This window comes from Bos javanicus, chromosome 21 (assembly GCF_032452875.1).
Source record: "Bos javanicus breed banteng chromosome 21, ARS-OSU_banteng_1.0, whole genome shotgun sequence".
Classification (NCBI taxonomy): Eukaryota; Metazoa; Chordata; class Mammalia; order Artiodactyla; family Bovidae; genus Bos; species Bos javanicus.
In genome coordinates, this window is record NC_083888.1 from 10,359,035 (window position 1) to 10,431,123 (window position 72,089).

The window sequence follows — 72,089 nt, forward strand, 5'->3', positions numbered from 1 at the left end:
ATTTATGTGATTCGGTGTAAGTTTAAATTTGGAGTTGTTTTACTCCAAAGCTTAAAAGAGGAGGAAGGAAAAATGTTGGCCTCGGCTGGTTAAATAAATGTAAGGAGGCTTCTCTATTTCCAAAACTTCAGTGTGGGTAACTATGAGATTATTCACAGAATTTGTCAATTTATCTCAACCAGGTTTCTCACTTCTCTTTAAATATTAATTTCTTTTTGAATAATGATTTCGAAAAGGCTTTATTATGAGACAACTCTTTTGTAGTAGGATGAAGAGAAGAGTTGCAGTGGGCAGAGATAAAAAATGTCATGGCAACAAGAGCCCCCACTAAGAAGACACAGGGGTGGGGTCCAGAGAACACAGGTGTGAGTTTCCTTGTGGATTTCAGCAGTATCCCTTTCCCCTTCTCTACATACCCTCTCCTTCCTCTACCTCTTTCTCTTCCCACCCATCCCTTTTCCTTTACTTTTTCTAATCAACATCTTTAAAAAAAATTTTTATTGGATCATAGTTAATTTACAATGTTGTTTTAGTTTCAAGTACACAGTGAAGTGTATTAATTACACATATACATATAACCACTCTTTTTAAGATTCTTTTCCCATATAGGCCGTTATAGACTATTGAATACAGTTCTCTGGACAATTTTATCTTCTTCCACTTGCCCCCCACCCCTTGTAGCTTTGTTTTCTATGAGTCTGTTTCTGTTTTGTAAGTAAGTTCATTTGTATGATTTTTTTGAGTCTCCATAAAAGTGATATCATATATTTGTCTAGGCATCATCTGTAAGTGGTGTAGCCATTCATTTTTTTAATCAAATGAGAAAAAAAAATGCATAGGAGTTCTGTAATCAATGTCAATAAGGCCAGAGTAGATGAGCAACTGTACTTTAATGAGATACTTCTATATCAGAAGCTCCATTTAATCTTATTTTGTCATTTTATCTTACTGTGGCTTAACAGTCTTACCAAAGATTGGTATTTGGCACGCAAGATTTAAAAATAACATGCAAAGTAAACAGCTATACATGATCTTTTCAAGGAAATAGAGGTTATATGATCAGGGCCTGGTGGTCTTAAATTAACTCATTTAAAGACACGATTCCTAGGTTGGTTATGCATTTCCTTACTTTCAGTAGTTTGATGGTAAATATTTAACAACTGGCTCCTTAGAAATAAAGCCCTTTTTGTGGTGTTGAATGATTTCCGTAATAAGCCAACTATAGCCAATTTTGAGCTACCAATGAGCTCCACGGAATGCAGAGTTAAGAAGGACACACATGGGCTCTTAAAAACCTATTCAAGCCAGCTCCTGCACAGCTCTGCTTAGATTCCAGAGAAGATTAGAGAGATGACAACCATCAGGACAGTCCAGAGAACTGGCCTGTAGAAAAAAGCTCGATGGCTTGTCGATGCAGAGGTGATCTTTGTTGTTGTTTAGGCACTCAGTTATGTCTGACTCTTTTGCAACCCCATGGTCTATAGCCTGCCGGTCTCCTCTGTCCATGGGATCCCAGGCAAGAAGACTGGAGTGGCTTGCCATTTCCTTCTCCAGGGGATCTTCCTGATCCAGGGATCGAACCTGCGGCTCCTGCTTTGACATGCAGGTTCTTTACCACTGAGCCACCAGGAAAAGTGAGCTTACAGAATTCAAATAGACAGGTTGGATCAACCATGCTTGCTTGCCTATCCTCTCATAATCCAGCCTATATTCATGGTTATACTAGTTTAAAAAAATGAATTAAGTGTTTCGACAATTCCATAAGTGTCAACATAGATATGTCAGTGGAAACACTCAAGAACTGTGACTTTGAAAGTATAGTCTTCTTTTCTTTTTCTTCTTGATAATTTTAGATCATTATCTTACTTAACCTCATTATATGTTTGGAGACTCAGTCTAGAAATTCAAACTCTTAGGTTTTTTCTACTTTGGAAGAATTCATTCTATATTTATTTGCCTTGATGTCCTACCATTCCACCTTCGGTAAAAGGAGTAGGCGATACAGTGCTTGTCTTCAAGGGATGCACTGAAGTCTGGACATGGTATCAGCACATCCCTCTCAGGATCTGTGTACACACAGACGTAGCACACACAAATGTAAGGGCACGACATGTGTGAAGCATTCAAAAGGAAACCGAGCATAACTGAGAGGGCAATCTGTAGTCCTACTGGGGGCAGGGGAGGTTGCCTTGAGTAAGGGATGCTAGCAGTGTGATGTGAAGGCTTACCAGGGGCCACTCACTTAAAGGGCTGAAGACGAGGTGGGCTATGAGGTGGGGCAGGCTTCCCTGCTGGCTCAGATGGTAAAGAATCTGCCCGCCAATGCAGGAGATCCAGGTTCAATCCCTGGGTCAGGAAGATTCCCTGGAGGAGGGCATGGCAACCCACTCCAGTATTCTTGGGCTTCCCTGGTGGCTCAGATGCTAAATAAACCGCCTGCAATGCTGGAGACCTGAGTTTGATCACTGGGTTGGGAAGATCCCCTGGAGGAGGGCATGGCAACCCACTCCAGTATTCTTGCCTGGAGAATCCCATGGACAGGGGAACCTGGCGGGCTACAGGCCATAGGGTTGCAAAAGAGTTGGACACGACTAAGTGATAAATACACACACAGATGGGAAGCAGGGGGCAGCTCATACCAGGCCACTAGTAGGGGAAGCACGGTGCATTTCAGCTGTTGAAGGGAGGTCAGGCTGGAGCCCAGGACAGGACCGGAGCGGGTGGACAGGAGGGCAGGTCCCAGAGGCTGAGTTTGTGGGCTTGGGTCATTGGTTGGGGGATGCTGGGGGCAATAGGATGAATGGTTGCACGAGGTCTCGTCACTCTGGAGAGAGAGAGACTTTCAGAGTGTTTTCATGACAGAGTTCATGAAATTTGGGGTGCAGGCAGTACTGCACTAAACCCTGAGTGACCTGGAGTGGAGGAGAAAAGACTCTCCACTTCCAGGCCGTCTACAGAGCGACTGAGAGACACAGCACAGACTAAAGGAGCGTCACACCTCAAGCATTTGACAGATTTGGGAACCCCAAGAGGGGGAACCCTGAGAAGGAGGAGCCCCAGTTTCTAAAAACAAGGTGTTGGCTGCAAGGTGGGATGAGGAGCGGCTTTTTGGCAGCAGAGTGCACATGAGCCGTCGTGAAGCTTGTGTGCTCGACAGAGGAGCTCAACACAGCGGCCGTGAGATTTCATTCCAGCCCCCAGGTTAGCATCCAAGGCTGCACCACGGACAGGAACCGCTCAGGGGGCCGTGTCTCCTGGATTTCTCTTTTGGCCAGCAAGGCTCCGCCCAGGAATAACTTGGGCAAAGGAGTGTTTGCTGTGGGGGTTAGAGGGAGAAATTCCTGAGGCTTTATATCAAGTAGGCAGGGTTTTCAACTCGAAGTTAATTTTACTTCCTTTGTGTCTACAGGTTGGTGGGGCAGGAATTACTTCATTATATAAGATACATATCTATCTACACATTCATATGAGTATGTGCGCATGTGATGATATTTCTTAAATTTAGCCATTTTTCCCTTTTCCTTAGTGCGCTATTTCCCACTTACCTTCCCACCACCACCACCACCAACTCTCTTGTCCAAAGGACTCAGTTGCCTCAAGGAAAATTACGATTATTCTAATGGGACTGAAACAAGAAAGAAGGACAAGATTCAGCTTTTAACATCAGACTTTGGATTTTGTTGTATCTGCAGCTGTCACTGGAAAAAATAAAAATTCCTTTGAATTCTTGTTAATCTATTTGAAGTCAAGCTTGGAAGTGAGCTCACCTATTTCTTCTGGAGAAATACCTCCACTTCCATCGAAAAGGCTGAGCCATGAGGCTTACCATTCCGCAAGAAGGATAGCCTTTGCAAATCAGACAAGGAGAAGAAACCTCCCTTTAGCTCAGATAGAATTGTGAGAGAGGAAGGAGAAGATTGAGATGTGTAAGCATTAGGCTTGATTCTGAGTAACAGTGCTTGACATAAGATAGAAATGTATTTTCCTCCTCTACAGTTGCCTGGAAAAGGGCAGTTCAAGGATAGGATGACACTTCACAGTGTAAGGGACTCAGGCTCCAGATTTCTTTATATTCTACCGTGATGCCCATTCTAAGGTTGCCTCGTAGTCCAACAAAGATGCTCTAGCTCTATCCACTTCATCTGCATCCCAGTCAGTAAAGACAAAAGCAGATAAAGAAGCCCGTACTCCATAACTTTAAGGATACTTCCCCCAATTTGACCAATGCTTCATTAGCTAGAACTTGGTCATTTGACCATCTAGATGTAAAGGGGAGTGGAAAATGTAAATATTATGTGTGGAACTCAAGTGCAAAGCTAAAATTCTGGTCAACCAATAGCGAGGGAACAGAACGGCGTGAACAGATCTGGAGATGTGTCAAAAATGACCAGAGATTTAGGGGAGTCAAGGGCAGGGGGCCTAGACAACTTCCCTGGCATGGTTTCATTCCCCTTAGAAAGGCCCTACTGATGCTGGAGGCACAGGATAACATCTGAGTTTGAAAGATGTCCCTGAGTATGCACTACGTCCATGCTCGGCATGAGGTCTATGGGTCTCAGAATTTCCCACAATCCTCCATGAGGAGATATGGATGTATTGGGTTGGGCCGTGAACTTGCAGAGGTCCAGAGTCAGGATAAGGATGTAATGGCGCACGAACCCTCTGAGACCAGAGGCATGGCAGATGAATAAGTGAGAATGGACTGTCTTGGCATGGGGCCAGAGCTGCCAGTCCTCATGTGGATACTGGATGTATCCACAGTCCCTGTGTGAATCTGACCCTCCCCCACCATGTCTTCCTACTGCCCTGAGGACACAGAGAACCTCCTCACACACAGATACCATCCCAGGGGGGAGCAGGGAGGAGGAGCAGAAACCCCAAAAGACTAAGCATTTATCTGAGAGAAAGTTAGTTACCAGAAAGCGATGACTTCAACTGGCAAAGACTCTCACTCTGAAACTTGGCAAGGTAACTTTTCTCTCTTCCTATGTGCCAGAGTTGTGGGTGTGTGTGGGAGGAGAGTGGCAGAGGAGAGAAAGCCTCTTGAGAAGGCTTAGAGGAATTAAGGCAAATAAAGACGCCAATTTTTTCATTAAACAACTGAGAAATAGCTTGAATGACTTTGCTATTGTGTGTACAGACATAAAACCAAACTCGTAACACCAATCATTTATTTTTGCATTTACTCTTATAAGGCTGCAAAATGAGTGAAAATTCAAATTATTTGATAGTTTACATTTTGTGTCTAAATGTGGAATTTATATCATTTATACATATATCAGAATGTATATCATTCTGAAGATTTGACCTTAGGGAGAGACCATTCATACAAACGATCTTGTTAGCAAGTGATAGCTCTTTTAAAATTGAAACTAGGAAAGATTAAATTGAATGGTCAAGAGAATTAGCCTCCCACAGAACAGGTGCTTTCCAGTCATTCAGGCATGTGAAATTCATGCAGATGCTCTCAGAACCTCTTTTGATGTACCAGATAAAAACACCAGCATGGGACATTAGACATTTCAGCTACACAGCATCCTTTTTCATCAAAAGGAGTATTCAAATGCACTTCAGATCTGCTGATTTCTGAAGCTACCAAAAGAATTTGTTTTCTTCTTTCAGTGTTAAATCCAGACTCACTGACTCCGGACAGAAAGCAATTATATGGGGGATACTGAATTGCTATTGCCGGCAATTTAGAGAAAACCAGGGTGCACGTGGCATGCACGCATGCGCACACACCCCCAGACGCAAAACCCAGGAAATGCTAATGCCGCGAGCACTGTATTAACTCCTGTACAAAACTACTCAGACAACTTGCATAGGTTTGTCCCTGGAACAAGATGACACTCTTTTCACCTAGAAAACTATGGTTAAAAAAAAAATAGTTTGTTGATTTAGCAAAATATTGGGTTCATATTTTCCAGGTATTCGTGGAGCTCAGGCTGACTAGCTGACATCTCTATAGTATGTAAGTATTTGAAGCCATTGCCACCAAACTACTGGTAAAACTGTAGGGAAAGCTACGAAACAAGACTGCTCTCCTCTGCTTTATTTTGATTAAAAATTATTTTAAAATATGATATTTAATTAGAAAAGGATTTCTGTCCAGTGCCTTTCTCCCTGGGCTTGGCCCCACTAACCTGGCTGGTTGCCCTGCATGTCCTTGGCTTGACACAGATTGGCAGCACGAACCTTAAACTGTTGTAAACACCCATAAAACGTGGCCTCCTTATATAGTTAGTGATGAGGCCTTGACAAGGTGACATCCATAATCTGATAAGCTAGGGTCAGGAGTCACTTGCTTTTTCTTTGGATGTCAAAGAGCCAGAAGCTTTTAATGTCTTTAATAAGTAAATTACCCAAACATGCACAGCCCTGTTTCACATATTAACTCATAAGAGGACAAAGTGAAGCTGGGGGAAGGCCCTTGAAATATCAGGGGTTGGTCACCTGGTGTGTTGCAACTCTGAGACCAAATTTTGGTGGGAATCATCCAGATACCTGAGACTGATTTGGGAGAGATGGCACTGAGAGCAGGACCTTTTTAAAGCAAGGAGTCACAGAGCACAATTTTAAGTGAATGGTTAGACTGAAATTAAAAGACTTTGCTTCTTGAAAGAAAAGCTATGACAAACCTAGACAGCATATTAAAAAGCAGAGATATTATGTTACTGACAAAGGTCCATATAATCAAAGCTATGGTTTTTCCAGTAGTCATGTATGGATGTGAGAGTTGGACTATAAAGAAAGCTGAGCGCCGAAGAATTCAATGCCTTTGAACTGTGGTGTTGGAGAAGACTCTTGAGAGTCCCTTGAACTACAAGGAGATCAAACCAGTCAATCCTAAAGGAGATCAATCCTGAATATTCATTGGAAGGACTGATGCTGAAACTGAAGCTCCAGTACTTTGGCCAACTAATGAGGAGAACCAACTCACTGGAAAAGACCCTGATGCTGGGAAAGACTGAAGGCAGAAGCAGAACGGAATGACAGAGGATGAGATGGTTGGATGGCATCGCCAACTCGATGGACATGAGTCTGAGTGAGCTCCAAGAGTTGGTGATGGCCAGGGAGGCCTGGCATGCTGTATTCCATGGAGTTGCAAAGAGTTGGACATGACTGAGTGACTGAACTGAACTAGATGTTTTTCCATTGTTGAAAATGTCTATATTTCAGGGGAGAAAATAGTCAGCAGGACTTTTGATTAAGGAAGAACATTTTCCCTACAGCAAAATGAATTTTAGTGTTAGAATTTGCATTTCAGTTTATCCATTTATCTGTATATATGTATGTCCATATATGGGCTATCCTGGTGGCTCAGTGGTAAAGAATCCACCTGCAATGAAGGAGCCACAGGAGCCGTGGGTTCGATCCCTGAGTTGGGAAGATCCCCTGGAGAAGGGCATGGCAACTCACTCCAATATTCTTGGCTGGAGAATCCCATGGTCAGAGGGACCTACAGTCCATAGGGTGGCAAAGAGTCAGACACAACTCAAGTGACTTAGCACAGCACAGAATGTCTATCTATATATATGTAATGTGTGCTTTATAATGTCTTGGAGATTGAAGTGACCAGATTTCCTCTGTGACACTCTTTGGGAGTCAATGAATGTGGGACCAGTTGGCTAGGCAAAAGGACAATAAGTTACAGCAAGAGTTCCTCCCATAGTCACCATGTAGAAGATGGCTTGAGTGAGTCATAAGCTCATGAACAGAAATGCCTGGGTACTGGAAAATTTTAGTTGATACTGATACATCTTTATTCTCCTCCAAGTCTCTTTTACATAACTAAAGATTAGATAGGATGTGAAACAAATATTTCAATACATTGGATGAAAGAGTATTGAGTAAACAGGAGGAAGGCCCCTCTTGAATGTGAGAGATTTTCCTCTGCTTTCCTCCTCTGGGTTTTCCTTGTGTTTCAATCAGTTTGAGAATAGAGGGGGAGGCACCAGCCAGGGCACGTTTGGGCCTTTTGGAAATAGATGTTCATTTATTTCCAAATGGATGAAATTCTGCATTTGTGGAGGAAACTTAAGGTATGTAATCTTACAAGGATCCAGAGCAAATCATTGTACTTTCCATACTATTTTTGAAATTAATCTAATCATATTCTTTATTCCAAATTTGGTTTTGCAAGTAAGCATCCTTCCAGAAAGGGCTCAGTCCATGCAACTCAAAGGCCAGGTTTTTCTTTCTAATCACAGGTTGAAATCCCACAGTTTGTAACCCAAGGGTAATTCTAGGTTGAGTCTTGCAAATATTTCTCAAGAAAAATGAGTGGTGAGGTAAAAGAAAACATTTACAAACATCCCAGGCTCTCTCTATAGGAGGGAGGTGTGTGTGTGCTAAAGTCATTTCAGTCATGGTCAACTCTGTGACCCCATGTACTGTAGCCCGCCAGGCTCCTCTCTCCAGGCAAGAATACTGGAGTGGGTTGCCATGCCCTTCTCCAGGGGATCTTCTCAACCCAGGGATCGAACCTGCATCTTTTATGTCTCCTGCACTTGCAGGTGGGTTTTTTTTTACCACTACTGTCAACTGGGAAGCCCTAGTGGGGAGATAAGCAGTTTCAAATGAATATTTGGTATTTTTTCATCTATGCCATTTGATTCCATTCTGGGCCAAGGCAATTTACAACTAAGAACAGGCAAAAACAAAGTTACTTTTTAATCTATCCAGCAGAGTAAGATGTTGTCTTATTACCTGGAGGAGATGTGAATTTTTATCCCTGAAAGTTATGACCAACCTAGATAGCATATTCAAAAGCAGAGACATTACTTTGCCAACAAAGGTCCGTCTAGTCAAGGCTATGGTTTTTCCAGTGGTCATGTATGGATGTGAGAGTTGGACTGTGAAGAAGGCTGAGTGCCGAAGAATTGATGCTTTTGAACTGTGGTGTTGGAGAAGACTCTTGAGAGTCCCTTGGACTGCAAGGAGATCCAACCAGTCCATTCTAAAGGAGATAGGTCCTGGGTGTTCTTTGGAAGGAATGATGCTAAAGCTGAAACTCCAGTACTTTGGCCACCTCATGCAAAGAGTTGACTCACTGGAAAAGACTCTGATGCTGGGAGAGACTGGGGACAGGAGGAGAAGGGGACGACAGGGGATGAGATGGCTGGATGGCATCACTGACTCGATGGACGTGAGTTTGAGTGACCTCCGGGAGTTGTTGATGGACAGGGAGGCCTGGCGTGCTGTGATTCATGGGGTCGCAAAGAGACGGACACGACTGAGCGACTGAAATAAACTGAACTATCTAATCTTTAATGTTCTAACACTGGGGGTTGGTGATGGCCCAATTTCTAGCACTGATTTCCTCTAGAAACTTTGGTTTCCTGTATTATTTACGAAACCTTCTCCCATCCTACCCCCAAAACCAGTCAATCCAGAGTGTTTCTGACTCCAAAGCCAGTCTCCACTTGACATACACACAAGTTTGACAGTAAAAACCCCTTGGATAGGCACTGTGGAAGATGGGTATAGAGTTCATGTTTAATATCATGTTCTTATTTCTGTGTCGCCAAATTATGATTTGATGTGGTTCAGAGAGGTATTTGTTTTTGCCTATCCTATACTTGTTGACTTAAAAAGTTTTCTTGGGGAAGTTAAAGGTATGCAATGTGATGATTTAATACATGCATTACAAAATTATTGCTAAAGTAAGATTAGTTAAGACCTCCATCCTATCACATAATTACCTTTATTATAGTATTAACTTTTAAGATCTACTCTCTTAACAACTTTTAAGGATATAATATAGTATTGTTCATTATAGTCACCATGCTGTGGATTAGATCCCCCAAATTTATTTGTTTTATAGTTGGAAATTTGTAACTTTTGACCAGCATTTCCCCTTTTCTCCTACCCCCCAACCCATGGCAACTGCCATTCTACAGATTTATTTTGACAAATAACTTGATCAACTATAGGCATAGACTCATGAAAATTGGTTATAATCATGAAATAGAGCAACACTTCTGTAGTTTTCTATCTCATGTGACCTTCTATAATTGGCCTTGCATAAATCACACTGAAAAGATAAGTTTCTGAACATTTTTTCCCCGAGACTTACTCATCAAATGTATTTTCCCTACAGGAATATCCAGTATCATCTAAGTGGATAATTAACATTCAAGGTGCTAAGACCATGTCCACATGATGAAAAGTGTTTTGGAAAGGAATAAATGAGTGCATTACTAATGATTTTTTTCCCATTACAAAAAGTCACTGTATTATGCTATTCAGACAGTCCATTGTCTGATAATGCATTGATAAATGGAGGAATAGACAGTCACATTAAGAACATCAGAACATCATTTGCAATTCTCAAAGTCGGTATTCAGAATCAACAAGCTATGAAATTTCTCTCCACATTAGAGGTATTAACCCAACCAAAGGAGCGGCCACCATTTGCTCAATTGGAGGCAGAAAAACAAAAGATATAACTCTGTTCTCAGGATCCTTTAGACCAGGGAAGTGTTTTTCAAACTACTTTTGCTGAGACCCCACAGTAAGTAATAAATTTTAAATTGCAAATCAAATGCAAAAGTTATCAATATAATGTTTACTTTGCTACCAGCAATGCACACCTGTTTTCTGTTGTATTCTGTTTCACTTTGAACAGGAACGCTAGTTGCAAACCACAACACTCATATCTCTTGGTTCAGTTCAGTTGCTCAGTCAAGTCCGGGTCTTTGCGACCCCATGGACTGCAGCACGCCAGGCCTCCCTGTCCATCACCAACTGCTGGAGCTTGCTCAAACTCATGTCCATCAAGTTAGTGATGCCATCCAACCATCTCATCCTCTGTCATTCCCTTCTCCTCCTGCCTTCAGTCTTTCCCAGCATCAGGATCTTTTCTAATGAGTCAGTTCTTCACATCAGGTGGCCAGAGTATTGGAGTCTCAGCTTCAGCATCAGTCCTTCCAATGAATATTCAGGACTGATTTCCTTTAGGGTTGACTGGTTTGATCTCCTTGCTGTCCAAGGGACTCTCAAGAGTCTTCTCCAAAACCACAGTTCAAAAGCATAAATTCTTCGGCACTCAGCTTTCTTTATAGTCCAACTCTCACATCCATACATGACTACTGGCAAAACCATAGCTTTGATTATACAGACATTTGATATCTCTAATAGGAAGATATGATCCACAGTTTGCAGCAGAGTAGTTACAGTCAGTCTATATTTTTTGATGAATATGGTTGACAGATATGGAGCTTTCATGAAAATTTATATTCATAAACTAGGTAGACCAAACCAGGTGGACCCTCAGGACAGTGTGGCATGTGATAAGAGCTTGATCAAAATCTGATGAAATAATTAATGGGACATAGTAGAAAAGAAGGTGCTATGGATATGCCATAGCAGACTAGCCAAACAATTAGAGGGGTGACCTCATTTGAGCAAATATTTTAGACTGATTGTTAAGGAAAATGGCAACTGGTGTGCCTATAAGTGCCATATATTTTCTATGAAAAATAGAGAGATATGGAGGGTAATTTAAAACCTTTTGTGAGAAGAAGACTTGGATTTGAATCCCAGAATTTCTTCTCATCCCCTTTGTAAATATGCATACATGCGCCAGCTCATCTGAGCCCTCATTTTCTGGCCTTTAATTTTAGGGTGTTATATGTGACCAGGCTATGAGTTGAATTTCTAACACTGAGTAGAATAAACATTACAACACCTCACATGTAGCAAGTGCTTTATAAATATATCAGTAAAAATATTTTGGGTGTCAGATATTGGCTAAGTCTTTTGTTTTTAGCCACCATCTGGCTCTAGCATTCTATCATGCTAATGCTTCAGAACATCTCACCAGGCACTGCCCTACCTGCTCTGCCCTGCCCAAACTGAGAAATGAAGTGTTAGTTGCTCAGTCATGTCCAACTCTTGGTGACCCCATGGACTGTAGCTGCTCTGTCCATGGGATTCTCTAGGCCAGAATACTGGAGTGGGTAGCTGTTCTTTCTCCACGGGATCTTCCCAACCCAAGGATCAAACCTGGGTTTCCCGCATTGCAGACAGATTCTTTACTGTCTGAGTCACCACCTTTGCGCAAACTGATAACTAGTAGGTAATCAGGATGCTTCCACCTTTGTAACTGTTGAGGACCCAAGGGAGCCCTGTGGAAATGATGACCGAGTGTCTCCGAAGGTAGGAGACACTGCCCTGAGCCATGCTAGCTATGACAGCAAGCTGGTACACTCCAAGTCAGAATACAACAGGATATTATCACGTCCCTTTTATTTATTTGTTTTTGTTTTTTTTTTCCTTGGGGGGAGGGAATTTTAAAAAATTGAAGTGTAGTTAATTTAAAACTTTGTAGTAGTTTCTGGTGCAGATTAAAGTCACTCAGTTTTATGTATATTTATATATATATTCCTTTTCATTTTCTTTTTCTTTATAGTTTATTACAAGATACTGAATATTGTTCCCTGTGCCATAAAGTAGGTCCTTGTGGTTTATCTATTTTATATACAGTAGTGTATCTGCTAATTCCAAATACCTAATTTATTTCGCTTACATCTACTATCTCCTTTGGTAACCATACACTTGTTTTCTATGTCTGTGAGTCAATTTTTGTTTTGAAAATAAGCTCATTTTTATCATATTTTAGATTCTATATAAAGTGTTATCATTTGTTTTTCTCTTTCTTCGTTTAATATGATAATCTTTAATTCAGAAAGATACATGCACCCGAATGTTCAGTGTTTATAATAGCCAAGGCCTGGGAGCAGCCTTAGTGTGCACTGACAGATGAATAAATAAAGAGGATGTGATACGTGTCATAAATATACAATGGAAGACTATTTAGACATGAAAAAAAATAAAATAATGTTATTTATTTTGGGTGCATGTGTTCAGGAAAACAGAAAAGAATTGAAATAGTATGAGGTGCCAAGTTTGGAAATGCATGGAGATGACCATTACCAGGTTTGCAGGGGCACAGGGGGGCATTCAAAAAAGGAAAGCTGTGGGTAGGTTGTGCTTTCATTATTATTATTAATCAAATACTTGGTCAACACTAAGTCTAATACTACGTATTGGACTAATACTTAGTCATCAAAAATTCCAGATTGAACACCCTCCCACTACACTTTTATTTCTTTCTTCTCTTCTTCCTTTCCTTCCCAATTATCTCTTTTTCATTAGCCATAAAGTTAGAGAATATATAATACTATCAACTGTAAATGAGTACACTTATATTCAGCTTTATTTTCACTTATGTGTCTAACTGGGTGGTCTTTTAAGTAAGAAAGTTAAAAGTTTCAAACTTGTCATTAGAGAATTCTTAATAAAGTGATTCTGTATTCATGTTCTATTACATATCATACACACAATTTACATTGATTCTTGTTAAATTTTAAGTCCCACTGCATATTATTAAGGGTGTCACGCACAGAAGGATTTTAGTTTTTAATTTCACTTAGTAACAAAATATAATTTAATAGGTACAAATTTACCTAGGTTTGTATAGAAATGTTTAATATATTCTTACCAATAATTTTCTGTGTGTTTGCAATGATTTAATGTTAAAAATGTAAAGAGTAAGAGAGTTCTATTGTAGGTTTCCAAAGGACATATCTTTCCATACTTGAGATTTCAAGCAAAAAAAAAAAAAAAGAAGCACAGAAATATCTATTGGAATGCCTGCAATAGTCAACAAAAATTTCATGATATAAACAGGAAAGATCTGTAAAATGAATAGTAGGGACTTGGGTGTCTCTGCTATAAATTCTCGATAATGATGGTCAGGAACAGCACTTTTCAAATGTTGGAACACCTTCACAGTCAGTACCTCTCAGGTTTTGGCATACTTTAAATTTACTCAAGGTGTTTGTTAATAGCACAGATTTGGGGAACCACCCTCAAAGATTCTGATTCAGAAAGTTTGAGATGGGGCCGAGGTGTTATTTATAAGCACTGCAGGCAATTTTTCTGATCATACCTTGAAAAACTGGTCTGAGATGATTCAGATGATTTTGACTTTACATATTTCAAATGTAACCGAAGTGGCACACCTGTTTTTAGCACTCTATGTGTACTCTAACAACCACAAAGAAGTAGAAATTCGAGGCAACATGCTAATCTGTATATTTTCCTTTGTTTTTTCATGTTCATTGTACACCATAAAAAATACCCTAATTGTCTTTATTGAGTTTTCTGAAGGACCTCCCAGTTCCACATGTACCCAAATACCACCATGCACATAGATTGTGTGGAGCATCGGTTCTTAAAGCAAATATTGATCTTTACATGCTGGGAGAATTATCATAATAATGAGAATCACTAAATAGTAAGAATAAATTTGTGAAGGCAGCCAACATAGATTCTACAGATTAAAAACAGGATCTAGCCAATATTTTCAGAGAAGGCAATGACATCCCACTCCAGTACTTTTGCCTGGAAAATCCCATGGATGGAGGACCCTGTAGGCTGCAGTCCATGGGGTCGCTAGAGTCGGACACAACTGAGCGACTTCACTTTGACTTTTCACTTTCATGCATTGGAGAAGGAAATGGCAACCCACTCCAGTGTTCTTGCCTGGAGAATCCCAGGGATGGGGAAGCCTGGTGGGCTGCCGTCTCTGGGGTCACACAGAGTCGGATACGACTGAAGCGACTTAGCAGCAGCAGCAGCCAATATTTTATAATGCCTATAAATGGAGTATAACCTTTAAAAATTGTGAATCACCATATTGTATACCTGTAACATATTTGTATTGGAGAAGGAAATGGCAACCCACTCCAGTGTTCTTGCCTGGAGAATCCCAGGGACGGCAGAGCCTGGTGGGCTGCCGTCTGTGGGGTCGCACAGAGTCGGACACGACTGAAGCAACTTAGTAGTAGTAGCAGTAACATATTTGTATAGCAACTATACTTCAATAATAAAACTAATTATAAAATTAAAAAATAAAAAGAGACTAGCACCTTGAACACACTGCAGTCTAGAGTCCTTCATTCAACAGTGACAGCACTCCATACAGTAAGGAAATATTTCTGTCCAACTCCAAGGAGATGTTTGCAAAATGGATTGCAAGCTGGTGGTCCAGTGGTTAAGAATCCACCTTCCAATGCAGGAGTCGTGAGTTTGATCCCTGGTCCAGGAACTAAGATCCCACATATCTCAGGGCTACTAAACCTGGGCTCCACAACAAGAGAGAAAGCCCCCACGAGCTACAAGTAGAAAACGCTGACCCACTGCAATGAAAACCCAGCAGAGCAAAATAAAAAAGGAGAAGAAATGGATTGTAAGGTGTCTTGTAATGACTTAGCACCATAAAGACACTCCATTCTATCCAGAGGTTCTGTATTCTTCTATATACTAAAAGGTCACCTGGACAGTGGTCCATTAGCCAGGTGGTTAAGTGACCTCTTCTATCTTCCTTCTTCCTCTGGTCCTTCTATTAAGTCTTTGATTTGGGGAAGCGTGTCTCATGGGAAGGGAGAGGCTTACTTCCTGGACAGTTCTCTGTCCTCTTTCTCCTCCTACTCCATCCGATTTTCCATTTTCTCACTTCCAGCCTCAGAAACATCATCAAAACATCCATAGTGTCTTTTTTTCCCTTCCCTTTTCCAGCCTGCTCTGCAGAGTCACATAGCCTTGAATAAGATGCCAAGGAAAGTCTGGAGATGGTTTGCCATGGAAATGAATCATTGAAGACACAAAGGATTGAAACAAGATTTATGTCTCACATACCCGTAACTTCGTCTTTCCCCAAAGAAATAATGACAATCAGGAAACTTACATAATGTCTGTGAATTTCTAGGACAAATGAACTTATGTCTATAAAATGCTCTACAATTCATAAGCCCGTAGGGAAGTGTAATTAGGCATTGTTATTGTTCTCATTGTTCCTGTCGTAGCTGTTATGTGAGCAGTGAAGTCTTAAGACAACTAAAAGGGTTTAGGTTGGGGGAGCAAGAGGAGGGTACCTGGATGACGGTTGCTGTTCGCTTGGTGGTAAGCCTCAAGAAGCTAAGCATTCAAGTCACCTAAGTGGCCCGGTTAACAATGAGAATCCTTCCCAGGTTTTGGTTCAGGATCAAAACATCTTCTGAAAGCCAGCTCTTAGAGCTTCTCTCTGATCTTCAGAGCCCTGTCCTTGGCCTCGGGGGCTCTTCTCTGATGCCACCCTTCCATCAAGCCCCTTCCTTTTCACTGTGCCCTGCCCAGCCCCGGCCCTGTACTGGTTGATGAGATTCCTGCCAGGGCCCAAGAGACCACTCTCAACATGCTTACTAAAACAGGGGGAGAAAATTAAGAGAGGCAAAGGCAGGAGAGAAGTCCCTCATTTCTGTATTTCCATGCCAATTCTCTGAAACCTCATTATACATTCCATATGTTGACTAAGCTTCAATCAATTGTTCACACATTAGAACAATGATTATCTCCAAGTGTATGGTTTATAGATCTCGCAACAGAACAAGGGTGGGTCGTGGTTTTTACGGGAATGTGCAGAGATCAACCCACCAACTTGGTAACAAACGTTTAGGGCTTAACTCTATTCACAAATAGAGATACTCTGACATCTGACTAAAAAGAGCTAGAAACAAGGAGGAACACATTCTGAAAATGACAGCAGTCTCTTTAATGCCAAGCGAGAAGCTGTAAACATTGGAAGGACATACACAGTGAGCTCTGCTCAATATATGTGGAGTTTTCTCATGCATGAAACTTGCTTCCTAAGAAATAATAGACCCACTTAGAGATCACTCTTGATGATATTTTCTTTGGCTTTGGCAAAACTTTAGGCTTTTCTGCAATTGTGTCCTAAGAAATATACCTCATTAAAAGTGTCGCTTCAGTTGTGTCCAACTCTGTGTGACCCCATAGATGGCAGCCCACCAGGGTCCTCCATCCACAGGATTCTCCAGGCAAGAACACTGGAGTGGGTTGCCATTTCCTTCTCCAAAACTAATAGATACTGCTTTATTCTTGTCGGGCTTCCTTGGTGGCTCAGATGGTAAAGAATCTGACTGCAGTGCAGGAGACTGGGTTAGATCCCTGGGTCAGGAAGATCTCCTGGAGAAGAAATGGCAACCCCCTCCAGGATTCTTGCCTGGAGAATCCCATGGACAGAGAAGCCTGGTGGGCTATAGTCCATGGGGTTGAAAAGAGTCGGACATGACTGAGCAACTAGCACTTTATTCTTGTCACAAAGCAATACATCATCAGTGAAGAAATACTTCAAAAGTAAAGTGAATAAAAAGAAAATATGAACTCAAAAGTGTAATTCTAACTTCCACACTGACCTCTTCTAACACTTTAGAGAACATGTATAAATATACCACACATATTTTAGAGAAATATTGAATCATATTGAAATACGCTAGTGTAATCTTTTTTTATTTAGATATAGCACAAATCTCTTTCCATGTCACGTATGTTATAATGATTAAAGTAAAAATGTATAGTATTTTGTTTTATGGTGGACTATTTTTTTTTAATCTAATCTTCCATTTTGGAATTTTGGTTACTGTTAAATTTTCACAACTTTATATTCTTATAATTCAATTGTATTAAAGGATATTTATTCCCTTTGGATGAGGAATTATCAGGTATTTAAATTATTTTGAATACTATATCAAAGAGCTAGTATTCTCATGTTTACTGCAGCATTATTTACAATAGCCAAGATATGGAAACAATCTTAGGTCCCACCAATAAATTAATGGATAAAGAAGTTGTAGCACACACACACACACTCAGATAGTATTCAGACATCAGGAAGAAGAAAATCCTGACATTTGTGACAACATGGATTGACCTTGAGTTTATTATGCTAAGATAATTCAGACAAATGCTATACAATAGCACTTATATGTGAAATCTAAAAAAAAAAGTCAAACTCATAAAAAAGAGAATAAAATTGTAGTTACCAAGGGATGGAAGGTGGGGGGATGGAAAAGATGATGTTTAGGGTACAAATTTGAAATAAATAGAAAGTCCTAGAGATCTATTGCATATTATGGTGAATACAGGGAACTATATAAATGTTAAACTTTCCAAGAGACTAGAAATTATTTGCCACAATGGAAACCACATTTCAATTTACAAATGTATCAAATTAATGTATTGCACACCTTAAATTTACCCAATGTTGTATGTCAAATATATTTCAATTAAAAATTTACCTATATTAATGATGAAAAATAAATTATTTTGAGAAAATGACATTGGTTTTCTAAGTCTACTGGTCTGATCAAGTTGTCTGGACAATTTAGATGGTAAGATGCCAAAATGCCTAATTATTTCAGTCAATGGGAAGAAACAACTGTTCGAACCAGGGCGCGATGTTATCTTTTCCCCCTCTTAAATGGGAAGACATTAAATTCTTAGGATAGCTTACAATCTCATCCTGCCTTATGTGTGACAGAAAGTGCTAACTGACAGAAGACACAGGTCAGCAGCAGGCTTTCATTTCTCAGATGCCAAATGAGAAAGAATTCCTCGTATTAATTTTCTCCGTTAAGTCTGCAGTTTTCCAATAATTTCTCAAGTAAGTCCTGGTAGGGGCTAAACTCATTGCCCTTCGAACAATCCCAGTGAGAAATTGTTAGATGCAATGTTAGGAAAGATGTAAAGCAATATAATATTGCCTATAGTAGAAGAGCAATAAGAGTTTGGCAGATGGAATCGAAGACAAAATTGTATTTCAGGGTCCTTATGCAATCCTTTCTGGACAAGAGTAAACTAACGGAACTGTAGAGCAGAACTACTGGTCACTGTTAATTCAGTGAAACTAGCATCCAAACGTACTGAATTTTTCACTCTTCAGCCATCTATGCCATCACTTTCAAGATAGATTTATTTGATAGAAAACAATGAATGGGAATTAGAAAAAGTGAAGTGAAAACATTTGTAATCCAAGATTGTGAGCAAATGCTTATTGATGCCCCAAAGAACTGTTTTATACAGACCCCATCTGATTAGATGGGGATCTATACATAGCACAGATCTGTTTATAGTCTCATTAAGAGAGAGAAAAAAAGAAAAAGCAACGATGTAGATGCAGCGCCAGCTGTTCCATATGTGGCCACCATTATTTCCACATTAGCACCTGTTGAATTAGAGGTATGAACGCTAGTTGATATTGAATGGACATCTATTTAGTGGAGTGCTCTTAGATACGAGCATGGTAGGGCAAGGAGCCATATTAATAGACCGGGATATATCTTAAAAGTCATGGAAAGTTGTCCTCACAAAAGTTTTCTAACAAATGAAACAAGCTAGGGGAAGGGATGCCTCAGAGAACCTCAGAACAGTTTTAGGATGGATGCTTTCAGAAGTCCTAATTTACCCAAGCAGCCACTGCTGACCACCTTCTGACTTTGCAGTCCCAGTGACTGACCCTGAGTGTCAGTCCTGGGTGTGACTTCAAGGCTACGTGGACTCATGTAAAGAGAGGGCATTTCATTCAAAACAGTGAATATCACAACCTTGCTTTTTAAGTACAACTCCAGAGATGTTAGCCTGTTCTTTTTGGCTTTTGACTGGAGTTTGTGGGAGGTTGGTAGTTATCAAAATTTATATTAAAAATTTAGGAAAATTTCTATTTATCACTTGTGTTTCCATAGCCAACAAGTTTATGATTTGATTATTTACAATGTTTACAAGACAATAAAAATGAGAATACTATTAGACATAGGGAACAATTGAATACAGAATGAGGAAATGTTAGCTCTTAGATCTTTGCTAAGTCATTTCCTTCAATTTCTCTCTCCTTATTAGTAAGATGATGACACTTCAGGGGCTTCCCAGATGGCGCTATTGGTAAAGAACCCTCCTGCTAATGCAGAAGACATAAGAAATGCAAGTTCAATCCCTGGGTCAGGAAGATCCCCTGGAGGAGGGCATGGCAACCCACTCCAGTATTCTTGACTGGAGAATACCATGGACAGAGGAGCCTGGTGAGCTACAGTCCAAAGGGTCACAAAAGGCAGACATGACTGAAGCAACTTAAGCATGCAGGCACAATACTTTAGATCAAAGTGCTTTGGATGATCTCTGAATTAGGAATTAAGGAGAGAGAGATGCAGAAAAGAAACTGCCCTTTCAGATTACTACTTTCTCTGTCCTCATTCAGGTCCTACCAGAGTTTTTGGTATCATATTAATTTTAAAGACATATAAAATATAAAATTTACAACAGTCTTTGGTAAGCAAAGTGACTTTTTTGACATGTGAAAGTGAAAGTCACTCAGTCTAGTCCGACTTTTTGCAACCTCTTGGCCAAAATACTGGAGTGAGTAGCCTTTTCCTTCTCCAGGGGATCTTTCCAACCCTGGGATTGAACCCAGGTCTCCCTCATGGCAGGCAAACTCTTTACCAACTGAGCTATCAAGGAAGCCCCTTTTGACATGTGAAATGCTGCCAAATAATTATGAAAACTTTCCCTGTTACAGCATGAGGAATTAAGCCTTTTCATTCTTCATCCACCCTTGGGTATTTCACTTCCTACTCCATTTGAGTTTTGCACCCTGCTTCAGCTTCTTAGGGCTTCCCAGATAGATCAGCTGGTAAAGAATCTGCCTGCAGTGCAGGAGACCCCGGTTCGATTCCTGGATCAGGAAGATCCCCTGGAGAAGGGATAGGCTACCCACTCCAGTATTCTTGGGCTTCCCTTGTGGCTCAGCTGGTAAAGAATCTGCCTGCAATATAGGAGACCTGAGTTTGATCCTTGGATTGGAAAGATCCCCTGGAGAAGGGAAAAGCTACCCACTCCAGTATTCTGGCCTGGAGAATTCCATGGACTGTAGAGTTCATGGGGTTACAAAGAGTTGGATATGACTGAGCAACTTTCACTTTCTTTCAACCTAGTTTAAAGACTCTTAGCAGCATCTGACAGCTTTATAGCAGGTACATTAGGACCGGGACTTCCTGGAGAGCTTGTTATACAGGGTGGACACAGGTTGCTGGGCCCACCCCCAGAGTTCCTGATTCACCAGTCTTGTGGTGGGCTGGGAATCTATATTTCTGGTCAGATCTCGATTGATACTGAAGCTGCCAGTCCAGGAACACTTTGAGAACTATTGCTTTGAAGAATTTCAGTTTTGTATTCTTACATGCTTTACTTTATTCAAATACATGTGCATCAACCTCACAGTTTTAAAAGAAAGCTGATACAGCAGAAAGATGTGATTATTGCTCTCTAAGGTACCGCTTTCTTACTAAAGTTATACATTCTTGATTTGTATCATTTCCGATAAGTGATTTTATTGATATCCAGCCATTGGCTTGAATGCCTCAGTTGGGAGAGTGTTATTTGTGATGAGAAATCATCATCAAGCAGCAGGGGGAGGTTCTGTTTAAAATATTATGCTAAGTCACTTCAGTCGTGTCCGACTCTGTGCGACCCCAGAGACGGCAGCCCACCAGACTCCCCTGTCCCTGGGATTCTCCAGGCAAGAACACTGGAGTGGGCTGCCATTTCCTTCTCCAATGCATGAAGGTGAAAAGTGAAAGTGAAGTCACTCAGTCGTGTCCGATTGTTAGTGACCCCATGGATTGCAGCCTAACAGGCTCCTCCGTCCATGGGATTTTCCAAGCAAGAGTACTGGAGTGGGGTGCCGTTGCCTTCTTCGTTAAAATATTAAGGAACAGGGAATTCCCTGGAAGTCCAGTGGTTAGGACTCTTCCACTTCGGGGGACATGGATTCCATCCCTGGTTGGGGAATTAAGATCTTGTGTGGTGTGTGGCACAATGAAAAAAAAGATTTTATGGGACAGCCACTATGGAGAACAGTAAGTGTGCTCAGTCACTTCAGTCATGTCTGACTCTTTGACTCTCATGGACTGTAGCTCCCCAGGTTCCTCTGTCCATGAGGTTTCCCAGGTTAGAATACTGGAGTGGGTTGCCATACCCTCCTCCAGGGGATCTTCCCTACCCAAGGATCAAACCCGTCTCCTGCATTGCAGGCAGATTCTTTATCACTAAGCCACCAGGGAAGCCCTATGTAGAAGAGTATAGGGATTCCTTAAAAAACTAAAAATAGAGCTAACATATGATCCGCAATCCCACTCCTTCCTGGGTATATATCTGGAGAAAACTATAATTTGAAAAGATACATGCTCCCCAGTGTTCACTGCAGCACTACTTAGAACAGCCATGACATGGAAGCAACCTAAATGTCCATGAATGGAGGAATGGATAAAGAAGGTGCGGTGTGTTTATATATACAATGAAATATTACTCAGCTATAAAAAATGATAATGCCATTTTCAGCAACATGGGTGGATCTAGATACTGTCAGGCTAAAGTGAAGTAAGTCAGAGGAAGATCATATAGTATCGCTTATTTGTGGAATCTAAAAAAAAAAATGATACAAAACAAACTTACATAGAAAACAGAAATAGACCCACAGACATGGAAAACAAACTTATGGTTACCAAATGGGAAAGGGGGGAGGGATAAATTAGAAGTTTGAGATTAACATTGACACACTTCTATATACAAAATAGATAACAATTACCTGCTATCTTTAGCACAGGGAACCATACTCAATATTTTGTAATTACCCATAAGGCAAAAAAATATGAAAAATAGATGTATACATATGTATAACTGAATCACCAGAAACTAATGCAATATTGCAAGTCAACTATTCTTCAATTTAAAAAGTTTTTATAGTAATTCATAATTTGCTGAATGAATATACAAGTAAATTAATTATGTCCTTTTGAATCCATATGTTTAGTTATTCACCACCACTGCTCTCATTTTCATCACCATCTCTACTGTGAAAAGAAAATTAGGAGGAAAATTGCTTTCTTCACCTAATCCTCTCCCTTAGCATTTCACTTTTCCCTAAGACCTATGGAACTTTTATCCTCAAGAAACTTAGGGGGCAAAGAAGAGCAGAAATCACCATCCCCATGGTCTAGATGAAGGAATGAGGTTCAGAGAAGGGTTTTTTTAAATGCCACTAAACTAATAAAAGGTGACATGGGGCTGAAGCAAGACTTTGCAGTCCCAGGGTGAGTGTGGTCTTTCCTGAATGGGGCCTTCACTCTCGTTGCCAAGACAAACAAAGGGTTACACGCCAGGAGCAGCTGTCTGCTTGACACTGACCTGGGCGGTAATGAGAAGGAATCAGCTGTTAGGGCTGTGCGATCTCCCCAAGGACACTGATCTCCGTCAGCCCTGCAATCAAGAACTTGGAACACCTGTGGAGCCCCACTTCACCCGGGGGGCCAGCACACCTGTCAGCCACTGTCTTTCCACACTCAGATCCAGGCCACAAACCAGAGCATCTCAGGTAGAGCCCCTCCTAGGACCACATGCTTGAAAAGTCCTTGTTTCTGCCTTCCTTGTTGTCTTACCACTTTTCTTTCCTAGGATCTAATCATTCCCTCCTCTGCCTCTCTGCATCTTAGAATGGAGTTTGCTAACTTAAAGCCTGGACCGCTTGCTCTGTGATGAGAGCTTGGAAAGAGCCTGGCCTGTTTCATTAGCATCCATGGGTCATTTAAACTCATCCCACCAATGCTGGGACTTCATACGTACTTGCAGAATGAATGAATGTTATCCAGAAGACAGAGTCAGATCACCGGTTGACATGCAACTGGTGATCTGGCTCTTTGTTTGATATGCAACAATGATTTTGTATGCCTACCCTTTGGTGGTGCCTTGCTTCTCACACTGTTTGCTGAACCCAGGACAGACAAGGCACAAGTAGGGGAGCTGGAAGAAAACTTGAGGAGCTGTAGGAACTGCAGACATATTTACCCTCTCCAGGCAACAGCACAAGGGGTTTTCTCAGGTGGGGCTTATATACATATACAGAGCAAAAGAGGCTTGTGGCTAAGCGGGTACAATGTGATGCGCATTCCTAGTGCAACAAGTGATCTCAGCTGTTACACAACCATGCAGAGTCATTGTTCAGAGAACACGGGGTGAGAGGGCATGAGGGTGTGGGGCGAGAGAACCTCACTGGGGTCATCTTGTTAATTTCCCCACATTCTTTGTTAATTTCTCCGGAGGTGGGTACCTTACTATGTATTGGGGGTGTGTTGATGTAGGGAACTCATATAGTCTCTGCCCTTCAAAGATTTTAGTAGGAAAGACAGACCAGTAAGCAAGTGATCACCGTGTGTCCAATGTTATGAGATCTAATAGGAAAAGCTCGTATGACCTCTTGACTGTCTTACACAGAATCACAGGACATTCCAGAGGGCTCAGTTCTAGCTGATATTGCAATCTGAATTTTTGTCTCCAAGGCCCAGTTTTAGTTAAGAATTCACTGCCTTTGCCTGTTTCTTGCTCTACCTAGCTCTGTCCCGGGCCTTATTTGGCCTTGGGTGTGAGCCTTACATGCCTCCAGGCATAATTTCAGTCCTGTATAGTGACACCAACATCAGTGGGTAACTATAGCAGTTGTCTAGACCTGTCTGTCTTGGAGAAGGAAATGGCAACCCACTTCAGTATTCTTGTTTGGAGAATTCCATGGACAGAGGAGCCTGGGGGCTACAGTCCATGAGGTCACAAAAGAGTTGGACACGACTGAGCGCGCATGAGCACACAGACCTGTCTGTAAGTTAAAGCTGTAACTCTAAACTTGGAAAGCCAAGACAGCAGCAGCAAACCTTCCCTTTCAGAAACCACCAGTCATTCTGTTGAAGGAACCTGGATGGATTTGCAGCCTCTCTTGAATCTTCTGGAACAGAAGGTGTGAGAGAGATCTAGGTTCCAATTAAAATTGTCTCTAAATGGAGCCCAGAATTTCATAGGTAAATAAAAGTTGACCCAGAAATATTGCATCATTGTTCTTTTTTCTCAACTTTGGAAGAAAACCTGTCAGTCTAAAAACAGAAGATGTTAATAATCTAGTTGTGTTTGGCAAACATCATAGAGCATCTTTTCCCTAAATAAAATGCCACTCTTTAGAAATAGCTGAATTCTAGAAACATCTGATGGTGCTTTTTGGCATTAATAAGAAGTTTGGCCCTTAAGGAAAGGTTAATTTACTTGAGACAAAACCATAGCTATTCAACTTCCTGTCACTCTGTCCAGAAAACCCTACAGTCTGGGATCCTCCGGGCAGGTGTCATTTACATTTTTTATCTCCCTATCATCAATTCTGAGATTCCAGTGGTCATGTTCAGACATAACTTACCAGAAGAGTTATTTCATTCAGAAACATCTTAATTTTCAATGACACGTTGAATCTCCAAATCTGTGCCAAGGAGAATTCTCTATTTTGACATGTTCATTCTGGTTGAGTAAATTTAATGTCTAAGAAATCAATTCAAATGTTAAAAATGATGTGTTCTTTTCATTGGATTTTTTTCTGTCTGAGCCAGGAAGACTCTTTCTTTCATTACCCTTTCTGGCATATACAGACTTTTAATTTCTATTTTCAGTGTTTGTAAACTATAATGGAATAAATGTGTCTTCTGCGGAATCTGAGTTGGGAATGAAATTTCTGAGAACTTTGGGGACATTGGCAGGGATCTTCCCAAGAGGCAGAGCAGAAGGGTCTGAGAGCATTGCAAATACTTTTCTGGGGAGTGAGTTGCATGGTGGGAAGAGGCCCACTTGGGGAGCTGATGGATCTGTGTTTAGAGCCTAATTCAGCTACTTACTGGAGAAGGAAATGGCAAGCCACTCCAGTATCCTTGCCTGGAGAACTGCATAGACAGAGGAGCCTGGTGAGCTACAGTCCAGGGGGGTTGCAAAGAGTTGGACACGACTGAGTGACTGAACAGCAGCCGCTTCCTTCTTATGTGATTAACTTCTCCACTGAAAAGGGGGACGTATATGGTCTTGCTTATTGTGTGAAGATTAGTATCTATGAAGGGCCTAGCATAGTGCCCGGCTCATCAAAGATGGAGGGGATTGTTATTACTGTTTCCTATTGGCCAAGCAGTCTAGGATACATTGGCCCTAATTCACCTGGGGCTATTCTAATTTCTTTTTTGGGAATTGAAGTACCCCAAACAGATCCATCATTTAAGTAAGTGCTTACACAAAGCAGCCTGGTTCACAGCCCTGGGTCACTGTATGAAATGTACTTTCCACTTGGAATATCAACTGCTATGTAGAGTTCTAAACAGTGGAGAGGAAAACAAAACCTACTTAGAAGGTAAAATCTCACAGGTAACAAAATACTTTAGAGGGGAAAAAAAAGGCTGGAGCTAAAAATCAGAGATGTACTGTTTTTTGTTCAGTAAATATTTAATTATATAACATGTGCTGGATCCTGTGGGGGATATGTGGCTAGTAGATTTAAAAGTTATAGTTACTATTAATACTTTTTATTTTCTTCTTTATACTGCTTCTGCTACTGCTGTTAAGTCGCTTTAGTTGTGCCTGACTCTTTGTGACCCTAAGGACTGTAGCCTGCCAGGCTCCTCTGTCCGTTTGATTCTCCATGCAAGAATAATGGAGTGGATTGTTGCCTTCCTCCAGGGGATCTTCCTGACCCAGGGATCAAATCTGCAACTCTTATATGTCCTGCATTAGCAGGCACTAGCCTCACCTCTATAATTGAACTCAATTTAGAAGTCCTCATTCCTTCTCAGTAGCTAGAAGGTAGTATGATGGTTAAATTTTAGAACCAGCTCAATGTCCTAAAGCTAACTGAGTCACTTCTGCTCTGTTCAGTCACCTGTAATTCACTCAGTCTGTGTACAGAGGAGCCCTGGGGGGCATTTATCTACATTCCTGGGCAAGAACTCATTCTGAGATACAGCTGAAATCCTGTTTCACATCATCATTGAGTGAAGACTTCTGCCCTTATCCCACATGGTGTAGAACTGTTTCTGGTTGGGGCCAAGAAGACTTTCCCAACATGGCTAATGCATATTCAGACTCTATTCTTGCTGGCCCCAAGGGCTAGGTGTGAGGCTATTCAATCTGCAATTTGGAAGGTCCAAGCACCATTTTGAGTCTGGTAAATAGAGATATTTGATGCCACTAATAAAAACAAAGAGAGACATTATTGGATTTGACATGCCCATCGGGTATTTAGGTAAAAATGCCTGCTAGCCTTCTAAAATGTGGGCCTGTAACTCCAGATAAAAGCTAAAAGTGAGGGATGAACATTTGAAAAGACTCTGTTCAGTGATGGCACCTGAAGCCAGGGGACCAGGAAAGATCATCAGTGAAGTGTCAGAGGGTGGAGAGTGGGGGGATGATCTTCCAGACTCCTTGTTAGAGGAACTTGTCTCCTGCCTGTAGGTCCACCACACCCCAGGTTTAGCATGCCATCCTTATCAAGAGGACTGGGTGTGATGCCTATGCTAGGACTTTCTACATTGTCCTCTTCTTGATGAAATGGTATCCTGGAGTTCTGGTAAATTATTTCCATTCTGGCCTACTCATGTATAACGTTCTTCTCCATAGGAAGCAGAAGCTGGTTGGAGAAGGGTTTCACAGTGATCCAGGAACCTGAGTGAGCATGCTGACTGGGCAATATTGTGTCAATGGGGCCTGGAAGCAAATATAAGTCTTGTATTTCATGACACTTCTGAGTCAGTCATTGATGAGCCAGTTCAAGCTCAACATATGAGTGTGTACAAGACAAGATGGTAGAAGAAGAGCAAATGGTAAGTCCAAGAGGGCTGTTAACTATGGAAACTGATAAGTAGTTGAGAGGTGAATGATGGGGAGGAGGGTTATAATGTGAGCTCTCTGAGGTGGTCCTTTCTCTGGCTGATTGCCTGGACTCACTTTACTTACATAAGTCCTGGTCTAACTCTTAATCCAATCCCCTAATTCCTTAACTCCTCCAAATCTAGGTTTCTTACAGGGAGGAAGATCTTGAAACTTTGGTCATTTGGTGGCTTTTTGATGCTTAATTTTCAGGTCGTCCTGGCATTTACTACCTGCCAGTTTAGGCTTTGACCTTGGTCTGTTCTACCTCTTCCCTGACCCCCTTTGATCCTGGCTTGGTTTCATTTGTTGGATTCCCATTGTCAAATGCCTTGCCTAGGACTAATTTCTATTTCTGGGACTTTCTTTGGGATGACTTTCCCAGCACTGTGGGTACATCTTGTCTTCTGGTGCTTGTTGAGTGAAGTTACACTCAATCTTCTTAATATTTGGAGGTCCTGTTGGTTCAGTGCACCAGCCTTTTCAGGAAACTAGTGTGTGTTGCAATTATCTCTCAAACAGTTTTCAATGTAGGCTTCTAATTCTTCTTTTGCAGACCACAAAAATAGGCTCAGAGGGATTCAGACATTTGCTGAAGGTCACACAACTAGGAAGTGCCTAGACAGGCACTAGGGTTGACAGTCAGATTGGCTTGATTTCAAAGTTCAATCTCTTTCCGTAACTACAGATGGCTTCCAATGAGGAAGTGAGAGAGGTGACTAAGACTGTGTTCAGGAAGAGTACGCAGGGAGTTTCAGATCTTTCTGGTGGTACAGTGTGTGAGTGATTAACCTCAAGAGGGGTAGACTTGCTCATGAATGGGGCAGAGAGAGAGGTCATAAGTGTGAAGGACGTTGAGGGATTTTTCATTCAAAGTTTCAGAGGAGTTGTCAGCATGAAACTCATCATAAGGGACTAATTCCATTCTTCTAGACTTAAAACCAAGACAAAATATCATGCTTCCTTTAGAAATGGGTGCTATGAAAGAATCTGTACTGGAAAGGTGATTGACAAATTCACCTGGCCTCTGGACAGGATCATGTTGTTTCCAGGATGTCAAGACACATATGCTATGTATCTTTGTGGCAAATTTGCCCACCCGATTTTGCCAGTCATCTTGACCACAACCTCCAGGAAGTATGAACTGAACATTTGTGAGAAAAGCACAAATGTCGCCTCTCTGGTTAGCTATGAATAGAAGTGGCTCCACTTTGCTGGTTGTTCCTGATGTAAAGCATCTTTATCCAAACTATAGCTTTCCCTCCCGCCCCAAGTATATGCAGAATAGCTAACATTCTTCCTTTTCCTTTTAGAAGGCGGATTAGTACCACCTGTCTCAGCTAACATTCATGGGATTCAGCAGGAAAAACAGTATTAGGAGAGGAAAGCTCCTTTGAATGCAGTATTTTAGGATTATTTCTTTGGTTGCTAAACTGCTACCTTTGTATTCAAAGGTGATGAGACATTTTCTGGCTGAGAGACAGGCATCTCAGAAAGGTGTCAAGTTAAAAGAGGGCTGATGAAAAGATCGGAGCCAAAGCCTTGGCAGGAGGGTGAGCGATTGATTGCAGGCGTTGCTTACATTTTCTTCTCACTGTTACAGTTGAGGGAAGGATTGTGGTCATCACCTTGCTGCCCCATCCCACCCCTTCTTCTATGGAAGGTATTAACCTGAGCTCTCATTCCAACTGGATCTCTGCCATGGAGGCTTCTCAATGGCTTTCTCTGTATAGGCAAGTGGAGGATGCCTGGAGGTTCAAAGGTCTGTCTCTTAGCAAAGAGTCCTGAAATTTGGCATTCAACAGGATGGCATTATGGGCCAGGCATTTAACCTTTCACTGTCTGCTTTCCTCTTTTCTAACATGGAGATAATGGAAATCTCTCGCAGGAGCATTGGGAAGATTAATGAGTTAATGTTTTCTGAAGTGCTTTGAGATTCACAGATGAAAGGTGCTACATAATCATTATAATAACACTTTGTTCCGACATAGTGCCTTTCTTCCAGGGAGCTCAAACTGCTTTACAAAAATTATTTCATTAATCCTCACAGCATCCCTCTATGGCAGGTAGCAATTATCATCCCCCTTTTTCATATCAGGAACCTGGGGGACAGAGAAATAAATGGATCTGGCCAAGGTCACATAGCAGGTTATTGGTAGAATCATCAGCTGAGTTCGGGTCTGATTCATTCATTCATTCACTCATTTGCCTATTCATTAGATATTTACCCACAATTATATGCCAGATACTTGAGCTATTTGATAGAGGGTGGCATGATGCACAGTGAAATAAAAATCTATTCTTTGCAATTGAAAAGATTGGGTTAGTCCACTTGGACAAGCGGCTAAATAATTGCAATAAAATATAGGAAGCATATCATGATGCAGTAATACAAACAAGCATACATAAGGAGTAAGCACCATCAAAGAAACAAGTGACTTTGGCTTTATCAAAGAGGTGTTATATGACTGAGTTTTGAGTGATGAGTTTATCAGTAGAGAAAATGAAGTTGAGGAAACATATCTTAGATAAGAGAATGAAAGAGCATGATAAAACTGGGGAGGGAGACCCATTTGGTATGATGGGAACAAAGGATATTTTGGACAGAGCAGTAGACTAAGAAGTATGAACTTTATGCATGAGGCAGTTAAGAAGCTTCGGAGGTTGTTCAAGTAGAAGAAATGAAGTCAGCTTTACATTTAGAAGGTAGCTCTGATGACTGACTATAAGATGGTTTGGATGCGAAATGGGTCTGAGTCCAGAGACCAGGAAAACAGGTCTCTGACTCAAAGTTCAGATCAATTACTAGGTCATTCTTGATGATTTTATAGACTAGAGCTCCAGTGTTCTTTTGAAATTCTGAATGTGGTAATTCAAGAAAAGAGAATAATGCTCTTACATGGCTAGGATGTTTTCTCATTTCAAGAAGCAGACAAATGTCTTTAAAAAAATCCAAATCATCTAGAATGCAGCTTTTCAATGATGGTACAGTGAGCAACTGTCATTCTTCAGCTCCGAAATCCATCAGGCAAAATGGTTAAGTCTACATCAATTACTTATTATAATAGAAAGAAAGCCTTTGTTATACTATTTGTTAAGTATCTCTCCAAATTAGATACAAGAGAATGATCTTCAATGCAGAAGAGTGTTCATTTTTGTTTCACATGAAAAATTATTCTTTGGTTGGACATATTTATTTTTAATTTTTACCCATCATTATAAATATACAGTCAATTTTAAGAACAGTTTCCTGATCACTTGTATTTTTTTTTGTCAAAATCTCTTTTAAGTGTCTAACAATGAAAATATTAAAACCACTTTGCCTTTTTTAGTTTAGATTTAGTTTAGATTGCAAGTGTTTTTCAGGTATGTATAGATGTGGACTCACAGGCCACTTGTAAGATGGAAGAGGAAGGTCCACTTGATAACACAGCTACCCTCCACCACTACTCATGGATAATAGTGAGCTGGGAAAAGTCAAAACTCAAATTATTCTACAAAATTAAAATCCTGACATGTTGTTTGTTAAACTATTCTGTGCCTTGTGAACATGCAATAAATTCTTCTTGAGTAGCATGAAATTAGCTCATTTAACATTAATGCATATATTTGAGTGACACTTGTTTCATAGTGAAGACATCATATTTGTCCTTAAGTTTAATGTGTATCTAGTCAGAATAGGCAAAGTTATGCTGCAATCACAAACATTCCTAAGTATCAGTGACATTTACACAAAGGTTTAATTTTGCCTCATTCAAAGTTCTTTGCAGTTCTAAATGACTCTCCAGATGTTGTCTTCCAGGTGATAGCTCTGAATTCTACCTTCCCATCAATATATCTTTCAATGATCACCAGAGAAGAGCAAGAGAGAATTCAAGGACTGACAATTAAACACTTCCACTGAGAAGTTACACTCTTCACCTCCCCTCACATGTCACTGGCCAAAGCAAGTCACATTGTCATGCCTGATTTCAAGAGGACAGGGAATTATCATCCTTCCATGTTTCCCAAAGAGGGGAACTAAATATCAGTGAATAATATAACATTTGCCTCAGGCTTTTCTGATGATCTTTGAAAGTTAATATTTTGTTCTTTGAAAAAAAAACTGCACATTTCCATTTAATGACCTTATATCTTGAGACTTGAAAATCAAGTAGCTTATTATTTGTTATTGCTGGAACCCTTCTGATATTATTAATTTCATTGCCTAAATATAATCTATGATAGACAACTGTTTGTTGGTTAATATCTCTCACCTGACGGTAAAATTTTTCAGAGTAGGGACTAGGTCTGCATTCCTATTTTTTTGGCATTCCCACACTATGGAATAGCTTCCCTGGTGGCTCAGTGGTAAAGGATTGGCCTGCCAGTGAAGGAGATCCAGGTTCGATCCCTGGTTGGGGAGTATTCTCTGGAGAATGAAATAGCAGCCCACTCTAGTATTCTTGCCTGGGAAATCCCATGGACAGAGGAGCCTTGTGGGCTACGGTCCATAAGGTTGCAAAGAGTTGGGCATGAATTAGTGACTAAACAATAATAATCTAGAAGACTGGCACAGATCAGGCACCAAACATCTTCTGGTACATTGTGACATGAAAAATTTGTATTTTATATACTCCTGGAAGAAGGCAGAGACGGGTAAATTGAGTTTATTTTTCTTTAAGGAGAAAAAAATTTTATTTTGTCATCGTAGGAAGTATTAAACACATTTCTGTAGTTGAACTTCTGGTGTGTTTTTCTAATTATATGTTAAAAAAGCTGAAATATCCAAGAAAACGAAATGACTTTCTGAAAACATTTTTACATTTCTGTTGAAGTGGAGTGGAGTTCATTGGTGCTTGATAGAGTGAGGAAGTTTCATGGAGAGTCTACTTGGTAAATGAACTTGGGTAGTAAGCTAAAGGAAACCTTACAGTTCTTGTAGAGAAACTCATTCTAATTCATTGTAATTTAGGAACCATTAATTAAACTTTCTTTCAGTATGTGTTTTCTGTGTTTAATTTACCTTTATGCATCGTAAGCCCATGAAAAGGCTTATGGTATAATAAAATTCTTAAGGTATAATAAAAAGGCCTAGCCTCCTTATTTTCTCCTTGAATTTTATTCATATAATTCTAATAATTCCTTCTAGTATATTTAAAAGAATCCCTCTTCCTCACCGGCAAGCATATCCTTGAAGGTTTTCAGTGTACCCACCCCACATTAGCTGCAGCGTGTACTTGGGTTTACATTCTTCCCTTACATGCCAGTTACCCCTTCCCATGAGTCTGGTCGCCCCCCGATGTCTCTGAGAGATTTTGACACAGAGGTATTAAACCCCATGTCTATGTGATCCTGGTTAGGTTCTTTACAGCACAAATAAAATAATTTGTTTCTACTACATTAATACCTCCACCAGAACCTCAACATCTTCAGTTCTTTGAGTCTACCTTATATTTCAGTATCTCTGGGGCACCAAGAAATTTTCCTCTTTGATTTTTCCTCCTGAAACCTGAAGAGAGGTAAGGGATCATGGAAGGATTTGGAAAACAAGTAGAAGCCACCTTTTATTGAGTCAGCACCAAAGGTAGAGGGATGAAACCAAATATTCCAGGATGGGGTATGTAAGGTCTTCTTCCCAGCTCCACGCTGTGTGCATTCCATTGTGGTACTTCAGCTCGGGACAGTCTCTGAGGAATTCTAAGGGATGGAGGGAAAGGACAATGACCCTAAAATGCAAACCACTGTTTCAGGGTGTGCGCTTATTTAAAATTTCTTGTCAAAATAACTAGATAACTAAGAGCGACCAAGATCATTGGCATGGAAGAACAAGTCGAGGTGGAGAAGGAACGGAGAGTGATTTCAAGAAGTTACAGGCAGTCAAGAGAGGCTACCTGAAGACTCAGATTATCAGATGCTGCCCCAAGGGCATCCTATTTTAGTAACAGCTTTGGCCTGTCTCAGCTCTTTGGGTGGAAATGGGAAAGGGTGGAGTCATAGGGTAAAAGGTCAGGGCTTTTAAATTGTTTCACAATTTTTAAAAAAAGACACATTTGTCTGTTTTTGCAAATGACTATCTATTGGAAACATGGTTTCTGAGTGAAGAACTTCTGGAGTTTGTTTAATAAGCAAACTTGTATTTTATGATGTGTGATATTTTATCATCATGCTCATATTTTATGTTTTGCCATTTTTCCTCTCTGTACTATTTCATATGTTCTGGTTGTTGATGTTGTTCAGGTATACTAGTCATTTTTAACAGCCATCTATAATATGTTGTATTTAGTTAAGTTACAACATTTGAGTTGGCTTGTATCTAAATTTTAGAGTCCGTGATATTTCTGATTTAAGACTGTATAAATTTACATAATGTAAGATGTTTATGTTGGTGTCTTAATTAGATACTGGCTAAAGGTTGCCCTCTTTTTCTTCCTTTTAATTCCCAGACTTTGAGATTTCTGACTCCCAGTGCTCATCTCCAAAACTATCAATCCCAAGAAGGTGATTTTCATGTAATAATTTTCTGCTCATACTTTTAACCTCTTTTGGTGCTCTTCTATTATTTCTTTGTCCTTACTGGTGGTTACACAAGCTCCCAGTTTAATATCATTTGCACATTTCATTAATATGTGGCTTACTCCCTCTTCGAGATCCTTAATAAAGATGTTAAATTAGATTGTATCTGACATTGACCCCTGGGGCACCGAAATGCTTTAACGATATCCCGTTTTCCTGTCTGCAGTTTATAGAGTTCTTGCGGAATGCACGAGGCACAGCTTCAACCTGGGATAAATCTTCAATTTTAATTCTAAAGCAGAAGTCAAGTCATGTGGTTTGGGATAACTTGACATTGCCAGAACACGCTTGTAGTTGCTAGGAAGTCATATTTTAGCAATTAAGTACAGGTTTGCCAGAATTATATGTCAGATTGCCAATCTGCTGACAATTACAAGAGATAGTCTCTCTATCCTGTTTAATGCTTTTCAGTCAAACTGAGAAAGGTCTTGCTTTTCAAAATGAAACTCGGCTTTTTTATTTCAAAGCTAGCAATCACCTTTCACCAGCTTTTAAACAGCATGTCTCTTCTGTGTTTCAAAGCAGATTTATGAAAGAAATGGTCATACCAGTATACCAACATAGATGGGCTTCAGGGAAATATTTGTGGGTGCCCCACTGAGAATCCGGACGTGAAATCAACTTTCTAATTTCAAGAATTTAAAAAGAGTTCTTTTTCTAAATTGGAAACATTTATTTTTTAATGTAGAAGGTATAATACCATATGATGTTCTTGGCACAACATTTAACTCTCTCATCCCATTTGGTTTAGTCAAAGAAATCTATGTATTTGTATCAGATGCAAAATTTCTTCAAATAAGTTGTGGAATAGTATCTGAAGAAGGGGATTGCATTATCAAGTAACCCAAAATTCCTACAAAATGAAATTGACCATGTTAAATGGAACATATTCTTTCATGGTGTCACTATAAATCCCTCTGTGCTGTGCTCTGCTTAGTCACTCAGTCATACTGTAACCCACCAGGCTTCTCAGTCCATGGGGATTCTCTAGGCAGGAATACTAGAGTGGGCTGCCATGCCCTTCTCCAGGGGATCTTCCCAACACAGGGATCGAACCCATGTCTCCTGCATTGTAGGAGGATTCTTTACCTTCTGACACACCAGGGAAGCCCAAGAATACTGGAGTTGGGTAGCCTATCCCTTCTCCAGGGGATCTTCCCCACCCAGGAATCCAACCAGGGTTGGATTGCAGGCAGATTCTTTACCAGCTGAGCTACCAGGGAAGCCTGTAAAGCCCTCTAAATCCCTCCAAATGATCAAATATTTTAAAAGTTCCATGTTAGTTAAATCTCAAGGACTTCTCTCATTATGCCTTAAAGTAAGCTTCCATAGTTTTGCAAAGGTTTTTTGATGTCCCTTTGGGGGACACATTGTATTAGCCTACTTGGGCTGCCAGAACAAAATACCATAGACTTGGGGGTTTGAACAACAGAACTTCATTTATCACAGTTCTGGAGGCTGGAAATTCAAAAAGTCTGAGGTGTCAGGCAATTTGGTTCCTCAGTAAGGATTCACCTTCTAACTTGCACACAGGTGCCTTCTCATTGTGTTCTCACATGGAGGAGAGAGAAGACAAGTTCTCTGACTCTCTTCTTATAAGGGTATTTATCTCATCAGGGGATCTTACCCTCATGACTTCATCTAAACCAATTACTTCCCAAATGTTCCATTTTCCAAAGCCACACATGGGGGTTTAGGACTTCCGCAGATGGATTTTTGCGTGTGGAGACACCATCTATAGTACAAGTTAAGATGACTGTTTAGATTCAAACAAAGGCAGTGATGACAAGAACAAATATAACCAGAACTGGAAACTGGCCTTGTAAATACAATTTTTTTTTGTATCTGTAGGCCCAACTAAAGGTTGGTTTTAGCATCAATCCACAGAAGGCTGCTTTGTTCTATGAGGTAGTGGTGAGAAGATGCACCAGTCTTATGGGGCTTCAGACTTCTTTCAGATGTGTGATGAGTCAGCTTGTCTCAGAAAACACAATTTTCACCCAACTAGCTCCTTGCATTTGGGAACCTGAATTTCAGGACATCCAAGAGAAGTTCTCTCGTCACCTGCTTATCCTTTACCCCAGCCTACCCCACGAGGAATCACTCTTCTCACCTTCTTTAAGAAATGGACAATGATTCAGGCAGTTTAGCCAACAAAACAAAACAGAGTAATTGACTTGTGTGGTGGAATATTTAGATCACTGCTGCTCTGTTGCTTGGGTTTTGGTGGTAGAATTTAGATGGTCCTCTCAATTCCTGGCTTCTATTTTGGGTGCATGATTGACTATAAGAGCATTAAGTTACACTGTCCTGAGTCATCTATAAGAGGAATTAGAAACATGAGATGATGTGTAGTTTGATGCTAAATCATGCAAAGCAGAGGGACTCAATCAATAAACTGGAGTTAATGTTCCCCAGGACCCTTCCTTTGGCTCCTGTTCCTCTTCTATGCTCTTTGCTGGCATCCAAATCCCTTGACCTCTATATATTTTTATATAGCTTCCTCCTAAACAATCCCACCTGAAGACCCAAAATGACAAGAGTACCCAAAGCTGATGGTAGATTTTTCTCTTTAACTCTGTGCTGTGAGGTGTATCTTACTATAATTCCTGGGGGTAATTCAGCCTTGGTTCCCAGGTGGTGCTAGTGGTAAAGAACCTGCCCACCAATGAAGGAGATGGTTCATTCCCAGGGTCAGGAAAGATCCCTGGAGAAGGAAAAGTCAACCCATTCCAGTATTCTCGCCTGGAAAATCTCATGGACAGAGGAACCTAGTGAGCTATAGTCCATAGGTTTGCAAAGAGCTGGACATGACTGAAGTGACTGAAGACCTAATATTCATTCATAGCATAAGCAAATCAGTCTGTCACGGACTGAGTGTGTTCCCCTCAAATTCATATGTTGAAACCCTAATCCCAGTGATATTTGGAGGTAAGGCATTTAGGAGATAATCAGGGTTAGATTAGGTCATGAAGGTGGGGTCTTCATGATAAGATTAATGCCTTTGTGAAAAGAGATCTCTCTCGCTGCCATTTGAGGAAACTACATGAAGGGAGCCTTCTGCAAGCCAGGAGAAATTTCCTGAACAGAACCTGACCATACTGGAACCCTGATCTTGGATTCCCAAGCATCTAAAATTGTGAAAAATAGGCATTGCTTGTTTAAGCCACTCCGTCTATTGTTGTTGCTGTTGTTTAGTTGCTAGGTTGTCCATGACTCTTTGCGACCCCATGGACAGTAGCCCACCTGGCTCCTCTGCCATGAGATTTCCCAGGCAAGGATACTGGAGTAGGTTTCCATTTCCTTCTCCAAGGGATCTTCCCAACCCAGGCATCAAACGTGCATCTCCTACATTGCAGACAGATTCTTTACCACTGAGCCACCATAGAAGTCCCCATTCAGACTATATTGTCTTGTAACAGCTCAAACTGACTAAGACACTATGAGTCTGTAGGTGTGACTGTAAGTTCCAACTTCTGCCTACATCAGAATCATTAGCCAATTAATTTGCAAGCACTTTTGATCAAGTTTATGACACAAAATGGATGTTATTGGTTGTTCTACAACCAAAGCTCAGTGGTAAAGAATCCACCTACCAAGCAGGAGACGTGGGTTCGATCCCCATGGGTCAAGAAGATGACCTGGAGAGGGAAATGGCAACCCACTCCAGTATTCTTGCCTGGGAAATCCCATGGACAGAGGAGCCTGGTGGGCTGCCCTCCATGAGGTCACAAGAGTTGAACACGAGTAAGTGACTAAACAACAACAACCACAGCCATTGCAGAGGTTGTGCAACTTGGCTGCTCTTTGCAATAATTCAACCTTGAAAAAATGAGATATCTCTCCTGTGACATCTCCATTCTTCCTTCCTTGAAAGGAGAAGTGCTAGGCCCAAATATTTCCTTCTGATCCCTTGAAGTGAATAGACTCTATGTACTGAAACAACAGAATGACCTCTGTTAGCTTCCAAGGCAAACCATTCAATATCATGGTAATCCAAGCCTATGCCCCAATCAGTAATGCTGAAGAAGCTGAAGTTGAATGGTTCTATGAAGACCTACAAGACCTTTTAGAACTAACACCCCAAAAGATGTCCTTTTCATTATAGGGGACTGGAATGCAAAAGTAGGAAGTCAAGAAACACCTGGAGTAACAGGCAAATTTGGCCTTGGAGTACAGAATGAAGCAGGGCAAAGGCTAATAGAGTTCTGCCAAGAGAACGCACTGGTCATAACAAACACCCTCTTCCAACAACATAAGAGAAGACTCTACACATGGACATCACCAGATGGTCAACACCGAAATCAGATTGATTATATTCTTTGCAGCCAAAGATGGAGAAGCTCTATATAGTCAGCCAAAACAAGACTGGGAGCTGACTGTGGCTCAGATCATGAACTCCTTATTGCCAAATTCAGACTGAAATTGAAGAAAGTAGGAAAAACCACTAGACCATTCAGGTATGACCTAAATCAAATCCCTTATGATTATACAGTGGAAGTGAGAAATAGTTTTAAGGGACTAGATCTGATAGACAGAGTGCCTGATGAACTATGGACAGAGGTTCGTGACACTGTACAGGAGACAGGGATCAAGACCATCCCTATGGAAAAGAAATCCAAAAAAGCAAAATGGCTGTCTGGGGAGGCCTTACAAATAGCTGTGAAAAGAAGAGAAGTTAAAAGCAAAGGAGAAAAGGAAAGATATAAACATCTGAATTCAGAGTTCCAAAAAATAGCAAGGAGAGATAGGAAAGCCTTTCTCAGCAATCAATACAAAAAAATAGAGGAAAACAACAGAATGGGAAAAACTAGAGATCTCTACAAGAAAATTAGAGATACCAAGGGAACATTTCATTCAAAGATGGGCTTGATAAAGGACAAAAATGATATGGACACAACAGAAGCAGAAGATATTAAGAAGACATGGCAAGAATACACAGGAGAACTGTACAAAAAAGAACTTTACGACCCAGATAATCAAAATGGTGTGATCACTCACTTAGAGCCAGACATCCTGGAATGTGAAGTCAAGTGGGCCTTAGAAAGCATCACTATGAACAAAGCTAATGGAGGTGATGGAATTCCAGTTGACTTATTTCAAATCCTAAAAGATGATGCTGTGAAAGTGCTGCACTCAATATGCCAGCAAATTTGGAAAATTCAGCAGTGGCCACAGGACTGGAAAAGGTCAGTTTTCACTCCAATTCCAAAGAAAGGCAATGCCAAAGAATGCTCAAACTACCACACAATTGCACTCATCTCACACGCTAGTAAAATAATGCTCAAAATTCTCCAAGCCAGGCTTCAGCAATACTTGAACCGTGAACTTCCAGATGTTCAAGCTGGATTTAGAAAAGGCAGAGGAACCAGAGATCAAATTGCCAACATCTGCTGGATCATGGAAAAAGGAAGAGAGTTCCAGAAAACTATCTATTTCTGCTTTATTGACTATGCCAAAGCCTTTGTGTGGATCACAATAAACTGTGGAAAATTCTGAGAGAGATGGGCATACCAGACCACCTGACCTACCTTTTGAGAAACCTATATGCAGGTCAGGAAGCAACAGTTAGAATTGGACATGGAACAACATACTGGTTCCAAATAGGAAAAGGAGTACGTCAAGGCTGTATATTGTCACCCTGCTTATTTAACTTATATGCAGAGTACCTCATTAGAAATGCTGGTCTGGAAGAAGCACAAGTTGGAATTAAGATTGCCGGGAGAAATATCAATAACCTCAGATATGCAAATGACACCACCCTTATGGCAGAAAGTGAAGAAAAACTAAAAAGCCTCTTGATGAAGGTGAAAGAGTAGAGTGAAAAAGTTGGCTTAAAGCTCGACATTCAGAAAACTAAGATCATGGCATCTGGTCCCATGACTTCATGGGAAATAGATGGGGAAACAGTGGAAACAGTGTCAGACTTTATTTTTTCGGGCTCCCAAATCGCTGCAGATGGTGATTGCAGCCATGAAATTAAAAGATGCTTATTCCTTGAAAGGAAAGTTATGACCAACCTAGATAGCATATTAACAAGCAGAGACATTACTTTGCCAACAAAGGTCCATCTAGTCAAGGCTGTGGTTTTTCCAGTGGTCATGTATGTATGTGAGAGTTGGACTGCGAAGAAAGCTGAGCACCAAACAATTGATGCTTTTGAACTGTGGTGTTGGAGAACACTCTTGAGACTCTTGGACTGCAAGGAGGTCCAACAAGTCCATCCTAAAGGAGACCAGTCCTGGGTGTTCATTAGAAGGACTGATGCTGAAGCTGAAACTCCAGTACTTTGGCCACCTCATGTGAAGAGTTGACTCATTGGAAAAGACCCTAATGCTGGGAGGGATTAGGGGGCAGGAGGAGAAGGGGACGACAGAGGATGAGATGGCTGGATGGCATCACCGACTTGATGGACATGAGTTTGAGTGAACTCCGGGAGTTGGTGATGGACAGGGAGGCCTGGTGTGCTGCGATTCATGGGGTCGCAAAGAGTTGAACATGACTGAGTGACTGAACTGAACTGAACTGAACCAGGTCCTGGGAAAAGATTGCCCAAAGCTAGTCTCTTATCTAGCATGTGGCCTGAGGACAGAAGGAGCTAAGAAGCAGCAGGGAGAAACATTCTACTTTAATATAAGCCACAAGGGGCTTTCTACCTTCAAGTGGTGTTTGCCCACTTGTCAGAACTAAGTAGAATATAATACACCATATTTTGCTCAGATCTGATGTTTATACTCCTTTAATGTTGGAAAACCTACTTATAATTATTATTTAGTATGTAATAAAGGAATTATTCTGTGATATGCTTATAATATTCTATTTAATCTGCTTTTTAGAATGAATAGTGTTGCTACTACTCAAATGCCACTCTAGTCTTTGAGCCAAACTGCTTCTAAAATTGAGTAAAAAATAATGTATCCAGTAAATTCCTTAGATAACCAATAGGCACACACTAAAGAAAAATTCATAGTTAAAAATAACTTTTCTCTTAGACTTTTATAGTTCACAGACTACCTCATTTATATCTTCCCACTTGACATTAAAATTAAATACCACCAAAAAATTAATGAGAAGCATAGCCTTGATTTTGAATGTGTGCAGTAGTGGACAGAACTCTCTGATGAAAATGATAAGAACAAAATGTAGACACACAAGTACACACTGCATTTGCAGGCGAGTGCACACACCAGCCACTCACTGCACTTCCTTCCTTTGACAAGAAGTCTGTATTAAGGTCTTAGTCTCTTCATTTGTTCAGTGGGGTCTATCGCACCTTCTCCCTTGTAGGGTGTCTATGTCAATCATCTATAAAAAATACAAGCCAAGTTGTGTCCCTCTCCTTGCACTGAAGCTTTCTCTGTTTCCTTATGGCTTTCCATTGGTTTCTGAGCAAAAATCGTATCCTTATGATGACCTCAGGACTTGGCATGATCTGGCCCTGTTACTCTTGTCAGCCTCATCCCTTCTTCCTTTCAGCCCCACTGGCTTTCTTTTAGAACCTTAACATTCTTTCTAAGGAAAGAACCTTTAAATCCCAGGCTAGATCCCTGTTATCTCCAGGCTAGGTCCAGGCCCCCTGACATCCTGCTCTAGGTATGGGGCCCCCTCACACCTTGCTGAGGCTGGGGACCCCTGACATTCCATACTAGATCAGGGACCCCTGACATACGTTTGAAGAGCCTCACAAATCCGCCTTCTCAGGCCTCTTCAGTTGTAAGTATCTTAATCCTTTATCTAATTGGGTGATGATAGATTAAGATTGGTCTTTCCACCAGACTGTCATCTCCATCCGTGCAGGGACACAGTACTCCAGAACTCAGTAAAGTACCTGACACAGAACATTTCCAAGGGGAATAAAGGAAGAAAATGAACTGATGGTGACAACCAGCTTGAAACTGTAAAGCAACTATTACACATAAAACATGAACTTTCTGTGTGTGAGCTGATTAACTACAGACGCTAAAGTATAGATATTCCGTTTGAAAATATGCTTGCAAGTAGAGATTGACCCCTGGACCGCCTGGAAGATTCTCCCAGGCAACATGTTAAACAATAACAGAGCATTTCTCCAAGATTTTGGAATTCGGTTATCATGTTTAATGTAAGTGCCTCACTGTTCATTCTATTACCAAGGAAACTCATCAACACAAGTGCCAGAAATAAAAGACATATTAATGAAAATGAAATTCAGATAATATGTTTATTTGCTCTCAAAGAAGCCACCTTTCTTCTTTTTAAGCCGGAGTGCTTTTACCAACTCTGTATGTAACATTTAAAAATAATATTCATTTGCATTTTACATCTCAATAGCAGTTAACATCTGAAGGATTAGAGAGAAATTGTTCTAGCTGATAAGTACTGAATTAAACTTGGAAAAACATTATTTTTATCTGATGACCTTCATCATGGTGAGTCTGTCTAGGTTTTAGTACAAATCAAATTTTCAAATACAGTAGAGAGAAGTAAGATATGACATTTTATCTCTGTAATAATTTTTGGATTTTCAAGACTTATTTAAAACTTATTCGGCATCAATCATTTTAAAACTCCGTCTTAAATTTTTCTTTAAAAATGAATTTTTAGCATGCCATATAATTCTAAGTGAGAATAAGATTTGTTTAAATTTATGGATGAAAGTTGATTTCATTAAGCTGAAGCTTTCTCATTGAAGATTTTTATTATAAGTGTATCACACTGGGAAATTGGATTAAAGAAATAACCTTTACCATCAAATCTATACACATATATGAAGTTGTTTGTCAGCATAGCATGGCAATGGAAAAATAAAATGAAGCATTCTGAGCTAGAAATTTAGAGAGATCACTCTTCGAGAATGAACACCTAAAGTTTACGGCTATTGTAAAGGAAAGTCATGAGTTTTACAGGCAAGACTATTTTTTCTTAATAGGCAGTTAGTCGGTGCAACAAGTAGAACAGCATGATTTCAGAGGTAAACAGAGAAGATAAAAAACAAAGTGTCCATGTATTTTTTTTTCTCTGTAAAGTTCAGATCATGCATCATTTCTAATGAGCTTGATAAAGCATAGCAAGGCAAATGTGCTGAAATTCATCATGTTTCCTGCTTCAAAAGTGACAGGCCACCTAAGGGGAAAAAGTCTTTATTTTGTAACGATAAAAAAAGGAGTTGAGATAATCACATTTAAAACAATATCTAATCACATTTAAAATTGTCTTGTTATAGTTGGAATTTGTTTAATGCTGTACCAAAACTTACTATTAGCACCTGTAAGCAAGCAATTTGATTTTTGTATTAACCCAAATGTTGGAGAAAAGATTTCTATAGAAACCTCTTCAAATTTTGAAGAGGGCTATACTTATAATGTGAGAAACCAGAGCCATGTTTGCAGTTCTTAGAAAGGTAACATGAACTTTCATGCTATCCTGTTAAATGGTATGACACATCTGAGTCTAAATGAAATCCATTCTGTAGAGAACCAATATTACTTATATTAATTTTCTGAGACTGTTTGCTTATTTCTAGAAACAGTTCAACAAAGCACCATTTCCAAATAGGTGTCGTCTGGTTTCCACAATTCCCTTTGGAAATCAATCATATTTTCTTGCGGTATGGACCTGTGCATCTTAGACCTCACACAGAGAGAAGACGAGTTTGGAAATAACTGACTATATGGGATGTAATCACATCTTTCATGCCTCAAGTCATTCTATCTTATCTGCCAGTAGGCCAGGAAGGATGGAATATGGTTTGACCATCGTAAGAAAAGCAAAGCTACTGTCGAAAAGAAATGCTAATTTGCACAGTCTCAAAACTCTGAACCCACATCTGATTACAAAATATGCTATTTTTTATAACGGCTAAAGAAGGCAATTTGTCTTTATTAAGAAGTTTAAAGATCATGTTTATTTAAAGTTATTATCTTCACAGTAATGAACAAATCTCAGGAATGTTATTCAAGGGAAGTAACTCTTTTCGTTTGGAATATAAGAATTATCTTTACACAAAATTTAAAATATAGAGGCACATTTCATTCTAATTAATTGCAAATAACGAAGATGCTAAATTTTCACACTGAGGTGCTGAGGCTCAAGAGCTTCAGGGTTAAGATGGAGACTGTTCTCTCTAGCTTTCTTTGCATGTTAGAACACATTATATTTGGTAGATTTAAGGGGGAGAAAGTCCTGTGGGAATTATAGTAATTGATTTTATATGGTATGAATAGATGCCTACTTGCAGAGCAAATTCTGTCATTATGTCCTTATCATTGGCCTTTTGTTCAATGGCATTCTGCCCAATCTACTTGCCATTGAATAATTAATATGCCAAGGCATCTTTCAGGCAAACTTTGTTTCTTTCCCTATTCAAGAAGGGCTTCCCTTGTCTCTGTCTTTGAGCTTTTTAACAAGAGAGAAAATGATAAATACAATTATTAAAATATATCTGGTCAACTCAAACTTATTGTATGTGATGAAATAAGTTTATCTATCTCACAAGTTTATCCTTCTGTATTATCACCCAAAGCAGTGTTACTTTAAGGACTATGACATTTATTTTCTTCCCTCTGCTCTTTCAGATAGAAGAAATTGAAACTCCTAATTGGTTCTCTTTCCTGCTCCTCCTGTTTCTCTAGAATCAGTGCAGAGGATGAAGATGGCAACGCTTCTCTAAAGGATGGACTCATGGTCAAGAATGACAGGTGTTCCCCAAGGAGACTCATCAGTAGCATGCCATCCTTCTATCATGATCTGGGGACATTTTCCACTTTTGCAAATCTCCTGTCTGATCCCTAAGTTTTTTTTTTTTTGTTTTTTTTTTAACACTTGATTCAAAGGAAGACATTTGGGGGACTATGGTGCATATACTTAAATGAACTATAGTTTTTGACATTTCTTCTTTTTCTTTTGATCCCATTTTCTCCCCAGAGATCATTATGCCCTTTCTTTTAGGATAGGACACTTTTACATTTCAACCCATGGTTTCCACTTGGATTATGAAATCTTTCTTTTAATGGTCTAAAGAATTACTTCTATTTATTGATATAAGTGCTCATCGTGTTATCCCTTCATCCCTTCCTACTTATTCTTCAGTGAATAAAGTCTGATAGTTTTATCTTTCACATTCTTAAAGTGATTACAACCATTACTTTTTGTTAACTGTACATGTCTTTTCAAAGGTTTCTCAATTACACAGAACTACAAAAAACCAAAGGTTTTTGCTATGAACTTCTAAGTCCTCACAGAAATTGAACTACAATGTACAGTTTAGAGTTTCAAAAAGAAGGGGCAAAACAGTCTGTTTTCACTCTATTAAATAATACTAAGATTAAAATTAATTTTAACACACATGATAGGAGTTTAACATTCAATGACTGAAGAAAATCCACTGGGGTACACCATGAAAGCTCTCCTGGAGTCAGTAGGCTGAAGGGAGTTAGTACTTTATACACACCTTTGTTGCTGGGGCTGGTCGACATGACTCACAGGTTCTCTACAATTTTGGTGAAGACAGATCGGTACTTTTGCGGGGGCTGTGGGAGGCTTGGGGAGGTGTACTCGACAATGGTGCAATCCACTAAAGATGTTATTATCTGGTCTTTCCCTATTTAATCATGGGCACTGGGCCTTCCTTTGGTGTTTCTTTTGTGTTTGGTTAATGCTCTCCCTGCCAGATCTGCCAAAGGGTTATTGTCAGCCAGCCAAGGAAAGCTTGTGTTCCAGTAAGACTGTCATTGGTGGGGGCTTGCCCATGGCTCCTCAGCCGCCCTGTGAACTTCATCACTCTCTAGGTGTGGTGTGTGGGGAACATATGACCCAGCAGTGGCCAGAGGGCATATTTCTTAAACTGCATGTCTGAGGCATTTGGGCTGAGACTGGCAGGCTTTGGAACATCAGTTGGGATTTAGCTGGAAAGAAGCCTGCACTGTCTGTGTGGCTTGTGCTCGCTAATCTCTGAATTGCTCTTGACTGGCACCTTCAAGTGGCACCTTTTTCTGCTTCCATTCCTGCAGCAGAAATTCAAAAGCAAGTCATCCTGAGTTTGCTCAATCAGTCACATGCAAGAGGAAAAGGATACCTATGTCCAAGCTCTAGTTCTGGCTTGAGAATTTGGGGAATGGCCAAGTATTTGAGCTTCTACTAATTCTGCTAATGAAACTGATAATCTAGCAAAGTATCTCTGTTGTTTGTAAAGGCAAAATATATAGCTGTGATGCCCTGTCAAGAGTGTGCCATTTCCAAGGCTAGACAATACACATCTTTCAAATGATCTTGAGAAGGCATGGAGGCCACTCATGGTGTTATAAAATAAAAAGTAAGTAAATATATTTCCTTTTGTATTAAAAGTGATGTGGGTAGCCGGTCCCTTCTCTAGGGGATCTTCCCAACCCAGGTATACAAACCCAGGTCTCCCACATTGCAGGCAGATTCTTGACCAGTCGAGCCACCAGAGAAATCCAAGAATACTGGAGTGGGTAGCCTGTCTCTTCTCCAGGGGATCTTCCCAACCCAGGAATCAAACCAGGGTTGCCTGCATTGCAGGCAGATTCTTTAACAGCTGAGCTACCATGGAAGCCCTATGATGTTAAAGTTATCGAAAACTTTAACATCAGAAAACAATGTTAAAGCTGAATTTATTTTGCGTTCCTTGATGAAGCATTGGAAAACCAAATGTCTTGGCTTTCCTGGATAGAACTATGGGAGTGACAGTCAGGCAATTTTGCTTAGAGATGCTTAGGAGAGGGATTTATTTCAACCAGGGCATAAAATTCTGTGAAAGCCTTTTTCTTCCTTGCTTCCGCTGCTGCCTGTTCTTCTACCCAGATGGGTATCAGAAAGTGGGATTCAGGTTTGGGCCTGCTGAGTGAGAGGAATACTTGGTCTAACTATTTAAAACTGGATTTTTGCTATTTGAATGTAGGAAACCTAATTACACCCTGGTAAATTCTCTTCAGTCTACCAAACACAGAAAAAAACAGTGACAGAATCTGAAAGGCCAGAAAAGAGAAAAGAGTTCCTAAGACCTAATGAATCCAAACTAAACACCTCTCCACAGAAATGTCAAACATTTCTCTTAGCACAAAACAAGGCTTAAAGAATTCCCTGCTTTTGTCTCTGGCCTAATTCCTTAAGCAGAGAGGGGGATTTTCCTCTGGGAGTGTTATTTCACAAAGAACGAAACAGCAAATAAACAAAAGACTCTCAAAGACAGAGAGAGTATAAATAAAATTCATGACTCTTTAAAGAGTTTACACTGAAAGAATGTGGAGGATTATTTACAATTAAAGCATAGCCTCTAGAATACAGTTATTATATATCTAAAACAAAGAATAAGAGTTCATTTCATTGGGTTCACAAGAAAACGCACCTGGTGTTCGAACGAATTATGAAACTTCATTTTCTCAAGATCCTGTTACGGTAGTTCTGGTGATATTTATGTTTAAAACTTTTTACACAATTGATAAAGCATTTTCTAATTCATTGATACCTTATTTTGTTTTAAGCTCCAGGTGATGTGAATTGCTACTTGATTAAAAAAGTAGATCAGCCTGAAAGACAAAGTTCCAAGAAAAAAGTTTTATTGGGGATGTGTCTAAAAGGAAATTTCTACATCTAACAAACACCTTTAATATATGTGTTCGTGGTAAAAAATATTCTTTGGGTTGAACAAAAGAAAAGTTATTTTTTTTAAGCTATTACAGAAAAAAAAAGTGAATTAGCAGAAAGTAGGAGAAAGAACAAGTTTAGAACTATCTAGCAAATCCTGTGATAATACAATAGGATAGTTAATAACAGAAGTGAGGTTAGATAAGGGGTAAGATGAATATGAAACAAATGCAAGATTTCGGTATTAATGTAATAGGCAGATAGAAATAAGTGGTTATTAAGATAAAGAAGCAAAGGCTAAAGAAACCACTTGATTATAAATTATAGAGCAATTAGCCCTCTTTTCAAGTGTGTGTATGTGTGTTTACTAGGCATTTGAATTCTACTTTGAGAGTGACTTCAAAAAAAATGTGGATGATAAAGTTAAAAGCTATGGTACGAGGGCCACGTAGACAATGGAGGTTAAAGGTAGGGTCCTAGGAAAAGTAGGATCTTCGGGAAGGCTTAAGGCATGGGCCTGGGAGATGGGGTGAGGATTTAGGCACTTGCAGAGTTTACGGCAAAGTTTAGATTGAGTCTTATCCTGACGTGCCTGTCTCAGTGAAATATCTGAAGCATTTGGCCCCACGAGATTAAAAGAACAGTGCTTATATTTAGCATCTGCTGCCCCCAACTCCAACTTTGCTACTAATAAAATTCAGCTCTATGGAAAAGAATTTGAATTCCAGCTGGGCGGTTTTCAAAATAAGATGAAAAGTTAAGCAGGCAATTGGTGTGTATTTAGGGCTCAAAACACCTTGCCCCCTAGAAGACTTGAAGGAGTTAATCCCTTCTCAAGATAATCCACTAAAGAGCATCCTTCATTATGATGTTAAAAGCAAGGATCAGTGCCCGGGAATCTAACAATAGGACAGGGGGCTTTTCAGGCCCAACCACATTCTTCCCAGGTTAGAAACAGAAACTGCTGTGATTCCAGCTGAAAAATAGAGCAGGACTTTCATGTTAAATATTCAGATGGAAAGAAGGGGGAAAAAGTCTTCCCCATTAACAAAATTCCTCATTGGATAGATTTTTGGGGGAGAGTAGTCCTTCTGTTTTTTTTTTTTTAATGAATGTACTGTCAGAGAGGAATAACTACAACTCAATAGTTACACAGTTTGGAAGCACTTTTGGTTTCACGCAAAAGTGAATTTTTTATTAAATTGTATGAAATTATCCCTCTCCCCCACTTATAGCCCTATGCCTCCATAACACATTCAATGAACACAAAACTCATTATCAACTTTTATTAAAAGCTATATGCTAAAGCTGTTATTTGGTCAAAATGTGATCCTATGCTTTAAATTTATAGTCATATTTGATTTCTTAAAAATTAATTATTTTATATAAGAAGACAAAATAGTGTTTATAAGCAAATGAATCTAAAATCCTGATTTTAAATCTTGTTTCTACTACATCTTATAGTATTGGTAATTGCAATTTACTGTTTGCTATTATTTCCAAAATTTTGTATAAGAAGATAGTTTCAAAAGTTTAAACAAATCCTATACATTGTTTAATACAAACACATATCTGAGGTAAAGAAGAATAACTTGGCCATTCCAACCTATAGGAAATATTTTATTCTCTTTTCCTTCTTGTTAAAACCGTAAGTATTTTTGGTGAAAGGCGTTCTTCTTTTTAAGGAACGTTATCCTTACCAAAATGGAAATAAGACAGGGAAAGACATTTTTAAAAGCATGTTTCCAGTGGTATCAGCAACATTCATGAATGTGTGTTTGTATGTTTCGCCTCACACGATCTCTTTTGTGCGCCTGTGTTGTCCCAGGCATCTGGGCTCTGAAGGTCCCGAGCTGTGGCCACAATCCTCAGGAGCTGAGGATGAACAAGCATGTTCTGGAGAGTACAGCTGGGCATGTGATGGGGTAGCAGTAAATCACTGGAGCTAGAAGAGCTTTTTAGAAAAGAAAGAAGCAAAGGCGGCTGTGATTTATATTTGGATGGGCAAAAAGAACCATCTGGAAACATTGGTAAGACAAAGAATTTGAAGAGGAGAAAGCATATATGATACATAAATAGAAGCCCTTGAAATATGGTCAAAGACCTACTATTAGAAATATCAGAAGATAGGATATTATTTGGCTTTATTTTTATTGGCATATAGTTGATTTTCAATGTTGGGTTAGTTTCTGATATGCAGCGAAGTGATTCACTTTCATTTTCTTTTTTCAGATTCTTTTCTCTTATACGTTATAAAATATTGAGTATAATTCCCTGTGCTATACAGTAGGTCCTTGTGGGTTATCTGTTTTGTATATAGTCATGTACATATGTTAATCCCAAATTCCCAAATTATCCACAACCCCCTTTTCCCTTTGGTAACCATAAGCTTGTTTTCTGTGTCTGTGGGTCTATATCTGTTTTGTACATAAGCTTATTTATATCATATTTTTTAGATGCCACATACAAGTAATATCATATGATACCTGTCTTTCTCTGACTTCACTTTGTATGATAATTTCTTGGTCCATCCATGTTTCTGCAAATCGCATTATTTCATTCTTTATAACTGAGTAATATTCCAGAAGCTAGTATTTTAAATTGAATTGTATTAATATTTTATTTCCCAGAGAAGCAACATGGAAAGAGAAGAACCTCTGAGGTCAGAATTTCAGCACTTGCCAATGATATGACTTTCTTCTGTGTCCTTATTTATATTCTCCGACATTATCTACACGTGAAGTGTAGGTTAATATGAAGGTTCTCAGAGACAACACATCAAAACCTACATTGTCAAAATACTCGGGTAGTAAAGAACAGAGGCCGGAATCTTGGCAGCTGCTGTCTGTATTTACTCTGTGAGTTTGGGCAAGGGCCCTCATCCTCCTAAACCAGAGTCTGTTACGGGTGAGGTGAGACCGGCGCCAGCTCATAGGACTGTCAGGAAAATAAAAAATGTGGCCCATAAATGATGCAGTGCTTAACCTACAATAAGCCCTTAGTTAAGTTTAGAAAAAAGAACAGAAATATACACATATGTTGCACAGTGTCAAGCATACGGAAAATGCACAAGAAAACTTAGATTCTCTTCCCTGTAAATATACACTTCCTTTTCTAAAATTTTTTATTTCACTGTCACTTGCCAAAACCTTTTGGTCTTTTTCATTTTTCTCTTATCACCAAGGCCTTCAATCTCTCTTTTCAATCAAATGAAAGAGTCTTTAAATTCTGTAATGCTGTACAATTTTCAGAAGTTTCACAGACATCATTTTATATTCATATAATACCTTAGTAAACTTTTTTCCTGCTGCCCTTATGTTTCCACTTTCCCCTTCCCTCTCCCCACTGGGAATCACTAGTCTGTTCTATTTGGGAGTCTGATTTTTTGTTTTAGGAACTAGTTTGTCATATTTTTTAGATTTCATCTATGAGTGATATCATACAGTATTTATCTTTCTCTGCCTTATTTCACTTAGCATAATGTCCTCCAAGTCCATCCATGTTGTGGCAAAGGCAAAATTTCATTCTTTATATGTCTGAGTAGTATTCCATTGTGTGTGTATGTGTGTGTGTGTATATATATGGTTCGTCTAGTCAAGGCTACAGAGAAGGCAATGGCACCCCACTCCAGTACTCTTGCCTGGAAAATCCCAAGGACGGAGGAGCCTGGTAGGCTGCAGTCCGTGGGGTTGCTAAGAGTCAGACACGACTGAGCAACTTCACTTTCACTTTTCACTTTTATGCATTGGAAAAGGAAATGGCAACCCACTTCAGTATTCTTGCCTAGAGAATCCCAGGGATGCAGGAGCCTGGTGGGCTGCCGTCTATGGGGTTGCACAGAGTCGGACATGACTGAAGCGATGCAGCAGCAGCAGCAGTAGCAGTCAAGGCTATGGTTTTTCCTGTGGTCATGTATGGATGTGAGAGTTGGACTGTGAAGAAGGCTGAGCACTGAAGAATTGATGCTTTTGAACTGTGGTGTTGGAGAAGACTCTTGAGAGTCCCTTGGACTGCAAGGAGATCCAACCAGTCCATTCTGAAGGAGATCAGCCCTGGGATTTCTTTGGAAGGAATGATGCTAAAGCTGAAACTCCAGTACTTTGGCCACCTCATGTGAAGAGTTGACTCATTGGAAAAGACTCTGATGCTGGGAGGGATTGAGGGCAGGAGGAGAAGGGGACGACAGAGGATGAGATGGCTGGATGGCATCACTGACTCAATGAATGTGAGTCTCAGTGAACTCCGGGAGTTGGTGATGGACAGGGAGGCCTGGCGTGCTGTGATTCATGGGGTTGCAAAGAGTCAGACATGACTGAGCGACTGATCTGATCTGATCTGATCTGATATCATATCTTCTTTATTCATTCTTCTGTTGATGGACACTTAGGTAGTTTCCAAAGGAAAATATATATAAGGTTGATTCAAGGGATGTAATTGTTGCTGAAAAGTTTGCTCTTCTAGCCAAAGTATTTTTCCTAGCCTATATACCTGCAGTTGAGTTTAATTAAAAAGATTTAAAAAATAATTAATGTGAACTCATTGTCTCCTTATCATGTATTTACTGAGCTGCCATTTATCATGAATAATGAAGCAGGAGTTACATCCACTTTGCTTTTGTCTATTGTTACCTTATTTATTCCTCCTAACATTCATGTAATTTCCTAGTCCCAGGTTTTATTTTAATAGATGAAGAAACAGATTTAAAATGTATCCTGTATCCAAAGCCATAGAGCTGGTGAGTAAGAAGCAGAACCAGAATTGAAACCTCAAGGCTTCTTCTCTAGATGTCTTCTCCATGAAGCCTTGAGAAGCCACTGTCTTCTCCAGAGGTCTTCTCCCACTTGGCTCTCCCAAGGCCTGACATCCAGGAGGTGTTAGGAGATGCCTGAGGGCTTGGATCCTTGGCTATCCTTAGCTGCTTTATGAATGGAGACTCTTGGCTTCCACCACTGTTTTATTTGACTGATTCTTACACGTACTGTGGTGCTTCCCTGGTGGCTCAGATGGTAAAGAATCTGCCTGCAATGTGGAAGACCCAGGTTTAATCCCTGGGTTGGGAAGATTCCCTGGAGAAGGGAATGGCTAAGCACTCCAGTATTCTTGCCTAGAAAATTCTACAGACAGAAGAGCCTGGTGGACTATAGTCCACGGGGCCACAAAGAGTTGGACACTGTGATACTAAGACACACACACACACACACACACACAATACCCTTACTATTTCACTGTCTGGAGGAAGGCTAGTCTCCTGGTGGAGCCAAGGAATTCTGCTGAGGACCTGAACATCCTGTATGTGCACAAGCCATAAGACAAAATGTTCGATAAGAGAACGACCTAGATGTCTGCCTTGAGGAGATGTGTGGGTTGGTTGGAAGAGGACGTTGACACAGTTTACAGAACTGTGTTCCCTGGAAAGCAGGGCAAAGATTGAATCTGAGTATTTTTTAACCTTCCTAGAGCAGCATGTATTGGATAAGTGTTCAATAACTACTAATTGAATTGGGTTCATTTGACAAAATAAAAGTAAGACAGTATGGTTGAAGAGATTTTCTTAGGTTAAGAAGCAATCTTGAATTCACAGCTTAATCAATAATGATTTGCAGATTCATTATTTCCCAACTTTAAGCTGGGGCTGTTGAATGCTAAGTTATTTTAAAACATTTACTAGGTACATAAATACTTTTCTTTTTAATGAGAATGAAGCTGCGAAATCTGCTCTTTATCATTAAATTTCATTTTATTCACAAATGTTTCAGTTTCTGGTTAGCCCTTTTAAAAAGGCATTGATTTATGGCCCTTTTATCCTATATTGTGAAAAAAAGAGGGGGTGGGGGAACAGTACAACATGAAGAAGCTCCTATTGGTCAGAAGACAAAACACATCTCCATGGTCAAACAAATAATTTAAGCTACTGATTATCACGATTAAAGGCCAATTTTTGGATAAGTCTGCCCTGGGCTCCATCTCCCATCCAATCACAGATTATGGCCTTGTGTGGATGGACTTTCAGCTGTGGGAGCACAGAATCATTGGTGAGATAAGAAAAGAAAACCTAAAGATGTTAACAAAGTGAGAGATTGAAAATTTACCACCTACCATAGTATTTGTCATTAGTTTCTTTTCCTTGTGATTACATGTTTGTACAAATGCATTTTAAATACATTCAAGAAAGAAATTAATAGAAATATTTTTCAAATAAGTTCCATTTATACCAATAATAGGACATTTATATCCCATAATTACTATTGCTCACATCTATATTGTGAGGTAAGCAAAATTGAAATGAAATAAAAGCCATATTTTAATGTGTGCTCAGTTACTCAGTCACGTCCAACTCTTTGCCACCCCCTGGACTGTCCCAAGTGGTGCTTGTGGTAAAGAACCTACCTACCAATGCAGGAGACTTAATATGTCAGTCCCTGGGTTGGCAAGATCCCTTGGAGGAGGGCATGGCAACCCACTCTAGTATTCTTGCCTTGAGCATCCTATAGACAGAATAGCCTGGTGGGCTATGGTCCATAGTGTCACAAAGAGTCAAACGTGACCAAAGCAACCTGTCACGCACATACAGGTTGCAGCCTGCCAGGCTTCTCTGACTATGGAATTTTCCAGGCAAGAATACTGGAGTAGGTTGCCATTTTGTCCTCCAGGAAATCCTCCCAACCCAGGGATACAACCCGTGTCTCCCTGTCTCTTTTGTCTCCTGCACTGTGGATTCTTTACCACTGTGGTATTTTTTTCTAAAAAAATAAATAATGTAGTTAAAGTATGTACACACCAGCTGTCTACCAATTGAGATATTTTAAATTCAATTATATGTTAAATTATGAAAGCCACAAGGGGCAGTTTGAGGATTATTTTTGACATCTAAGAAATTTAAATTTTTTTGATAATTATAAAACATCCAAAACAGATTAATTTTTGTAACTAAGAAAATTAAATGATTAAAAGTGAAGGCTATTAAAAACACAAACTGTTTTTTCTACAACTTTGCACAGCTGGAGAAAATATTTCCTATTATGTCCAGAAGTAACTTCCATGTACATATACCCAACTGGCATATCTCAGGTTATTTTTACACCTCCAACCATAGAACTACAATGGCAAGCAAACTGTAGGATGACTACCCAACCATCATTGCCTCCTGGTATTCACACGCTTAGATAATCCCCCTTTCCTTGAGTTTGGGTCTGTGACTTAATTCTAACCAATAGTGAAAGTGAAAGTTGCTCAGTCGTGTCTGACTCTGCAACCCCATGGACTATACAGTCCGTAGAATTCTCCAGGCCAGAATCCTGGAGTGGGTAGCATTTCCCTTCTCAAGAGGATCTTCCCAACCCAGGGAATGAACCCAAGTCTTCCACATTGCAGGCAGATTCTTTACCAGCTGAGCCACAAGGGATGGGCCCTAACCAAGGGATCGTCTCTACCAATAAGAATGCAGCAAAAGTGACAGATATTACTTCAATGATCATAATATTGTAACCTTTGTCTTGCAAGGTAACTTTATTCCTTGCTGGCTTTGGTGAAGCAAGATGTCATGTTGGAAAGACCTATGTGGTAAGGAGTTGAGGGCAGCCTTTGGCTAACATTCAGGCAAGAACAAAATCTTTCAGTCCACCTTCTCTTCCCCTGCCAGTGATGCTGACTGACAACCATGTAAGTGAGCCTAGAAGTCACTTCTTCCCCAGTTGAAACTTCAGATGAGATCCCAAGCCTAGACAACATCTTGACTGCAGTTTTGAAAGATATCCTGAAACAGCAGATTCAGCTAAGCTGCATCCTGATAACTAACCCACAGACTGTGGGATAATAAATGAAAAAATAAAAGTGTTAATCACTCAGTCGTGTCCCACTCTTAGCTACTCCATGCACTGTAGCCCACCAGGCTCCTCTGTTCGTGGAGTTCTCCAGGCAAGAATCCTAGCATAGGTAGGTATTCTCTTCTCCAGGGGATCTTCTGACGCAGGGATTGAACCTGTGTCTCCAGCACTGCAGGCAGAATCTTTACTGTAATATGTATTGTTTAAGCTGCTAAATTTTGTGACTTTTTATGCATCAATGCTGCTGCTGCTGCTAAGTAGCTTCAGTAGTGTCCGACTCTGTCTGACCCCATAGATGGCAGCCCACCAGGCTCCCCCATCCCTGGGATTCTCCAGGCAAGAACACTGGAGTGGGTTGCCATTTCCTTCTCCAATGCATGAAAGTGAAAAGTGAAAGTGAAGTCGCTTAGTCGTGTCTGACTCCTAGCGATAGATAATGCCAAACACAAATGAACACTATTCCATTTTCACTCTGAGGAGACCCTCATGTGTAAGTCTATTCATATGGCTTTTAAACTTTTAAACTTAGTTACTTTTCTCACTTTGTCCATGACCCACCTTTGTATTCTTCAGGTTCTTTACAAGCCTAAACTGAGTATGTGAGGAGGAGTCAAAATGGCATCATTCTTATTGTTCAATTGTTAAATTGTGTCTGATCTTTGCAACTCCATGGACTGCAGCACGCCAGGCTTCCCTGTCCTCCACTATCTCCCAGAATTTGCTCAAGTTCGTGTCCATTGAATCATCATGGTATGTGGGCATTACCATGTACTTATATTTCTTGATTGAAAAGTAATTCGAAAATTTATCTTAAGGAAATAATCTAACAAGGTAAGAGAATATCCTTTGCAATGTTATTTATCACTGTAAAACTGATAACAACTTGAATGTCACCTCCTTAAACAAGTAATTTGATAATGTTGGTGTGTGCATGCATGCTAAGTCACTTAAGCAGTGTCTGACACTGTGACTCTATAGACTGTAGCCCTCCAGACTCCTCTCTCCATGGGATTCTCCAGGCACGAATCCTGGAGTGCATTGCCATGACCTCCTCCAGGGTATCTTCCCTACCCAGGGATTGAACCCACATCTCTTAAGTCTCCTGCATTGGCAGATAGGTTCTTTACCACTAGAGTCACCTAGGAAGCCCAATAATGTTGGTGAAAGTGAAAGTTGCTCAGTCACGTCCTACTCTTTGCGACCCCGTGGACTTTACAGTCCATGGAACTCTCCAGGCCAGAAAATGGAGTGGGTAGTTTTCCCTTCTCCAGGGGATCTTTCCAAGCCAGGGATCGAACCCAGGTTTCCTGTATTGCAGGTGGATTCTTTATCAGCTGAGCCACAAAGGAAGCCCAGATAACGTTGGTATCCCTGTGCAAAAAATACAAAGAGCTACTAAATGAAATAAAAGACGCTTTTAGAAATGGAAAGATGTTTCATGTCTATTGGATTTTTTTTTAATTTGAAAAACTTATCAAAAACAAGTTAAAAACTCCTCTTACCTATGGTACACCCGTCCAGAGGTTTTACTAAAGCATTTTCACCAGTTTTACCGAGATATAATTGACATGTGTAAGCTTAAGGTGTACATCATGATGATTCGGTACACTTATATACTGCAAAACTGATTACCACCATGATATTAATGAACACCAGCACCACATCACATAATTAATATAGTCATGTCTGGCACTATCCACAGGAGCTTGATTCCAGGACCTCTGTCAGATAACAAACCCTGAGGATGCTCAAGTCCATTATTTGCATGTAAGCTAGCACATCCTTCCCTATATTTTTAATTTGTCTCTAGATTACTTGTAATACCTAATCCTAATATGTAAACACTGGTGCATGTGCAGTACATTCTAGGTTTACTTTTTGGAATTTTCTGGAATTTTCAGGTGGTTGAATCTGAAAATGTAGAACTTGCAGATATGGAGAGTTGACTACATTTCTTTTGGGGGATGAGAATATTTAAAATCCACTCTCTTAGCAATTTGCTTGTATATAATATAGTCATCACCATTTAGTCGCCCAGTCATGTCTGGGCGACTTTTTGCTACCGCATGGACTGAGGACGACAGACTTCTCTGTCCTTCACCATCTCCTGGAGTTTGCTCAGACTCATGTCCATTGGGTGAGTGATGCCATCCAACCATCTCATTCTCCGTCATCCCCTTCTCCTCCGGCCTTCAATCTTTCAGGGTCTTTTCCAAAGAGTTGGCTGTTCACATCAGGTGGCCAAAGTATTGGAGCTTCAGCTTCAACATCAGTCCTTCCAATGAATATTTGGGGTTGATTTCTTTTAGGATTGACTGGTTTGATCTCCTTGCCGTCCAAGGGACTCTCAAGAGTCTTTTCCAGCACTGCAGTTCAAAGGCATCAATTCTTTGGTGGTCAACTTTTTTTTATTGTCCAGCTCTCACATCCATACATGATTACTAGAAAAACCATAGTTTTGACTAGGTGGACCTTTGTTGGCAAAGTAATGTCTCTTCTTTTTAATATGCTGTCTAGGTTTCTCATATATGATACAGTATCTTTAACCATGTCACTAAGCTATACAGCAGATCCCTAGAACTTATTCTTCTTTAGCTAGACATCTGTACTCTTTGCCTAACATCCCCCTCTGCACACACCCCCAGTCCTCTGGCAACCATCATCATTTTAGTCTGTTACCGTGAATTCGGCTTTTTAGATTGCATATAGAAGTGGTATCATACAGTAGCTGTCTTTCTCTGCCTGACACTTCATTTAGTATAATGTCCTCCAGACTCATGCATATTGCTGAAATGGCAAGACTTCCTTCTTTCTCATGGCTGAAGAATATTCCATTGTATGTGTTTATGTGTGTGTATCACATCTTCTTTATCCATTCATCCATTGATGGACACTTAGGTTGTTTCCATATCTTGGCTCTTGTGAATCATCTCTTTGAGATCATGTTTTCATTTATTTTGGATAAATACTCAAAGTGGGATTTCTGGATCATATAGTAGTAGTTCTCTTTTTAATTTTTGAGGAAACTCTATACTGTTTTCTGGTGGATGAATTAGTTTATATTCCTACCAACACTGTACAAGTGTTCCCTTTTCTCCACATCCTCACCAACACTTGTCATCTCCTGTATTTTTGATGATTGCCCTTCTAACAGGTGTGAGCTCAGGTTTTAATGTGCATTTCCCTGGTGACTGGTGATCAGCACCTTTTCATGTACTTGTTGGCTATTTTTATGTCTTCTTTGGAAAAAATGTCTATTCAGTTTCTTTGTGCATTTTTAGATGGATTGTTTGGGGTTTTATGTCCTACTAAGTTGTCTGAGTTCTCCATCTATTTTGAATATCAATCCCTCACCAGATAAATATGGTTTACAAGTATTTTTCCCATGCATAGATTGTTTTTATTTTGTTGATTTTTTCATGTCAGAAGCTTTTTAATTTGATGTAAGCCCACCTTTTTATCTGTACTTCTGTTATCTTTGCTTTGGGTTCTATTTTTTTTTTAAGTAGATAAATTCCTAGAAGAATATTTATTAAAATGCTGCTTTTTTCTTTGGATGGACTAAAATCAGAGAAGCAAAAATAAAATATCTGGATTTTCTATAATTTTTGCAATGAATATGTCCCTGAAAAAGTATTTCCAGGCTTTTATTATGTTCATAGTTTGAGGTGAATTCAAATTATTTCCTGAAAATATTTCCAATACCAACTTCTGGGCCTGTGCCCATTGCCTTTCCTCAAGTGTGCTTTTGTGAAATACTTCTCAATAGAGTGCCAATATTTTTTTTTCATAATGAATAAGTCCAGTTGTATACATTTTTTTAACCTTCCTTTATTTCATTTGAGAACAGCATGGAACCCTGCTTCCATCACCAGTCCCATTCACAACTGCGTGTTGTTTTTGCTTTGGCTCCATCCCTTCATTCTTTCTGGAGTTACTTCTCTACTGATCTCCAGTAGCATACTGGGCCCCTACTGACCTGGGGAGTCCATCTTTCAGTGTCCTATCTTTTTGCTTTTTCATACTGTTCATGGGGTTCTCAAGGCAAGAATACGGAAGTGGTTTGCCATTCCCTTCTCCAGTGGACCACATTCTGTCAGACCTCTCCACCATGACCCGGCCATCTTGGGTGGCCCCACATGGCATGGCTTAGTTTCATTGAGTTAAACAAGGCTGTGGTCTGTGTGATCAGATTGGCTAGTTGTCTGTGATTGTAGTTTCAGTCTGTCTGCCCTCTGATCCCCTCTCTCAGTGCCTACCATCTTACTTGGGTTTCTCTTACCTTGGACGTGTCGTCTCACTTCACGGCTGCTCCAGCAAAGCGCAGCCGCTGCTCCTTACCTCAATATGCCAGCAAATTTGGAAAACTCAGCAGTGGCCATAGGACTGGAAAAGGTCAGTTTTCATTCCAATCCCAAAGAAAGGCAATGCCAAAGAATGCTCAAACTACCGCACAATTGCACTCATCTCACACGCTAGTAAAATAATGCTCAAAATTCTCCAAGCCAGGCTTCAGCAATACATGAACCGTGAACTTCCAGATGTTCAAGCTGGTTTTAGAAAAGGCAGAGGAACCAGAGATCAAATTGCTAACATCCTCTGGATCATCAAAAAAGCAAGAGAGTTCCAGAAAAACATCTATTTCTGCTTTATTGACTATGCCAAAGCCTTTGACTGTGTGGATCACAATAAACTGTGGGAAATTCTGAAAGAGATGGGAATACTAGACCACCTGACCTGCCTCTTGACTGTATGCAGGTCAGGAAGCAACAGTTAGAACTGGACATAGAACAACAGACTGATTCCAAATAGGAAAAGGAGTATGTCAAGGCTGTATATTGTCACCCTGCTTATTTAACTTATATGCAGAGTACATCATGAGAAACACTGGGCTGGAAGAAGCACAAGTTGGAATCAAGATTGCTGGGAGAAATATCAATAACCTCAGATATGCAGATGACACCACCCTTATGGCAGAAAGTGAAGAGGAACTAAAAAGCCTCTTGATGAAGGTGAAAGAGGAGAGTGAAAAAGTTGGCTTAAAGCTCAACATTCAGAAAACAAAGATTATGGCATCCGGTCCCATCACTTCATGGCAAATAGATGGGGAAACAGTGGAAACAGTGTCAGCCTTTATTTTTGGGGCTCCAAAATCACTGCAGATGGTTATTGCAGCCACGAAATTAAAAGACGCTTACTCCTTGGAAGGAAAGTTATGACCAACCTAGACAGCATATTGAAAAGCGGAGACATTACTTTGCCAAGAAAGGTCCGTCTAGTCAAGGCTATGGTTTTTCCAGTGGTCATGTATGGATATAAGAGTTGGACTGTGAAGAAAGCTGAGTGCCAAAGAATTGATGCTTTTGAACTGTGGTGTTGGAGAAGACTCTTGCAAGTCCCTTGGACTGCATGGAAATCCAGCCAGTCCATCCTATAGGAGATCAGTCTTGGGTGTTCATTGGAAGGACTGATGTTGAAGCTGAAACTCCAATACTTTGGCCACCTGATGTGAAGAGCTGACTCATTGGAAAAGATCCCGATGCTGGGAAAGATTGAGGGCAGAAGGAGAAGGGGACGACAGAGGATGAGATGGTTGATGGAATCACTGACTCAATGGACATTGGTTTGGGTGGACTCCGGGAGTTGGTAATGGACAGGGAGGCCTGGTGTTCTGCAGTTCATGGGGTTGTAAAGAGTAGGACATGACTGAGTGACTGAAATGAACTGATTTCATTTGAGAAGAGGAAAAGAGAAATATCATACCATACCCTCACACCTCAGACTTTGACCTTAATAAACTTCTTAGGGATTCACTTTAGCTTTAATAAAGCTTAAATTTACTGATGGCATCAGACGATTGTGACCATTGGTGAACATTACCTCCTGTGCTATCCTTTCTCTGTTCTTTGTTGTTGTTATTATTTAGCTACTAAGCCATGTCTGACTCTTTGCGACCCCATGGACTGTAGCCCGCCAGGCTCCTCTGTCCACGGAATTTCCCAGGCAAGAATGCTGGAGTGGTTAGCCTTTCCTTCTCCAGGGGATCTTTCTGACCCAGGGATCAGACCCCTGTCTTCTGCATTGGCAGGCAGATTCTTTAACACTGAGCCCCCTGGGAAGCTCTCTCTGTCCTCTATTTATGGTCAATTCTTCTGTTAACTAGAGCTCCTGGTATTTTTCTGGATAAAAGTTTAACTGTTAAGTAATGGAATAACCAAATATATATGATTCTTTTATGTAAATTAAACTGTGTACATGTATGGTCAATCTATTGATTCATAAGACTCATTTTCAGTAATGCTTATGCCATCTTGATCATGATGTTTGTCTAGAAGTTGACCTGCACTTGTTAAACAAGTTGGCTACTGACACCCAAGTGATACATACACCTTGCTGCTGCTAAGTTGCCGCTAAGTCACTTCAGTCGTGTCCGACTCTGTGCAACCCCATAGACGGCAGCCCACCAGGCTCCCCGGTCCCTGGGATTCTCCAGGCAAGAACACTGGAGTGGGTTGCCATTTCCTTCTCCAATGCCTTAAAAGCATCTAAAACACATGCTATCCAACAAATCACATAAATAGTGTTCTTTGAGAAATTCCAACTAGTAATTACTGCTTTTGGCTCTAAGAGGCATTATTCAAAAACATTCGGGAAACACACATACACACACACACATACACATACACATACACAATTGAAATGACTTAAAAAGTCTTAATTTTTACTTTGTTTTCTAGAAGAGTTATATATGATCTATGCTAACTTAAGGTTTATTCAGAACCCTTGGTTTTCAATTTGATGGAAACAGCCATATGTGTTGCAGACACAATAATGTGTGTTCATTCCTTTATGAAATTGAAAAGCTCACAGGAAATAAGCATAATTTGAAATTTCATCAAAAGGTATCTTACCAAATAAGGTTCACCTTAGAGCCTACTGTTCTCTCTGAAATGGACTGTTCCATTTATCTCACAACCTAGCTAATCTGGCCTATGTTCCTTTACTTGATCATGCCATCCTCTCACCCACAATGGGCCACACTTCCCCAGCCTCTCATGTTCATTTCTTAGTCATGAAATGGACCTTTCACATGAGGCTCAAACACTTTAGTGGAGGAGGTGCCAGAGTACTTCCTAGAAGAACCATTGATGTCAGACCACGGGGCACCAGTGCAGGCTCGCTGTGGGGCCTTCTCCCCCTAACAATTTCCATTACACATTCCTGGTCGTGCACTGAATATTTTACCAAAGACAAGCATCCAGAACACTACACTAGCACAATAAAGCCTTTTCCCCGACCAGCTTCAGAAATGAGTGACGAGAATTTTATTAGTCAAAGAAATGTCTATTGAAGCAACGCAAGAGTGATTTTATTGCTGCCTAAGTGGGAAGCTTTATTGTGTATGTATTTGTTTGCTTTTAAACATTCTGTGATACCCAGATGGATGGTATAGAAATGTAGTTTTGTTTTTTTGAAGAAAAGTTCAAATGATTGTCTAAGAGCATTAACGAATATAATTTAGCAAAAATAAGTTTCCCTCGTTATGAAGCCTATCTTGAAAAGCTTGAGGATAATGCAAGAGATTTTCTTATTAATTATTAATACTAATCATTAGTTATTATATCCTTTAATCTGGAAGGGAAAACAATAAACCTGACATTCATCACAAACAATGGCTTTTGTTCGCTTGAGCTTTCATAGAGATTGTTTTATGGATTTTGAAGGCTGTCTCGGCCCATGTGACTATGCCATATTGCTGAATTTTTGGACATCAAGGAAGGTCATGGTTCCTTCCTGACTTCACAATGTCACTATACAGCTCAATGAGTTTTTTCATTTCAAACACTGTCTGAAATGACCAATTTCTCCCTGTCTCCAAAAGCTACAATGCTTGTTAATCAACAACTTTTGAGGCATCTCATTTTATACCAATTATCTCTGAGTCTTAACAGTGTCTCTTTGGTACCCAGCATACGTATCATTTCAAGTTTCAGTTCTCAAGTCTGATAAAACTAATAAACCCACACTGCCAGAGGTGGCACATTAAGCTGGTAAAATGGTTTTCATCTTAATTGGATATGAGCACTGTTATCGCTAATAACCCCAGGATACTTCTAATTGGACTCTCTCTCTTTTATTTTTAAAACACTAATCTCATTGACCAGCCTTAATTTCTCCATCCCCCACTCTCTGAACCCAAATCTTAAAATGCAATATAGAAATATTCTAATTCCAGGAAGTTATTTCAGCATTATTTTTTGTATAAAGCCAAAAAAGGTAAACAGTTTTGCAAAAATAAAAGCTCCCTTTTTAAGTTCAGAAAAAGAAATTGTAGTAAGACTACTTTATTGACATTGCCACAATGTGTCAAATGCGGTTTAGTTAGCTGCCAGCTTCATCTGAGGACACTGAATTATCCATTTGAAGTAGTTGTTTAAAAAATATTTTCCTTATTTATTTATTTGGCTGCATCAGGTCTTACTAGTGGGACCCAAGATCTTCATTGCATCATGCGGAATCCTTCACCCACGGCCTCTCCAGTTGTGGTGGGCAGGCTTAGCTGCCATGCAGCAAGTGGGATCTTAGTTCCCTGATCAGGGACCGAACCTGTGGCCCTTGCATTGCAAGGTGGATTCTCAACCACTGGACAATGAGGGAAGTCCCAATTTTCAGTAATTTTTAAATGACAATGATATTCTCTGTCACATTATTTATTACAATCTTAGTTCAAGTTATACAGCAGAAAGAAACACTATTTTAAAAGTTATCACAAACACAAATACTAAATTTTTATTTCATCTTGGTGAATATATTCATATTGGTGAATATATATATATACAGCTTTCCATAGACAGCTGCAGTTTAGTTGCTGGTAAACACACACTGACAAACACAGGATATAAACACGTAAATCCATTATTCCACAATATCAATTTTAAATTAGGTTTTGATATATGAAATCAACTTTGATTTTCCTTTTCACTAGTTTTTTTAGATGTGGTGGGCGTATGCTTGGTACTAAAAGAATAAGAAGATGCATAAAGTCTTAGTGGGCAGGAGGTTGAAAAAGAAGAGAAAGAAAAATCTTTCTCTGAGAGAAAAACCAGCAATCTTTTCCCCAATAAGTGTAAAAACTGAAGGCTGCTTATGCTTGGACTGCAAGGAGGTCCAACCAGTCCATCCTGAAGGAGACCAGTCCTGGGTGTTCATGGGAAGCACTGATGTTGAAGCTGAAACTCCAATACTTTGGCCACCTGATGTGAAGAGATGACTCATTGGAAAAGACCCTGATGCTGGGAGGGATTAGGGGCAGGAGGAGAAGGGGACTACAGAGAATGAGATGGCTGGATGGCATCACTGACTCGATGGACATGAGTTTGAGTGAACTCCGGGAGTTGGTGATGGACAGGGAGGCCTGGCGTGCTGCAATTCATGTGGTCGCAAAGAGTCAGACACGACTGAGCGACTGGACTGAACTATGCTTTAATTGTTGAAAAATGTCATGTGAGCCATTCACTGGCAGAAAGAATTCATTTTTAATATGCTAATTTTTTTCTGGAGCAGTATAGGTTTTATCTGTTGACGGTGGGCCTTTATAATTATCATCACTATTCCCATATAATTAAAAGCCTTTATGTAGATATCATTAAAAAATTATGGATGTGAAAAAGAAAGGTTTACCATTTCTTCAGTCCATAAAATGACAATTGAAAAAACTATTAATTAATTTATATTTACATTTCTGGCAATTAAATTAGCAATATCTGGAGCACAGATGAATGTAGATCAAAGAATTTTCAGAGTCTTCCCTAATATCAAGGTATAGTAACATCACACACACCTTTTATGTTAACTTAGAAATTTATGTATCATTGTGACTCTAAAAAGATAACCAAATTTTCAACTTTTGTATGTGTGTATAATATATGCATATATCCTATATTATATGTTGAATATATCCTATATATATGTATGTGTATATATATGACATATGGGGTAAACATAGTGAAAAACATATATGTACACATAATGTAAAACATACATATGTATGTGTACACATACATATACCTATGATGGTGATAAGCAAATGATTTTAGGGAGTGCTAAGGATCACACAGTAAGATGCTCTGATGGTCTCTATGGGGAATATGTCGATGTGTGAGACAAGGGCCTGATCTTTAATAAGTGCATAATCTGATTATACAAACTTAATCTACATAAACAGCTTAAAAAGATGATTGAAATATAAAGTGGAATATGGTGTTACATGAGTTATTAAAACCAGTCACATCTCAAGTTTTGACGAAAGACTTACTAGGAAGAAAAAAACAACCTACAGCTGCATGTATTCTTGATTTTGTATATACATTTCTATGCATCTTACATGTACCACTGTAGTAAAATGTTACACACATTAAATGTAGACAAAAATAGTAATAGGAAGAATTAGATAAATCAACATCAATGTTCATAGGAATCTTGATATTCCCACCCATTGGGGCAATTTGCCTACTTTCAAGAGAACTGATACAGAGAATACATGTTTTCTTGATATTTGTCTGTAGATTAGGTCATTGTGTTCTATTTAATAGATGTGATGGGCAAGGACATTCCATGCTAACAGAAGAGGAAAGGGCACAGAGAATATTCCGCAATACCAGAGGGTGAGCCCCATCTTACGCTGTGACCCCGGGGCTCTGCCGTTCCTTAAACTGTGGTGACTTTCATCTTCACAGGCGTTTCCCATCACCTACATACCACACAGTTTTACCCCAAGATACTGGACTCCAGTCTTTTCCTCTTGCCAAGATTCCAGTCCCTTGTCTGCTGTCTTTGCCATTTCTTCCATTGGAAGAGTTTGTTTTGCAGCTTGAACAATGGCGCTGGGTTCATCCTTCTTCCTTAATTACTATTTCATAGTCTGGAAAAGTGAGGCAACTTGCCCAAGGTCAAGCAGGCTGTGATGAGCAAGACAAGAACTAATGTTGCCTCTACTACTGGTATTGTCTTTAGATTGGGACCCATGTGGTGGTGACTCTACTCTTGGTATTGTTTTCACACTAGGACGAACATGGTGGTGACGTGCAGAGTACTCATTTAACAGGTCACTGGGGCTTCCCTGGTGGCTCAGACGTTAAAGCATCTGCCTGCAATGCGGGAGACCTGGGTTCGATCCCTGGGTTGGGAAGATCCCCTGGAAAAGGAAATGGCAACTCACTCCAGTATTCTTGCTTGGAGAATCCCATGGACTGAGGAGCCTGGTGGGCTACAGTCCACGGGGTCGCAAAGAGTTGGACACAACTGAGAAACGTCACTTTCACTTTGCAGAGATAGGTATTTTGTTAGACTGTGGGGATACATTGTTAAATAAGATGGGCTAGGCTCTCATAGAACAGAAAGCTCATATTCTAAAGGGCTGCTGCTGCTGCTAAGTCACGTCAGTCATGTGAAATAAACACACCTACAAATGGAGAAAGAGACAATCTCAAGTAGTGGTAAGAGTTTGGCAACTCAAAAGAAAGATCTTGAATGATAAACTAAAGCACGATATCTTTGCAAGAAGGAGACAGAGCGTTGTTTAAGTGATCAGGAAAATATCTCTGAGGATATGAAATTTGAACTGAAAAGAGCTGGTATGAAAGTATTTTAACAGAGGATTCCAGGCAGAGGTAAGGGAAGCTTAAGATGGAACTTAAAAACTCTAAGATGGAAATAAGACTGCCATGTTTAAAAAGCATAGAAAACAACTCTGGAAGCTGGTGTGTAGTGAGTACAAGGGTCGGGGAGGGGATAGTGTGAGATGAGGCAGCTTGTAGGACCTAGTAAGTCAGACTAAAGAGTTTAGATTTCATGGTTAATGCATTAGGAAGTCAAGGGAGATTTTTAAGCTGGGGAGTGACATGGTCTGATTTATGTTGTTTAGAGGTTGATGACCACCATGTGGGGAATAGACTCTAGGGTAGCAGAAGTAGCAGCAGGGGACCAGTGAGGAGCTATTTCAGGACTGGAGGCATGGAATGAGAGTGCGGTGGACCAGGATTGTAGCGATAAGGTCAGAGAGGAGTGGTGATGGATGTAGAAGGAATTTGGGATGGATCTATTGCTGGCAGTGTGGGGGACATGTGGGTTTTCAGCTAGAAAAACCCATATAGTTTTCCCCAAAACTCAAAAAACCATATAGTAAGTACAGTGAGTATCCTGTCATATACTAAGATGAGAATAGAAGTTTGGTGTGTGGAAAATCATGAGATAAGATCTGGCCTTATGTTAAGATCTTGGTCCTGTAGGCAGTTTAATTCATGAGTTTGGAGCTCACTCCAGTACTCCTGCCTGGAAAATCCCATGGACGGAGGAGCCTGGAAGGCTGCAGTCCATGGGGTCGCTGAGGGTTGGACATGACTGAGCCACTTCACTTTCACATTTCACTTTCATGCCTTGGGGAAGGAAATGGCAACCCACTCCAGCGTTCTTGCCTGGAGAATCCCAGGGATGGGGGAGCCTGGTGGGCTGCCATCTATGGGGTCACACAGAGTCGGACACAACTGAAGTGACTTAGCAGCAGCAGCAGCAGAGAAGCAAAATGTCAAGATAGCACTTTGGGAGTTAAGAATATATAGATGTGTGTGTGTGTGGGGGCGGGGCTCAGTTGATCAGTTGTGTCTGATTTTTCATGACCCCATAAACTGTAGCCCATCAGGCTTCTCTGTCTATGCAACTTTCCTGGCAAAAATACTGAAGTGAGTTGTCATTTCCTTCTCCAGGGTTATCTTCCCAGTCCAGAGATCAAACCTGAATTTCCTGTGTCTCCTGCACTGGGAGGTGGATTCTTTACCACTGAGCTACCTGGGAATCCCTAGGAATGGATAGCTGGTGTTTAAAGCTAAATAAAACCTGAATTAGACCATGTAGAGGAAATGACTATATAGTCAGAAAAGAGGGAGAGTCAGGATTATTCCAACAATAAGAGATAAAATAGGGAAAGAGGATCTAGCAAAAGGAGCTGAAAAAGAATGGCATGAATGGGATGCCATTGTGCTTTCTAAAAGAAGGCCAAGAGGGGCCCCAGGTTATGGTTGCACAATCATTCAAGCACCTAATTGAGCATATTCTATGGGAAAACACAAACTTCCATTTGAGGATATAAAAACAATTCTAGTAGTCATGTAGGCATGTGAGAGTTGGACCATAAAGAAGGGGGAGAACGGAAGAATTGATGCTTTTGAACTGTGGTGTTGGGGAAGACTCTTGAGAGTTCCTTGGATTGCAAGGAGCTAAAACCAGTCAATTCTAAAGGAAATAAACCTTGAATATTCATTGGAAGGACTGATGCTGAAGCTGAAGCTCCAATACTCTGGCCACCTGATGGGAAGACCTGACTCATTGGAAAAGACCTTCATGCCAGGAAAGATTCAAGGCAGGAGGAGAAGGGGATGACAGAGGATGAGATGTCTGGATGGCATCACTGACTCAATGGACATGAGTTTGAGCAAGTTCCAGAAGATGGTGAAGGACAGGGAAGTCTGATGTGCTGCAGTCCATGGGGTTGTAAAGAGTCAGACATAACTGAGCAACTGAACACCAACAAAATAATTGAGACTCACCATCTATTGGGAAAGAAAGATAAAAACATGAACATTGGCAGTGAAATTTTGTGTCTTGCTTTCCTTTTCTTCTCTAGCCGTGATTGCCTGGTGTCTCAGCAGCAACAGCTCAGATGGGTTGATTGATTACTTGGTCCTTCGGTGCCTCTTCCCCAAGGTGTCACCACATCGAGAATCAATTCAGCCAAAGACATGTGGGGAGAGTAACTTGGAAACCTTGAAGAGATTGTATAAAGACCTAGTTTGCTTTGGGTGTGAAGAAACGACGTTACAGCAGATCCATTATCTGGGGATGAGAAGGGGATGGTGGGAAAGCAGCTCAAATTGAGTCTAACTTGAGTTTTCTCCCCAGTTTCCTAAGAGAACTTATAGCTCCTTCCAATTTGGTATCACCTCTATCAGCTCCAGTTCCTCTCCTCCACCTCACATTTTTCCAGTAGGGTTGGTTTGTGGAATTTATTAATACCACTCTTTGAGAGAATATAAGGAATATTCAACATTTTCTTTACATTTGGTCCTCAATCAGACAGTCCCACCACTGAACCTCCTTTTTGTAGGAAGAGTCTTTGAGGATTTAGAAAGTTATCACATATATAATCTGTATTTTTAATTCCTGACATCTATACATTTGAGGGGGCTTCCCTGTTGGCTCAGCTGTAAAGAATCTGCCTGTGGTGCAGGAGATGTGGGTTCGATCCCTGGGTCACTAAGGTCCCCTGGAGGAGGACATGACAAACCACTCCAAAATTCTTGCCTGGAGAATCCCACGGGCAGAAGAACCTGGTGGACAATAGTCCATGGGGTCACAGAGAGTCAGACATGACTGAAGTGATACACATTTAATGAATACCAAATTTATTTATAGGTGTGGATATATTCACAGGCATAGAAACAACACTCATATCTGAGTGCACATCTACATTTAATTTATGTGTTTGTTTTACAGCTTGTCTTGGGAAGTTTTAAAAAAATAGCTACATGTGGAAATATTTTTAATAGTTACGAGTTTAATTTTTTATCCTCTCCTTGCTTAAATTCCAGAAGTATTTAAGTTAGCTAATCCAAGCAGGCTGATCCATCTTTCTTTGCATGATTTTATGACGTTTTCTCCATAGCTAGGCAACACTTTTGGTTACTGTTTGGCTTATTGGTTGGGTTGGAAATGTCTTTGGCCTTAATCATTTGGCTGTTGGTACTGCCAGACCGTTCCACTTGATTGCACACTTCTACTATAGCCACACCTCTCAAGGCTCCCTTGGTATCATTTTCAGGATTCAAGACAAGCCCTTAATGAATCCAGCATCTTGTTTAGCATCTCTATTCAACCCAGACCTGGACCAAGTACTTGAAAAATCCAGCAGTTGGACAGTCCCTGGACTTACCTCTCTCAGGAACACAAATTCTAAGAGAATGTAAGTGGCTTTCATACCATTTCTACCCTCCATATTTTTTTTTTCATAAAACCTCAGGAAATAATTATTAAAAAATCCGCAAAGCAGTCATTCATTCTTCTTTATGTCCTACTTTCCTATATCAGAAATCGATTGAACTGAACAGATCTCAGGTGGTATATGATGTTTAATATGCAGGTAATGTAAATTTACAAGTGGTTTCTAATGTAAATTTACAAGTGGACTCTACATGTAAAACAGAGGTGAAAAGTCAAAATACCTCTCCAGGCACAGCAAATAAATAAATAACAATAGTTGCCACTTATGGTACCCCTACTGTGTGCCAGAGACATTTAAATTATTTGTATATATTATTTCATTTAATCCTCACAAAAGCAATAAGGTTTGCACATCTGCAGGAGAAGTTATGGCTCAGTCTGCTGTTTGCATGTGAAAATAGAGGCCTTGACTTGGAACTTTATAATTTTAAAATATTAAATCTCTAGATTTAAAAGAAGCCATGTATATTACATATGCATATCATTTTACATATACACAGTACTTTTATATACACATATTATTTTATAAGTACAATTTATCTTATATGTGCATTTCATTTCTTGCATCTTATTATATACTGTGGAAGCCAAACAAGGCATGTTTGTGGGCTGGTGGCAACCTTTGGGCTTAGTGGGCAATAAGGTCTGTGGTATGTTCAAGGTTGTTAAGAATAGCATAGAACTGGGGGAGCTGTTATGTCACAGGACATGTGGCTCTTCATTTCCTTGTCCCATAAGACCCTGAGTTGACCTAGAAGCTAGAGCTACACTGCTAACTAAAGATTTTTCAGGGCTTCAGCTGCATGTCCCTAAGATTTACCGTGATATCAGGGGCTCAACCAGCGCTGTTAAAACTGAACAGTAAGCTGGGACTCCTCACAGAGAAACAGGCACCAAACAAGGCTCTTCCTACTATCATGGGAGCACCTGACCAGGAAGTAATTATTTATGCAATATCCACAAGCTTCCCTATTTATGCCTTTATTCACATTAGATAGAAATGCTTGATAAAAATATCAATGGATATCTTTGAAGGGGAAATTTTCAGTTTGATAGGGACCAGTGTCTTCCGGCATCTTTTATTTCTTATTGAAGTATAGTTGATATGAAATGTATTAACACAGTGATTCAGTTTTACACACACACACACAAACACACGTATATATTCTTTTTCAGAGTCTTTTCCCTTATAGAGTGTTATAAAATATTGAGGATAGCTCTCTGTGCCATACAGTAGGTCTTTGTTGGTTATCTATTTTATACATAGTAGCATATGTATGTTGATCCTAGTTTTAGCAGTTTTTAAAGCCTGTTCCTCTGAGCTTCAGAAGCTGTGAGAAGCAGGGTAAGGATGCACTACCCCTCCATAAGCCACCCTGGCTGCTTATGTTTGCTGTATACTGAGGCTCTGACGAAGGTTTCTTTTGAAAAAGGGATTCTTTGGCACTGAGAAAAGTTATCTGGAAAAATTAA